This window comes from Rana temporaria, chromosome 4, assembly GCF_905171775.1.
Source record: "Rana temporaria chromosome 4, aRanTem1.1, whole genome shotgun sequence".
In the NCBI taxonomy this organism is placed as follows: Eukaryota; Metazoa; Chordata; class Amphibia; order Anura; family Ranidae; genus Rana; species Rana temporaria.
Window position 1 is genome coordinate 9,649,606 of NC_053492.1, and position 72,089 is coordinate 9,721,694.

Below are 72,089 nucleotides of genomic sequence, written 5' to 3' on the forward strand. Positions count from 1 at the left end.
ACACACTTTTCATATCTGAAACATTATTTTTAGCTCGTAAAGTAATTGCCCAGAGATGGATGCAGGATTTTTACCCCCACTCTACTGATGTGGAAAAAGGCTGTTAATGACACTTTACCATTCAAGAAGCTGATCTATACACACAGGGGCTCCACACAGAAGTATTCCAAGGTTTGGGACAGATGGCTAGAGGATGGAGAAACGTGTGTCTGATTGTGCCATATCTGGGGATTGTTCCATATTAAAATGCTCCTCTGTCCTCTTGAACATGTGAATGTAGGACCCGTGGTATCTAAGTAACCAAAGAATGAGCATGCATTTCACCTTTTGACACTGTATTTTTATTGTCAAATGTGTTTGACCTGTCTTGTAATATGTGCCTTAAATAAATAAAGTTGGTTTTTCCAAGTAAAAAAAAAAAAAACTATTAGAATCGTTTTTACATTTTAGAAGAAAAGAGATTTTCCATAGTTTTTAAAGGGTGTCCTAACTGAAAAAGGTTGAGAAACTCTGATCTAAAATTCTAAATCTAGACTCATGGATGTGTGGATTTTTATACTGTAATGTCATAATATTAAAGCTTATATTTTATAAATGTTATTTTCTCTCATTCTCTTGATGTAGAGTGGAGATCCGATCGATATAGAATTTGAGGTTAAAGCAGAAGAAGAAGAAATGTATGTGAGGGATGATCAGCATTCTATGGAGGAGGATGGAATAACGGGGACATTTATAGAGGAGGACACTCCTACAGAGATCAGCACAGGTGGGTCATTAACACTAAATGCATTCCTCCACCCATACTGCTCACTGATTGGTCCAGAGTAGGGCAAGTTATCAACCACGTTCCTGAGCTGTGTTCCCCGTCCTGTATTTCTCTCGGATAATCTTCCTTCTCTGTGCTGCAGACACAATTTATGTATCTAGACTGGATTTATGGAGATTCTGGGCTTCAGCTGGTAGGAGAATGTTCATTTTTCAACATAGGTGTTACTAGACCTAGGCACCTGGGCCCCATACCCGGGTCTAGTAATTTCTCTGACAGAACAATTCTCCCAGGGTTACTTGTTCTGTTGTTCTGCTGGCTGTGCCGAGTGGAGGGATATGTCTGTATAGTCTCAGACCCAAGTCACTGAGTGCAGTCTCAGGAGATGGGAGGCAGCGGTGTGGGACCTCTGCAACTTGTCTTGTGTCATTACAGGCCTCCCTTAATACCACTGTCCAGAGCACTGTGTACATTACAGGCCTCCTCTCATACCACCGTCCAGAGCACTGTGTAGCCCCCCAGTCTGTACAACCCCCCCTTCCTCCCAGTTTGTGCAAACTGGGGGGGTGGAATTGTGCTGACTCTGGGGGTGGAGGATTGTGCAGACTGGGGGATATTGTGCTGGCTGGGGGGATTGTACAAACTAGGGGGATTTGTGCAGACTGGGGGAAGGGGGGATTGTGCAGACTGGGGGATATTGTGCTTACTGGGGGGAGGGGAGATTGTACAATTCCCGCTCCACCAATCTGCACAATCTCCCCTCCCCCCAGTAAGCACAATATCCCCCAGTCTGCACCCCCCCCCCCCCCCCAAGTCAGCACATTCCCCTCCCCAGTCTGCATATTCACCCCCTCCCCAGTTTGTACAACCCCCCCCCCCCCCACAGGGGGAGAACGCAATGAGAAGGAAAAGAGGCAAAACAAAAAGGTTGGTTGAGAGAGGAGGGTTGTTCACAGAGCAGGTGGCTCACTCACCAATTATGCCTCCCCTCTCAGGCTGGTCTCCCAGGTAGGCTGAGCACAGTGCAAGCGTTGCATGCAAGAGGCTGGAGTGTGGGTGGGGTTGGGCAGACATCAATTTGAGGCAGAGTGTCGGATTGGACAGATGGCGGAGTGAGGGAGGAGCTAGGAAGTCCTGATGGGATGGGCAACAGAGGTGATACAGAATGGGTAAGCAGAAGCGATCACCGCCTGAAACTAAGCAGCCAAAAATAGAAAATAGTGCCAAGGCTACTGCAGTGGAAGTGGCAATCGCCAAACCGGGGACAGATTTGGTCCGGGGACTGTCCCTGGAAAATGGGGACGTCTGGTCAGCCTACCCTTAGCTGACTAGAGAACAGCAGAGGGGGTCTAGCAGCACTTGTCCCTAAGATCCCACAGATGTCTGCACTCCCAGGCCTTTGTAGAGCAACTGGCAGCTTCTCTCAGTGATACTAAATGGATTCTCGGTGAACTCCCCCTTCGGTCAGCTTAGAAGAACCAGGAACACTCTTCCTTTCCAGTTTCAGGCCCTCGGGTCCTCCACCTGAGGCCACATGACACCAAGTGCCAGGGGAGGCAATCTACTATCGGAAGGATGCAAAGGTTAGAGAAAATGGGAATCCCACCCAATATTAAATTGCGCTAACCCAAAAATTAAGATTACTAAGTGCGTGATAATCAGTAATTGCTAAATAAATTAGTCCATAGATTGCTTTGCAGACCAACAAAGACAAAGCTTGACAGAATATTAATCGAATGTTCTGTTCATCAGCAGGCAAAAAACAAACCGTATTTATACAGTGAGTAGATGGCGCTAACCTTAAAAATGATAGACCAAAATATGTGGGTAACCTATTTAGGTGCAGAAAACCCAAATGCTGTCCTCTGCTCCCCTATGGTGAAATAACACTAGGCTTTTACATACGTGCTTACCGTGCAAATATACAGAAATGTTGGGCCAAATCCTCAAAAGGGATACGCAGGCGGAACTGCTGTTCAGCCTGCGTATCCCTGTGCCTATCTTTGGAACTGATCCTCAGAAGGATTTTTCCAAAGATAGGCAGAAGATCTGACATCTGTAAGAGACTTACACTGTCAGATCTTAGGATGCAGTACCGCATCCGCCGCTGGGGGCATTTCGAGTCGAAATGCCGCTTTGCGTATGCAAATGAGGACTTACGAAGATCCACAAAGCTTTTCAGCTTTGTGTTTTCTGCGTAAGTTTACGTTTGCATACGTAAAATTAGTTCTGCTTTTACAAAGTGTAAACTAGTAACACCTTGTAAAAACAGACCTTTTTTTCGATTGCCGCGTTTTTTTAAAAATTTTGAATTTTTTTTACCCGACGCAACTTTATTGTCCCGTCGCAATCCACAAAGCCCGACGTAACGTAATTTTGCGCGCTGCCTGTCGGGAAAATGACGTCACGAGCATGCGCATTACGGCCGGCGCGGGAGCGCGCCTCATTTAAATTGTCATCGCCCCCTGCAGAAGAGGACCGCCTTGCGCCAGAGACATTTAAGTTACACTGCCTGAAATTTCTAGGTAAGTGCTTTGTGGATCGGGCACTTAGGTAGAAATTTTAAGTCAGTGTAACTTAAATGGGAAAAGATAAGTTAGGCAGGAAATTTGAGGATTTGGCCCGTTGATCCTAAAAAAAGGATATATATTAAAGCGGGGGTTGACCCTAAAAAAAAATTCGAACATTACAATGATCTGACCTGTGACACGGACATCATGCTGGTCTTTTTTTTTTTTTTTTCGTACATACCGTTTTATCTGTATTTTCTCCCCGGATTCCCCGCGGGAGCGGGCGTTCCTATTCACAGGGTAAGTGATTGACGTTCTTCCGACCGGCGCATAGAGCGCGTCACGACTTGCCGAAAGAAGCCGAACGTCGGGTCGGCTCTATAGGGCGCCTGCGCACCGAGGTTCGGCTTCTTTCGGCAAGTCGTGACGCGCTGTATGCGCCGGTCGGAAGAACGTCAATCACTTACCCTGTGAATAGGAACGCCCACTCCCGCGGGGGATTCGGGGAGATAAAATGGTATGTACGAAGAAAAAAAAAAAGTCCACCATGATTTCCATGTCACAGGTCTTTTAGGGTTTTTTAGGGTGAACCCCCGCTTTAAACAAACAAAACCCCTATAACAAATCATTTACAAAATATTCCTCTAATAAACAAAGTGCAAGTGCTCACCACCAATTATGCCGTGCCTCTGAGTAGCTCCTCAGCTTATACCAATGTAAATCTAGACATTGTGGGGCAGATTCACGTAGATGGGCGTAAATTTGGGTGGGTGTAACGTATCTGATTTACGTTACGCCGCCGCAAGTTTTTCAGGAAAGTGCTTTATTCACAAAGCACTTGCGTGTAAAGTTGCGTCGGCGTAACGTAAATCACCCGGCGGAATTCGAATTCGGCGGGTAGGGGGGGCGTGTATCATTTAAATGAAGCGCGTCCCCGCGCCGAACGAACTGCGCATGTGCCGTCCCTAAAATATCCCAGCGCGCATTGCTCTAAATGACGTCGCAAGGACGTCATTGGTTTTGACGTGGACGTACATTACGTCCAGCACCATTCACGGACGACTTACGCAAACGACGTCATTTTTTTAATTATTGACGCGGGAACGACAGCCATACTTAACATTGACTGCGCCTCATAGACCCAGGGGCAACTTTACGCCGGGAAAAGCCTAACGTAAACGTCGTAACTTTACTGAGTCGGCCGCGCGTACGTTCGGGAATTCGCGTATCTAGCTAATTTGCATACTCGACGGAAGCGCCACCTAGCGGGCAAAAAAAAATTGCAGTTAAGATCCGACGGCGTAAGAGACTTACGCCTGTCAGATCTAATAGATATCTATGCGTAAGTGATTCTATGAATCAGGCGCATAGATAAGACGGCACAACGCTGAGATACGACGGCGTATCTGGAGATACGCCGTCGTATCTCCGTTGTGAATCTGGGCCTATATACCAATATCCAAATAAATAAATATGTAAAAATATCCAAAAAAATGTGAAGTAAAATAGAAAAAAAAAAGAAAAACAATCCCCTTCTCTATTATGTTGAATAGTCCCAGTGAGTGATCAGACTTTTCCAGAAAAAAAGGCTTTGCATTCCTTATGTGTAAATTACAGGTGCAGCTGTTTTCAGCACTTCCGTGATTATCCCACCACCTTCTGCAATGGCCACTGTAACGGCACCCCAAATGCGACATGGGGTTAACGCCGTTTAGAATATTCCATTCCCGAACACAGTGCAGCTACCGACACTCCACAATTAGGTGAACGCGACCCATAAGAATTACTCCCCCATTAACGAGACACACAGCTCTGTTTGAGGTTCAAAACAGGGAATGCCTTTAGCAGACATCCTGACTCCAGGGCCTGACCTAATTTACATGAGCTAATTAACTACAGCTGATGACTCGGACACCTGACCTTTAGGCTGTCTGATAACTTACAATACACATTATCACAGGACTCCTTCACACAATACAGAGTCAATTAGCACAAGTCACAATGAAAGATCTTTAGAAGTTAGTCTGGATTCAATTTACATTACACAGGCAGCCAGGTAGCCGGAGGTGATGACATTAACATCTTTCAATTAACCTGCTGAGTTCAGAATCAACAACCAGTAATTAGTTCTTTACAGATATCCTGGAATATATTGTGGGTAATAATTACATAATAGTCCCATCTCAGGTAGTCCAAGATATATTCTGAATGTCCATTAGTTTCTGGCTCATGCTTTCTAAGAGCTTCTGGGTTCCACGGGCCCTCCCGTTACAGCCACTCACCAGATACAGCTTTATTTGCGTCTTCGGCTCATTAGTCTGGATAACCAATCCTATACGATCAATCAAGCTGCTGCTTTCCTCAGGTAAACAAATTATTATGGCTTCTTTTATTCTGTTAATGCTCACAAGAAATAGATAGCCATCATAGTGTAGTAAATAAAATTATTTTATTGGATTAAAAACAGAAAGACTATTGCACTCACATGTTCCTGTGCCTTTATGCCGGTGATCTGTCGGGCTTGTTCCAGCTATGGTATTTGTTCCACTTAACAGCTGATGATCAGCTGTTGCGTTCGGCTATTGCTACTGCGCATGCCCGGAGTCTGCGCAGTCGGTTGTGGAACAAGCTCGGCGATGGTCATCTTCTCCTCCTCCCTCCCTGAGGCCTCCCCCGCCCTCCCGGGTGCTCGCTGACTGGTGCCCTGGATGGGCCGCTCTATTGTCAGTCAGTGAGCTCCTCCTGCTCTGTCAGCCCCATAGAGCCGCACACAGCCCCCCCCTCTACGATCCGTTTCAAACCCGACGTGCTGCACCGGCGAGATTGCGATCAATTTACACAGAAACGGAATTTAAAGGATGTAATAAAATATACATGTCTGGAGGAAATGTTATGAATCTGACTGTGAAGCTTTCCGTCCTCCCCTGCTGACTTTTGGTACGCTCCACAAGCCGGGTTTCCTGTCTCAGCAGCTAGCTGCCGATTCCGTGTTCCACAGCTGACGATCAGCTGTTTTGTTCGGCTATTTCCGTAGCCTGTTACTGCGCATGCCCGGAGACTGCGCAGTCGGTTGTGGAACTTCCCCCATAGGGGAACATTGAGGACAAGTCACCGGCACCCAGGAATGTTTTTTGCGAAACGCGTAGAGGCTGCTGGGAGAGGTATCACGCGACACGCTGCCAATTGTAAGAGAGGCCCGCAGGGTACGCTGATGGAGGAAGGAGCAGGGGCACACGCACTTTATTTTACCCCGCATACACGGCTGGAGAAGCGGGGTGCCGGCATAAAGGCACAGGAACATGTGACTGCAATACTCTTCCACAGTCCTGAAGATCCGATCTCATTGTTCATATAACACACAGTAAGTGTCCATGCCTCCACCCACGTATCTCTGCTGTCCCGGTGTGTGCTGTACCCCTACCCCATTCATGGACCCATCTCCCAGCTCCCACCCATGGACCCCTCATCTCATATGACAGTCCCAGCTCCTGTTAATGTCATCTCCCACTGATTCCGTGTCCCCCCCCATTGATGTGACAGTCCCAGCTCCACTGATTTCCTCCTGTCTTGTCCCATTCATGTGTATATAGAAGTGTGCCTTTCCTCTCTGCCCTCCACCTCTCCTCCAGGCTGTTCCCCCCTCTCCTCTCCATTCCTCTCTCTTCTCCTCCAGGCTGTGACTTTCCTTCTCCCGCATTCCTCTCTCCTCCACCCCCTGCTGCCTGCGCTCTATTCCCAGCTCTGTGCTCTCCTTCCTCCCCAGCATTGGCTCAGCCTACCTGGAAGAGTGTCAGCGGCTGCCCTTCTCCAGATCCCCGGTACCTTGCTGCAGTAATCCGGCTCAGAAGAAAGAGGCGGAGAGCGGCTCCAGGCTGACTCGCCATGTTCGGCACCTGCTTCACTCTGCAGCCTTTGCTCGGCGATAATCCTCGGATTCCCTGCCATGTACCGGCATGTTCAGTCCCTGTCTCAGGCGCCCTGTGATTGGGCGTATGGGGTCATGTGCAGTGGTGGGGCTGGCCTGTCCACGATCACGGTAGATCCTGGAGTCCCGCCTCCACCCATGTTCAGTCTCCTGCACCCTGTGATTGGGTGAAGGCGGAACTCCAGGATCTACCGCGATCGTGGACAGGCCAGCCCCACCGCCGCAAACTTATCAGCACCAGAACAGCACAAGCAGTCCTGACTAGTAAATTGCAACACTCTGTTAGGCAGAATGCTAACACAAATTTGCCTCTACCTTCACTGTTAGGGGGAGGAGCAAATAACACTAACCTAACTATACAATAATATGATAACATCCTTAAACTTTGCAACCTTCAACAGAAAGTGATAATGAGGAAAGAGTCAATAACCCAATGATGGTGGTCTTCAGGATCAGTCCAGTCTTCATCTTGGTTGTTCTCTCCATCCTCACTCTCTGACCTCTGGTGGGGCTCAGCCCTGCTGTTATTCATGACTAAATCATGGACTAAATAAGGAAGTGCAGGACTTCTTGTGTTGGGAAGATGGCAATGAGTGCTAGAGGGGGTGGGGACACTCGTCCTATAATCTCCTCATCACTGTCACTCCTATAAAAGACAGTTCTCGTTGTTTCCTCACTCTCTGACTAAGGTCCATGAATAAAGAAATGATCTGGTAGGAGATCAGAGGACCCATTTACTAGTTGCCTTGAGGGTGGAATTGTAAGATCCTCAGAGACAAAACTGCCTGATGTGGGCGGAGTCTTGGTTTAGGGGAGCCAATCTGCTCATGTCTAGTAATAATCTTTTTATTTCTATTTTAGTAGATGGACGGGAGAAGAGGAAAACCTCAGAGGATTGTCTCACTTTGTCTCCAGACTGTAAAGTAGAAGATGAGGACATCACACAGTATAGTCCAGGAGAAAACCCGACTACCTCAAATGTCCATCCGGCACCACACAGTGTAGATGGACCATCGTATTCCTCTTATCCTGAGGAACCTCAGACTGTGAGGGACGGTGCCGGACCATCGTATTCCTCTTATCCTGAGGAACCTCAGACTGTGCGGGACGGTGCCGGTACATCGTATTCCTCTTATCCTGAGGAGCCTCAGACTGTGAGGGACGGTGCCGGACCATCGTATTCCTCTTATCCTGAGGAACCTCAGACTGTGAGGGACGGTGCCGTCCTTCCAACAGAGAAGAGGTTTTCCTGTACTGAGTGCGGGAAGTGTTTCCGTTTTGAATCCCATTTTAATGTGCATAAAATATCTCACACAGGAGAGAAGCCGTATTCCTGTCCTGAGTGCGGTAAAAGTTATTCACAGAAATCCAGTCTTTGCATACATCGGAGATCTCACACAGGGGAGAAGTCATATTCCTGTTCTGAGTGCGGGAAGTGTTTCCGTTGTAAATCACATCTTAATGTGCATAAAAGATCTCATACAGGTGAGAAGCCGTATTCCTGCCCAGAGTGTGGGAAATGTTTTTTGTTTAAATCCAGTTTTCACAGACATCAGGGATTACATATGGATAAAAAAACATATTTCTGTTCTGAGTGTAAAAAATGTTTTGCAATGAAATCACAACTTGTCAGACATCAGAGATTGCACATGGAGGAAAAGCCGTATCCCTGTTCTGAATGCAGGAAATGCTTTTTGCAAAAATCAGAACTCATCAAACATCAGAGATCTCACACCGGGGAGAAACCATTTCCATGTCCTGAGTGCGGAAAATGTTTTTCAGAGAAGACCCATCTTTCCAGACATCTGAGATCTCACACGGGGGGAAAAGCCGTATTCCTGTCCTGAGTGCGGGAAATGTTTTTCAGACATATCCAATCTCTATGATCATCAGAAATTGCACACAGGTGAAAAGCCATATTCATGTCCCGAGTGCGGGAAATGTTTTGTACAAAAATCAGAACTTGTCACACATAAAAGGTCCCATACAGGGGAAAAACCATATTCCTGTCCTGAGTGCGGGAAATGCTTTTCTCAGAAGTCCAATCTTTCCAAACACCAGCAATTACACCCGGGAAATGAGCCATATTTATGTTCTGAGTGTGGGAAATGTTTTACATCTCAATTAAAATTGGTCATACATCAAAGCTCTCACACAGGGGTACATCCGTATTCCTGTCCTGAGTGCGGAAAAAGTTTTTCATCGAAAACCAGTCTTTACAGACATGGTAGATCCCATACAGGTGAGAAGCCATATTGCTGTTCTGAGTGTGGGAAATGTTTTTCATTGAAGTCCTATCTTTACAGACATCAGAGACTGCATAAGAGTGAGAAGCCATATTCTTGTTTTGAGTGCGGAAAATGCTTTGTACAAAAATCATATCTTGTCTCACATCAGAGCTCTCACAAGAAGCCATTTTCCTGTACCGAGTGCGAAAAATGTTTTTCAAGGAAAGAAATTCTTTTCAAACATCAGAGGACTCACACGGGGGAGAAGCCGTATTCCTGTCCTGAGTGCGGGAAATGTTTTTCAGTTGAGTACAATCTTTACAGACATCAGAGATCTCACACAGGGAAGAATCCCCCTTCCTGTCCTGAGTGAGGGAATTGTTCCTCACTGAAGTCCTGTCTTCCTGTACATCAGGGATCCCACACAACCCTCGAGGTGTATTAGTGCCTTGAGTGCGGGAAATGTCTTGTATATGAATGTTGCTGGACATCACAGCTCTCATGTGGGGAAGAAGCACACCCTGATATACACCTCAGATATACTCCATGGCTGATCTTCATCATGTAAGAAACAGTTCATAAGGAGATCAGAGATCACCAAAGACATGGATGAAGTGTTGTACTATGTTGGCCATTGATAGTAAATGGTGTGCTGTACACTTTAGTAAATGGTTAAAGGTGTGTTTTTGAAATATTTGTGAATTCCTCTGTTCATTGGTTCCATCTAGGTGGCCATAATGCTATATTGCAGTATTTATAATGCATTATCGCCACTACAGTACATGGAGAAGAATTATGGCTTACCATCTGTACTATCTAACCACATCCCCTTAAAGTGGAGCTCCACCCTAAAGTGGAACTTCTGCTCATCGGAACCCTCCTCCCCTCCGGTGTCACATTTGACACCTTTCAGGGGGAGGGGGTGCAGATACCTGTCAAAGACAGGTATTTGCACCCACTTTCGGGAGTCCACTCTGCGGGGATTCTGCGGGGAGTATGTCCGCTTTAAGAAGACATTATATAGAGAATAAGGGATTTTAAAGGTGCAAATTCACAAGATTATAATAAAAAATGTTATATACAAAAGTGGGGCTGCATTAATATACAAAAGTGGGGATGCATTAATATACAAAAGTGGGGATGCATTAATATACAAAAGTGGGGATGCATTCGTATACAAAAGTGGGACTGCATTTATATACAAAAGTGGGGCTGCATTTATATATACAAAGGGACTGCATTTATATACAAAAGTGGGGCTGCATTTATATATACAAAGGGACTGCATTTATATACAAAAGTGGGGCTGCATTCATATGTACAGTGAGGCTGCAATGATGGGCACTGATGAGGCTGCATTGATCTCTTGTACCATGTCTTCAGTCTCTGACCATCTCTTGTACCATGTCTCCAGTCTCTGACCATCCCTTGTACCACGTCTGCAGTCTCTGACCATCCCTTGTACCATGTCTGCAGTCTCTGACCATCTCTTGTACAGTGTCTGCAGTCCCTGACCATCTCTTGTACCATGTCTGCAGTCTCTGACCATCCCTTGTACCATGTCTGCAGTCTCTGACCATCTCCTGTATGATGTCTGCATTCTCTGACCTTCTCTTGTACCACGTCTGCAGTCTCTGACCATCTCTTGTACCACGTCTGCAGTCTCTGACCATCTCTTGTACCACGTCTGCAGTCTCTGACCATCTCTTGTACCATGTCTGCAGTCCCTGACAATCGTCTACAAACTGGGATAGATTTATGGCATTTATATTTAAATATTTTTTACTAGTAATGGCGGTGATTATTGATTTTTTAGCGGTACTGCAACATTGCAGCGGACACACCGGACACCTAATTGAGTTCTGTAAGCAACACCTTATTTTCTGGCAGTGCCCCTCCCGAGACTAGACTCTGGATCCGCCCTTGGTTGACATTGTTATCAGCTATGATTGGATACAGCTGATCAAGTGCTAAAGGGCCGCTGTGATTGGCTCTTTACCATGATCTGTGACCAGCTGTGTCTGAAGAACACAGGGGGCGTAGTTCCAGGAGGACATCTTCAGATGCCCTCCCGGGAATTGGCCTATTATGCTGTAGCCATCTTTTGGCTATAGCGTGGTTGGCAAGTGGTTTAACTGTCTAGTTTTTTCTTTGTAAATGTCACTGTTGCTACAGCACATCTTCACAGAAATAATGTGTGAGGTCCCCCGTGAAATCCATTCCAGACCCTTATTACATACAGTACACGTAGTCTGGCTGGCCAAGAGAGAGGGGTGATTGTGTAATGGAATTTAGTGTCATTAGTAATAGATTCAACTCAGCGGAATACCCATTTAGTTCAACCATTCTCTACATTTTCAAGCAAACAAACTCCAGTCTGAAACTCTGCTCAGACAAAACTTCAAGCCAATTCCTAGTGGTCCCTTACATTGGTGACCAATGGGAGAAGGATCCCCTTATATTAATGGTCCCTTACATTGGTGACCAACGGGAGAAGGACCCCCTTATATTAGTGGTCCCTTACATTGGTGACCAATGGGAGAAGGACCCCTTATATTAATGGTCCCTTACATTGGTGACCAATGGGAGAAGGACCCCCTTATATTACTGGTCCCTTACATTGGTGACCAATGGGAAAAGGATGCCCTTATATCATTGGTCAGTGTAGTGATCCCTTACATTGGTGACCAATGGGAGAAGGACCCCCTTATATTTGTAGTCAGTGTAGTGGTCCCTTACATTGGTGACCAATGGGAGAAGGACCCCGGCCTTTATATTAGTGGTCAGTGTAGTGTAGTGTTTACTACATTGATGACCAATAGGAGAAGGACCGCGTATATCAGTGGCCGGCGTAGTGGCCCCTTACATAGGTGACCAATGGGAGAAGGACCTCTTTATATCAGTGTAGCAGTGTCTTATATTTGTGAACAATAGGAGAAGGAACCTCTTATATGAGTGGTCAGTGGGAGAAGGACATTCCTACATTGTCATTAGGGATGAGCTTCGTGTTTGAGTCGAACTCACTTTCGAATCGAACATCGTATGTTCGCCGGAATACGAATGTTACGGGCCATTCGCCACAAATTGGCGTGTCACGGCCCATAATTCACTGCGGCATCGCAGCGCATTGCTGGCTGATGATTGGCCAAGCATGCACTATGACCTGCATGCTTGGCCAATCACAGCTTGCAAAAAACGGAGAGCCATAATTGGCCAAAGCCAGGGTGGCTTTGGCCAATTATGGCTCAGGGGGTTTAGTACACGCCCCACACTATAAAAGGCCGCCTGCAGGTCGGCCTTGTGTAGTGTTTTGCGGTGGATAAGAGAGAGAGAGAGTGTCATTTTTTGTAGGTAGATAGAGCAGGCAGGCTAGTCAGTTAAAGTTACAGTGTGTAGAGGATATATATGCATCCCAGGTGTTGTATATATATATTTATACACTGTATAGTTTAGCTAGATCCGCTCTTCCTAATTTACTGACAGGCAGGCAGGTGATTGTGCTAGCTGCAGTATTCTCGTGGTGTACTGTCTGTGTCCTCTGCAGTGTGCACCTAAAGCTAGGTGGTGTGTACTGTCTGTGTCCTCTCCACATTGTGCACCTAACGTAAAGCTGGTGTTTCTCATATTTACTCCTAGAAGCAGGCATCTTCTTATATTAATACTACAGGCAGGGTATATTGCTGCAAGTACTTTCACGTGGTGTACTGTGTGTGTTCTCTGCAGTGTGCACCTAAAGCTACGTGGTGTGTGTACTGTCTGTGTCCTCTGCAGGCCATTAGTATGTCTGGAAGGACAACAAGGAGAGGCAGAGAGTCACAAGCCAATAAAAGAGGGCAAGCAGGCTCTGCATCTAGAGGCATCATTGCTGGTCGTGGACACGGTGCATCCTCATCAGCACGTGGCCGTGGGACACGCTCGTCCTTTTTTTCGGCAGCTGGCCGTGTTGAGCCGCAACATACTGAAGACTTGGTAGAGTGGATGATCAAGCTGTCCTCATCCTCTCTCACCCAGGCTCAGGGTACTTTGTCTGGCAAAGCAGCTGCCAACGCGGCCTCTTCCCTCTGCTCAATGGCATCAGTCACTCCTTCCCTAGCCCCACCATGTCCTCCTGAGGATTCCCCCAAACTGTTTGACCACAGTGTTGGGTACATGCTGCAGGAGGATACGCAGCGTTTTGAAGGCTCAGATGATGGTACACAGCTAGAGGAAGGCAGTAACGTGAGCCCAGAGAGAGGGGGTGCCCAAGAAGGACAGCAATCTGGCAGTCATGTTCCCCCAGCTGCAGCATACTGCCAGGTTTTCTACAGTGATGAGAAGGGAGGGGATGATGAGGTCACTGACTCTACGTGGGTGCCTGATAGGAAAGAGGAGGAGGAGGCACAGCCACATCTCCAACGAGGCAGGATGCCCTCCAGGGGCCAGATTAAGGGCATCACACCGACTGCATCACAACGCAGAGCTACGCATGTGCAGGGCGCTGCTGTCTCAGCGTTATTCCAAAAGTTCTTTGGTGTGGGCCTTTTTTAAGACGTGTGCATCAGATTGCACCGCTGCTATTTGCAACATATGTCTCAAGCGTATCTCGCGTGGCCAAAACATCACCCGCTTGGGCACCACATGCTTGACCAGACATATGTCGACCTACCATGCAGTTCGTTGGCAAGCGTACCTCAAAGACACACACCAAAGAACAAAGCGGACCTCTCCTTGCTCCTCATCAGCTGGGATCTCCAACCCCACTATACCCTCAGTCCTCTCTGAAGCCTGCACTGATGGGCCTGAAGGTGTAGAATTAGGTGTGTCACAGCCAAGTACTTGCGGGCAATCTACTATCAGTACACCGATGGCAGATTGTACCAGGCAATTTTTTTTCCTGCCCCAGCTGCTGCAGTGCCAAAATAAGTTCTCTCCCAGCCATCCACGTGCCCAGTGGTTGAATGCTAGCTTAGCTAGATTGCTAGCACTTCAACTGCTGCCTTTTCAGTGAGTTTGTGGAATGTGCGGTACCTCAGTGGCAAGTTCCCAAACGCCACTTTTTCTCACGGATGGCGATTCCCGCTCTCTACCGGCATGTGGAAGGCAATGTCCATGCCTCGCTGGACAGGGCGGTCAGTGGTAAGGTGCATATCATCACTGACTCATGGTCCATCAGGCATGGACAGGGACGTTACCTATCTTTCACGGCGCATTGGGTGACTCTGCTGGCAGCTGGGAAGGACGCAGGGCAAGGTACAGTAGTGTTGGAGGTTGTTCCGCCATCATGCCTCGAAATGCAATACTTTGCAGCGGGCTCATTCCTGCGCTCCAACTAGAGTATCTGTGAGGGGTTGCAGTGTTGTGGCACCAGCACCACCAACAAAGGCCCAATTTTTCTACCACTGTTCAACAATGGCATGTAATTACAATTATTGATATTAAAGTTCACACAGCAGGGCGTTCAAGCGCCCACCAAGACTAACTGTAAGGGCTTACAGTGTTGTGGCAACACCAACACCTAGGGCCCATATTTATGCAGAGTATATACGTCAGGCCCCTACTTTCAAACATCCAACTTACAAACGACTCCTACTTGCAAACGGAAGGAGACAACAGGAAGTGAGAGGAAATCTACCCCTAGGAAGGGAAATTCTCTTCTGTAAGAGGTGTCTCCTGTCCACTGATGCTTTATCACCAATCCTTGTTTAACAAGAAAAAACTAATTACAAAAAAAAAAATTGTCATTGGGACAGAAAGTGAATTGAAATCTTCTGAACAGATGCACACAGACAGCAAAACAAATGTTACAGGGGTGATAACCCTTCTCTATGTTTTCAGAAAAGCTTAAAAATAGATTTTATGGCTGGAGCTACACTTTAAAAAAGTACCAGTTCACAATTACAAACAGATTCTACAACAAACCTACAGTCCCTGTCTTGTTTGCACCGCCTGTATACTGCTGTTCAAAGTATACAGGGCCAAAGGGGCTGGTAATGACCTGGGGGGAGTGGGGGGAAACCCATGCTATTTTTCTCAATGATTTTCATCCATATTGCAGGGACCAGACATTACATTAAAGCCGCAAGCAGTTTTAAATTACTTTTTCTTATAGTAATCTCATTTTGTGCAGGGACAGTTCCAAACATGTGCAACTTCACAGGCATATTATAGACACCCAGCAGGTACGATATTTAATTTTTTTTTTCAATTTAAGCATCCTTAAAATCACTGCTCCAGAAAAAACGACTGTTTTTAAAACTTTTTTTCCATTGATACATGTTCCCTGGGGCAAGACCCGGGTTCTCGAACCCGTTTTACGACAATAACTTGCATATTAGGCTTTAAAATTAGCACTTTTGAATTTGAACGTTCGAGTCCCATAGACTTTCTTGGGGTTCTAAATGTTCGCGCAAACGTTCGGTCCGTTCGAAGGTTCTGGTGCGAACCGAATGGGGGGGGGGGGTGTTCGGCTCATCCCTAATTGTCATCAGTGGGAAGACTGCCCCCTTACAGATCATTGATGTATTGAGAGACAGAAATTGTTCATTGCTGAAGGAAACTCTAGAAACATTTGGGGGAATCCTGGCTGAGAAAGACTGGACTAGTCAGTAATATATTTCTATCCCCCTTGGTGGGAGTGGAGATGACCCATCTATAAGGATATAGGCCGGGATTCACGTAGCTCGGCGTATCTTTGAGCGGGCGTAGCGCATCTCATATGCGCTACGCCAACGTAACATAGAGAGGCAAGGCCAGTATTCACAAAGCACTTGCTTCCTAAGTTACGGCGGCGTAGCGTAAATGGGCCGGCGTAAGCCCGCCTAATTCAAAGTAGGCAGGTAGTGGACGTGTTGTATTAAAATGATTTGTGACCCCATGTAAATGAATGGCCGTACGAATGGCGCATGCTCAGAATCACGTCGCATATACTCCCTAAGATACGACGGCTCAATGCATACGACGAAGAGAACGTAACCTACGCCCAGCCCCATTCACGTACGACTTACGTAAAATACGACGCTGTTCCCGCACCCATACCTTAACATGACTTACCCCTGCTTTATGAGGGGTAAACTTACGCCGGACGTACGCCTTACGTAAATGGCGTAGATTACTGCGACGGGCGCAAGTACGTTCGTGAATCGACGTATCTAGGTCATTTACATATTCAACGCGTAAATCAATGGAAGCGCCCCTAGCTGCCAGCGTAAATACGCACCCAAGATACGACGGCGTAGGAGACTTATGTCAGTCGGATGGAGACAGAATTCAAGCGTATCTGGTTTCAAGAATACGGTGCATAGATACGACGGCGCATAAGAAGATATGTCGGGCCAGATTCAGATAGATCAGCGGATCTTTAGATCCGCGTAATCTATCTGATTTAAGATCCGCCGCCGCAAGTTTTAGAGGCAAGTGGGTAATTCACAAAACACTTACCTCCAAACTTGCAGCGGCGGATCGTAAATCCCCCGGCGGAATTCAAATTCCGCGGCTAGGGGGAGTGTAGTATTTAAATCAGGTGCGTCCCCGGGCCGATTTAAATGCGCATGCGCCGTCCGCGAATTTTCCCGGCGTGCATTGCTCCCAATGACGTCGCTAGGACGTCATTGGTTTCGGCGTGAGCGTAACTTGCGTCCAGGGCGTTTGAGAATCAACGTATGCAAACGACGTAAAATTTCAAAATTCGACGCGGGAACGACGACCATACTTAACATTGGCTGCGCCTCATAGAAGCAGGGGTAACTATACACCAGAAAAAGCCGAACGCAAACGACGTAAAAAAAAGCGCCTGGCGGTCCTTCGTTTCGGAATCGGCGTATCTCCTCATTTGCATAATCGTCGCGTAAATAAAGCGAAACGCCACCTAGCGGCCGGCCGGGAATTGCAGCCTAAGATCCGACGGTGTAACACAGTTACACCTGTCGGATCTTAGGCATATTTATGCGTAACTGATTCTATGAATCAGTCGCATAGATACGACCGGCCTAACTCAGAGATACGACGGTGTATCAGGAGATACACCGTCGTATCTCTTTGAGAATCTGGCCCCTTGGCGTAAGTCCTACCTGAATCCAGGCCATAAAGTACAAACACACACAGCACAAAGACGTGGTCACACTATGAGATTTTTCTTGGGGCTGCAGTTCCTCTAAACTCCACAAGATGGTGATCTTACATTTACCCAGACAGGAAGTCTATATGGAGGGCAGACAGGAAGTGATGACAGTCAGGTACAATCAGGAAGTGAATTCCATGTGGCACGGAGCAGAGAGACATTGCTGGAACTGGCAGCAGAGGAGGTAATAAAACCTTATTTCTCTTCCATTCATTGAAGGACACGGACAGATCTTCATGATCGATGGGTTTAATATCACCACCAGCAGGATGCTAGGCGCAACCAAAACGAAAAACACACCCTAGGGCGGGGTCAGCAACCAGTAGATCGTGGCCAGGTGACTGGTAGGTCGTAGTCTGGGTTTGCTGATCCGCAATCCCAGAACATCAAACAGAGTGCAATGCAGAGGGGCTACTTATAAAGTTAGCGCTGTAGTAGGGAGTAAGAGCCGCAAAAGCCGATGCCTCCTCTGTAGTGCCAAATCCTGTCCAGGAGTCTAATGGTATAAGGCTTCTTTCCCACTGATGTGCTGTGGTTTACCCACGCTGCGGGTGCAGGGCAGTGAACCTGCGGGTTTGCTGCCCTTGGCCATTGACTTCTATTATATCCTGCGGGTTTCGTGCACTTTCTGAATGCAGGAGTTTTGGTGAGCTTTCAGAACATGCTCCACACCTGCAGTATATAATAGAAGTCTATGGCACAGCACGAGTAACCCCGAAAACCCACTCGTGGTGTGGGTAAACCGCAGCATATCTGTGAGAAAGCAGCCTTATAGGGGCTCAGAACAGTAAGGGTTCATTTACTTTTTAACCCCATTTACAAAAATAAAAGTGGCGCTTATTCTATTAAAATCCCTAAATTAAATGAATAAATAAATAAATGTGCTGCTACTTAGCAATACTATTTGATTCTTAAGATAACAGTACAGCAAACAAGGGGTTAAAGCAGGCAGCGTTGTGAACCGGTGCTGGAATTCAGAGCCCCAGGAGCCCAGTGCCACTCTGTACAATGTCCTGGTTACTACAGTATCCTTGGCAACCAAGAGAACAAACCCCTCCCCCTGCTGTTTTCCTCCTGCCCACAGTGGGCTGCCATTGGAGGGAAGAGAACAGACTCCTCCCCCACAGCTCTCCTCCACCAGCAGCATCCTCCTGCTATCCAATCCAATTCCTTCTCTTGCTGCAGAGAGTGATATTGACATCACTCCTGTCAGTCAGCAGACTGCTGGAGATTAAAGCGGATCTCCCAAGGCCATACGTTTTTGTTTTTTTTTGCAGTCATTAATTGGTTAATGTCATACTTAAACAGTACTCACTTTTTAGCTGTTTTTAGTCCTCCGCTTTCCGATTTCGTATTGGAATTCAAACTTATATTCTCCCAGTACCGCTGTTTCCATTTTGCTTGTGGGCATGTGAAGGCCACAAGCACTCATTTCCGTGTTGCATTAGCATTCACCGCTCGTTCCTTCGGGCAGGGACGTCAGCTTCCGGGTTGCCATAACAACGGGCGGCGTCGTAATCAAAAGTTACCGCCCCATTGTTATGGTGAGCAAAGCCCAGGTGATAAATGCCGTACAAAGCATAGCTCAGTACGGGAGAGAGCTACAGCTACGTCACTTCCGTTTTAGGAAATAACGCAAAAACTCGTCCTGGGAGCAATGACAAAAGCTCCCAGGAGACATTGCGGTTAAAGCATATGACGAACTACCCGCAATTTACCCGCACAAGAGAGACAGGAAGCCAAATGACAGATGGTGAAAACAAAGGTACTGTCACAAAAAAAAAAAATGTCCGTTCTGTAATGCATTCGGGTATACTATTTGACTAAGATAATGATGATAAATAGGGTGGAGCTCCGCTTTAAATCCTTGCAGCCGGAGTTCTGGTAATTATTATGATTAGCCGGCATCTCCGGCCAAAAGTCAGCAAGTGCCCGACATTGATCTCATAGAACTGCCTCAGAGCAAATAAGTCAAAATAATGATCGTAGTTCTCATTCCTTGTCTGCAGATCTAAAACTAATCATAACCAGTTCAGAAACCAAACAACCCAACAGAGAAAAGGAAATTTCTGATCCAAGAGGGTTCTGGGTTCTTGAAAATGTAGCAAAAATGAAACAGTCAAAACTAAATGTGTTACTTGAATGTACAGCAACCCTCCTATTACCCGCTCACATCCACATCCTATTATTGTGTGACCAATACCATCCAAATAACATTTACTTTCATTTCCCAAAGTTATCCGTCTACAAGGAGACCTGTATAGATCAAATGATGGCACCAATGTGGATGGAGGAGGACCGGAGTCACGTGACCGAGAGAATACTAAACCTCACCCTGGAGATCATCTACCTGCTGACCGGAGAGGTGAGGAGGATTCTGGGAGGTCACATGACATCACTCTTATCTCTATTAATAAAACACAGACCTGACCGGAGAGGTGAGGAGGATTCTGGGATTCTAACATGATTTTCTTATTGGTTCCTCAATATAGAGATTTCCTCTTGTGAAGTCAGGAGATCATATGACCATCACAGTGCCTCCATGTGACTCCCTAAAACCTGAGAGACACAACATGGAGAAGATTCTAGAAGTCACCAAGAAGATGATGGAGCTGCTGACAGGAGAGGTGAGCGGTGCCGGGAATTCTGGGACATTATCCAGTAACAGACAAGGGATGTGTCTGGATGGTGACTGTATCATTGTGTGTGTCAGGTTCCTATAAGGTGTCAGGATGTCACTGTCTTTTTTTCCATAAAGGAGTGGGATTATTTAGAAGAAGGACACAAGGATCTCTACAAGGACGTCATGATGGACAATCAGCCGCCCCTCACATCACCGGGTAAGAAGAGACTTTATTGTAAAGGAGAGAGCAGTAGACATGTGCAGACTGGAATATTTTGTTTCGTTTTTTCGTTTTCATTTGGAAAATAAATACATTTATTTAGTTACTCCCGAAAATCGTTTTGATTTTTTTCGTTGGGGAATAGCTTTCGTCCGAAAATCCAATAATACTTGGTTTCTGTCGAAAAGAATATTCGCCGGAACGTCGAATCTTTGTTGGTTTCTGGCTAATGGTCAAAAAATATTCGACGGAACGTCGAATCGTACATTCCCGTTCGAATATTCCGCCTACAAGAATTCTAATGTTGTATGACTAGTAATAATGTCGAATCTATTCTCTATAATGTCGAATCTATTTTCTCATAAATCGAAATCTATTCTCTGTAATGTCGAATCTATTATTTCTATAGTGTCGAATCTTTTCTCTATGATGTCGAATCTTTTCCCTATGATGTCGAATCTCTCTATATCGAATTTTTACCGCAACGAAAACGAAAATAAAGCATTTTTTATGTCGGATCTTTCGGTTTTCGTCTCTTGCACTTTCGTTATCGTTTGTTAAAACGATAACGAAAGAAACAGATTTTCGGACGAAAATGAATGCACATGTCTAGAGAGCAGTATGGAGGCTCCACCTAGATCCCCCATCATCTGATAAACACATAGAAACAATGTATTCAGTCAGTGTGTGTGTTTCCTACAGATGGATCCAGTAATGGGAACCCACCAGAGAGATGTCCCCGTCCTCTGTATTCCCGGGATTCCACACAGGAAGGTCACACTATCCCCCACCATCATCAGGTAGATGAGGAACAATCACTGATAGTATCATTAGGATCTGTACATTATCTGCATTGTTACCATTGATGTAATTTTTATTCTATATTCAGAGTGGAAACCTGAGAGAGTCTAAAGTTGAGGTTAAAGAAGAGATAAAAGAGGAGGATGATAAGGATGGGGTGATGGAGAAGTCGGAGTTTCTAAAAGAACACAAAGATCTGTACCAGGACACCATGATGGAGTCATCCAGCTACAGAAACCCACCAGAGAGATGTCCCCGTCCTCTGTATTCCCGGGATTCCACACAGGAAGGTCACACCATCCCCCACTGTTACAAGGTTGGTGGGACGGAGCATCTAGAACATGGATTTTTTACGTGAGCTTATGTTTTACAGATGACATTCACTTTAATTGTCTTTATTTAGAGTGGAGAACCAATCGATGTAGAATTTGAGGTTAAAGCAGAAGAAGTGCGTGACGATCAGCAGTCTATGGAGGAATATTTATTAACGGGGACATTTCTAGAGGAGGACACAGAGATCAGTACAGGTGGGTCATTAACACTAAATCTGGTCCAGAGTAGGGCGGGGACTGGGTGATATCAGCCTGTAATCCCCATGTCACTTTTCTGAGCTGTGTTCCCCGTCCTGTATTCCTGTATTTCTCTCAAATAATCCTCCCTCTCTGTACTGCAGACACAATTAATGTGTCTTGACTGGATCTATGGAGATTTTGGGGTTCAACTGGCAAGAAAATTTAGATTTTCCTTAAAGTTATTGCTCGACCCAGGGCATGTACTTTGGGTCTTCTACCTCATGCCCGGGTCTAGCAAGATGTCTGACAGACAATTCTCCCAGGGTTTCTTGTTCTGTTGTCTGCTGGCTGTGTCGGGTGGAGGGATATGTCTGAAAAGTCTCAGACCCAAGTCACTGAGTGCAGACTCAAGAGATGGGAGGCAGCGGTGTGGGATCTCTGCAACTTGTCTCATGTAAACATTTAGGCCCCTTTCACACTGAGGTGTTTCTAAACTGCCAGTAAAACACTGAGCGCTTTTGAAGAGCTTTTTTTTTTTAACTTTAGCAAACCCCCGAGGGAGCTGCCTTTGTTTGTTCAGTCCATTACTCTGCCTTTCAACCCCAATGAACTGTCCCGGCCACTCTGGCACACCTAGCAATGCGATTAATGGAATAACTCAGCAGGAATACACAACACAGTTCTTCTTGTAGTTTACTTGAAGAAAAGTAAAATTCAGGTTAACATTAGTCAGCCAGGACCTGTGTAAGTACCCAGGACTTGTTTGAAACAGTTTCAATAAAACAGTCAGGAACACTATGCAAACAACAAAAGCACAATATGTACAGATTAAATAGACTCCCCAATAACTTTTGGTGTGTGTGGGATTCTGTGGTTAAGGGGAACCCCAGGCTGGCCTACGATACCTCTAGTACACACCCAGTGATATGATCTCAATACCTGTGGTGTGTCCCCTTTAAGAGCAACCGTGGCAATGTCCTGGAGGCAAAGCTTTGCGTTTTATTATCTTCACGGCAATGTAGGAGCTCTGTGGACAATATTTGGATGTGGTATTCTATGAAAAGCATTAAACGTTCCTGGGCAAAGCCCCCTCACCAAATCCTGTACACAGTCAGCGGTCCCCCCCCTGAGAAATCGATCGATCTTAGATGTAGGTGTGTCGCAGTGGCATTCAGTCCTTGAGCTGTTGCAGGGTGTCCTACTTTAGCATGGACAGTCTGTTCCTCTGGGCTGGAACTTGCATGAACAATCTGTTCCTCTGGGCTGGAGCTGCAGGCTGTGTGCCCCTTGGTAGGCCGCGATTCCACACACACACATGGAGTGCAGGAGATGCTCTCCTGATGGGGTGCAGGCAAAAAGAGGCTCTAGCCTAGTTCCTCTGGCTTTATATCTCCTTCCCCCAAAGTCCTTTGCTGCTGTCTCATGATTTGCTCAGGCTCTTCCAATAGGGAGTTTACAGACAACCTCCAATAGGGAGTTTCCAAACAAGTAGGAGTGTCTGTGTGTAAAGAGAGAAAGGGGGGGGTGAAAAAGCCCACGCTGCTGCTGCAGCAGACAACTGGCGCCTCTGTCGCCGGTGTTATTCAACATCTATCTTCGTCCTCTTTTTGAAATCATCAGCAGCCAAAAAATGCTTTATCACTCATATGCAGATGACACGCAACTGTATTTCCGCATTTGCAATAGAAAGGATCACCACCTCAATCTAGAGACATGCCTCTCTTTGATAGAGAACTGGATGACTAAGAGTTACCTTAAACTCAACGGAGCGAAAACAGAACTTCTCCTGTTTCACGCCAAACGGCGGAAACAACATGCAACACCATGGATACCCCCGCCCATTCTGGGCAAATTCATCTCCCCTAGCTCCAAAGTCAAAAGTCTCGGGGTCATCTTCGACTCCGACATGACAATGGACGCACAAATAGGGTCGGTAGTCAGCGGTTCTCACCATCTGCTGCGCCTACTACGCAGACTGACTCCTTTTATTCCCAATGAAGACATAGCGGTCGTTGTGGGATCAATTGTGAACTCTAGACTGGACTATGCAAATGCCCTTTACCTCGGACTCCCAAAGTACCAGATCGCTCGTCTGCAAGTCGTTCAAAATACGGCCGCCAGACTAGTGACTGGGAAAAAGCCCTGGGAATCAATCTCACCTTCACTGAGAACCCTTCATTGGTTACCAGTAAAAGACAGAATTGCTTTTAAAGCACTCTGTCTAACCCATAGATGTATTCATGGAAATGCTCCCCATTATCTATGCAAAAAAATAAAAGCCCATAATCCCAATCGCATTCTGCGATCCACCAATCAAAATCTTCTTCAGATACCGAAAGCCAACTACAAAACCAAAGGAGATAGAAGATTCGCGGTCCAAGGTCCCAGACTATGGAACGCTTTACCAACCAGCATTCGGTTGGAGGAGAACCACTTAGCCTTCAGGAAAAAGATCAAAACTCATCTCTTTTGATATCAAAAGAGTCTGGTACATCAAGCGCCCAGAGGCGATTAAGTTCGCATGTGTCGCGCTATATAAGTTTCTCATTCATTCACTAATAGATTAGATCAGTCTGGAGAAGTACCTGCTACATATCAGGTGTTCTTTATTAATGGGTGAAACACAGAACAAAAGAAACACGACAGAAATTCTCAAACTTGACATGACATTACAGTAAGCATAAATATACATTCATCAATAACCAACTAACATATCAGGAGGAATAGCAAGACATACCAGGTACATTTATAGGGGCAAAGTAAAGTAATAGGGGCAAAATAGATTCAAATCATAACCGTCAGGTTGAATACCATTTGGGGGTAAGAGGTATATAAGAGGGGGAGGGGGAGGAGCAGGAGCCTGGGCCGGGAAGCTTTGCACCAAGGAGCAGTCCAGATACCCCCACTTATGGCGACAGCCACAACTGCCACACCTTATCAAGCTTCCAGGGGCACCCAAAACTAATATATGTTAACTTATACAGAAGCAATGCAGCATCAATCGCAGATAGCCAGGAGGATACAGTAGGTGGAGATGGAGAGGACCACTTGCAGATGATTATTTTTTGGGCGTAAAACAGTAACTATGAAATTAGTAGTTGACTGTGATGGGACCACTGGTCATCGTCAGGGATCACCAGCTCTGGTGACATGGGGAGCGACAAATCCAATTTAGCATTAACCAGCTCAAATACCTCCCGCAAGAAGGCCTGTATTTTGGGGCAGTCCCAGAGCATATGAAGGAAAGTACCCTGCTGAGTAAGGCAATGTAGACAGTGAGGGTCCCTGGCTGGATACGTTTTGTGGAGTCTGACTGGCGTGTAATACACCCTATGCAGTAGTTTCACTTGAACCAACTTGTCTCGTGATGAAATAACCAGCTTAGGGCATTGCTCCAACGAGTTCTCCCAATCCTCCCTATCCAGGGAAGGTACATCAGCATTCCAGAGATCCCACAGCCATTCAATTTTAGGGGAATCCGTCCTATTACAGAAAGCGGCTTCTGAAGCTTCTCCTGTGACAGAATCGTCTCAACAGGGTCTAGTTGGAGGAGGGGCCTGGAGGGAAACTGTGCTCTGGCAGCAGGTTGGAGCTGGAGATACCTGAAGAACATCCATCCTGGCAGGTGAAATGCCCGACGGAGCTGAGCAAATGTTAGCAGCGTACCATCTGGCATTATATTGCGCAGAGTTTTAATACCGAACTTAGCCCAGACCTGGGGGTCCGGGATCGTTCTAAAGTGGGCCAGATTAGGGTTCCCCCATAGAGTTTGCACTGGGGACCAACGTGGTTCCTGAGCGAACCGCCGCCTAGCCGCCACCCAGATCCGAAGTGTCGTTTTAGTAGGGATCTGCACCGGCTGGTATGCTTCATCCCCCCGATGGGCCAAGTTCTGTAGGTCCTGCAGCAAGTCCAGATAGGCTGCCTCTAGACAAACAGCTGCACTAGTGCGAGCCCCCTTAAACCACCAGTATACCGATACCAAAACAGCAGCCCAAAAATAAATTTGAAGGTTGGGCAGGGCAGCACGAGGCCCCCCAGTTGTGTAGGGAGATAAAGTGTAGACCTAGCCAGTCTGGGAACGGAACCCCTCCAGATAAAAGCACTGATGCACCTATCCTGGTCTCTGAAGGAGGATGCCGGGATCCAGACTGGACTATTTCTAAACAAGTAATTGAATTTCGGTAGCAGAATCATTTTGAAGACATTTGATGCACCCGAGGAGGTTCAAGGGGAGCCTCGCCCAAGCCGAGCACCTCTCCCTTAGGAGAGACAACAGAGGGAGAATATTGCGGGCATAGTACTGCATCGTGTCTCTCATCACCACTACCCCTAGATACTTAAATTCGGATACCCAATGTAATGGAGAGGGTCTGGCCAGGGCAGATGCCCGTTCGCCCAGTGGGAAGATGACTGACTTGGACCAGTTAATTCTAACTCCCAAAAACGTTCCAAAAACATCAAATGTTTCAAGAGCAAGGGCCCAGTGTCGTTCAGGTACAACAGGGCATCATCGGCATATAGTGATATCTTCTCCTCCAGCCTCCCAACCATTAACCCACGGATTACCCGGGAATCCTTGAGGGAGAGAGGACACCCCTGCCGAGTGCCCCTGAACAGCAGAAACGGATCACAGACCCAGTTGTTGGTACAAACCCGTGCCCTAGGCTCCCCGTAAAGCATCTAAACCCAGTGTATAAATTTAGGGCCGAACCCAAATCTACGCAGAACCGCCCACAGATATTCCCACTCCACAGAATCAAAAGCCTTTTCGGCATCTAGGGAGGCCAGCACGCGAGATCCTATATGGTCATGGGTCAGGGATAAATTCAGAAAGAGACGTCGAATATTAGTGTCGGTGCCCTTACCCGGCATAAACGCGGTTTGGTCCACATGAACCAGGTCAGAAATGACTTTGGACAGGCGTAAGGCAAGGATTTTTGCTAGGACCTTGGCGTCCACGTTCAACAAAGAAATAGGCCTGTATGAGGCGCAGTCCAAAGCCCTTGCCGAGCTTGGGCATCAACACAATGACAGCCTCCACATGGATTCAGGCAAGGCACCCTACTTAGTAAACTCAGAAAGGAGGGCCGTCAGTTTGGGGTCTGGCAATTCAACATGCTGGGAGTAAAACTCCATAGGGAGACCATCCACACCCGGAGTCTTACCACTCTGTAATCCTACAATAGCAGCCTGAACCTCTTCCAGGGTAATATCTGCCTCTAGGTTATTTCTACGATCGTCCGCCAGCATAGAGAAGGCAATACCAACCAAGTAGTCCTTGCGGTCCGTAGTAGAGTAGTGAGCCCTAGAGGAGTATACACCCTGCAAGAACTGGGAGAACCTAGCATTAATACCCTCAGGGGATGTGATCAGGTGGCCCCCCCTCATCCCAAATACCAGCGATATGGGTGAAGGATGACTGTCCCCTGGCTAGCTAGGCCAACAGCCGACCATTTTTATCTTCAAAATCAAACACTCTTTGAGCAGAACATGGATTTCTTAGTTTGTTCAATGCGGTATAAGGAGAGGTCCCTGAGCACCTGCTGCCAGGCATAGTAGGTGGTCTCAGTGGGTGAGCCCACGTATTCCCTCTCCCTTCTCTCAGCCTCCGCCTCTAAGTTCTCCAGGGATTTGGCTGCCTCCCTCTGCACCGCAGATATACGGGAGATGTACCGTATATACTCAAGTATAAGCCAATTTTTTTAGCACATTTTTTTGTGCTTAAAAAGGCCCCCCCTCGGCTTATACTCGAGTCACTTTTTTGCGCCTGATCTCCCGGATTTTGGGGACCCGGCAGCGGCCGGCCGTAGATCCCCCTGGAACCTATGGCTAGCCTACAAAATTGGCACACATGTAGCCCCACTCTTCCTCTACAAGTGTGCAAAGTTTGTTGTCCGGGTACCTCTTCCATAGACTCCTATGTTAAACGGTAATTCTCCGGTAAATTTGGGGACCCGGTACTGGTCGGCCGTAGTTCCCCTGGACCCGAAATGTGGCATACATGTAGCCCCTATTCTCCTCTACAAGTGTTCAAAGTTTGCTGTCTAGGGGGTCTAGGGGACCTACGGCCGGGGAGCATCGATTTTTTTTATTTTTTTTCAAACCCGGGCACTCCTTCTATATACTCCCATGTTAAACGTAAGTCTAGTCATGGGCACAGTGAGGCATGCAGATGGACACCCTAGGCTTATACTCGGGTCAATACGTTTTCCCATTTTTTTTGTGGTAAAATTAGGTGCCTCGGCTCATATTTGGGTCGGCTTATACTCAAGTATATACGGTATTCCCCCCTCACCTGTGCCTTAAAGGCATCCCACATAACACCAGAGCTGGCTGAATTCTGATTGAGGGTCCAGTAGCTACAAATAGCCTCTGACAATACCTCCTGCATCCCAGAGTCCAGTACCTGGAAAGACGCCACAACCGCAAGCCCGGGTAATCAGTCAAGGACAAGGTTGGACAGACAGGAGCATGATCTGAGATCTGAGAGAGGTGGTGAACCCCTCTGACCTATTGGAGGGCAGTAGAAGAAGCAAAAAAATTTACGATTAATCGAGGAATTAATCTTTAATTTGCACAGCCCTAATTCATTGATTTTAATGGAACAACGTTTTCGTGAGCTTTTCAGAACCTTTTTTTTTTTTTTACGTGAAAGTGCATGAAAAGTGCTTCAGCTATAAAACATCCAATAAACAAATGTAAAAAAAATCGAATTTCTTCATCAATTTAGACCATATGTATGTTTTTGATAAAAAAATTCCAATAAGCATATATTGATTGATTTACGCAAAAGTTATAGCGTCTGCAAACTATAGGATAGATTTAGGGACTTTTTTATTTTACTTATTGTTTTTACTAGTAATGGCGGTAATCAGCGATTTTTAGCGGGACTGCAATATTGCAGTGGACAAATCTAAGGCCCCATACACACGAGAGAATTTATCCGCGGATACGGTCCAGCGGACCGTTTCCACGGATAAATCCTCTCAAAGATTTCCGCAGATTTCTATGCGATGGAGTGTACACACCATCGCATTGAAATCCGCGCGGAAATCCTCTGGCGATGACGTGTCGCGCCGTCGCCGCGATTATGACGCGGCGACGGGCGCGACGCTGTCATATAAGGAATTCCACGCATGCGTCAAATCATTACGACGCGTGCGGGGAATCCCTTTGGACGGATGGATCCGGTGAGTCTGTACAGACGAGCGGATCCATCCGTTGGGATGGATTCCAGCAGATGGATTTGTTGTGCATGTCAGCAAATATCCGATCTGCTGGAATCCATCCCAGAGGAGATTTCTCCGCGGAAACAGATCCGCTGGCGTGTACACACCATAGGATCTATCCGCAGAAACCCATTTGCTGGGATTTATCTGCGGATGGATTCTATCGTGTGTACGGGGCCTAACACTTGACGCAGTGATCAGTGCTAAAAAAAAAGTCTAGGTTTTGCCTCTCCTGTGAACGAGCGTGGGTGGTCGTCAGCCACTGATTGGCTTCCACTGTGTCAAATCACAGTGGGAGCGAGGCTCCAGCGGCGCCCCAGAGACGTTTAGAGGAATTTACGTACAGATACGTGCACTTAAGGGCCGCCCTGCTGCAGTATATGTACGTGGGGCAGTCCTTAAAGGGGTAGTAAAGGTTTGTTTTTTATTTTCTAAATAGGTTCCTTTAAGCTCGTGCATTGTTGGTTCACTTACCTTTCTTTCAATTTCCCTTCTAAATGTTTTTTTTCTTTGTTTTCTTTGTCTGAATTTCTCACTTCCTGTTCCTCCTCAGTAAGGTGTTCAGTAAGCTGTTCTAAATGACTTTACACCGCTCGGATGATGGTGGAAAGCTTACTGAGGAGAAACAGGAAGTGAGAAATTCAAATAAAGGAAAACAACATTCAGAAGGGAAATGGAAGGAAAAGGTAAGTGAACCAACAATGCACTAGCTTAAAGGAACCTATTTAGAAAATAAAAGACGAACCTTTACAACCCCTTTAAGCAGTTAAGTTTTGTTTTTGTTGTTTTATTGAGGGGATGATAACTTGGATGGGGATAGGGATTATGGGATGACTAACTTCACAGTAACAAAAATGAATCAGGGGCAACTTCCTCCCTATATACAGGTCCCTTTTGATCCTCCTGCACAGCATGACTTGATCCTCTCTACATCTCTGCTTGACTTACTCTGCAGAACTCCATTTGATTTATTCTTTTCCGAAACTAGCAGTCTCTTGTTAGCTCAGCAAAAGTCCCTTACAGGCTAGGAACCCTTAGTCCCTTAGAAAAGTAGCACATGTGGTGTGAATGACATCCTGGAACACCTTCAACCTCCCTGTAGACACTGGCCCCATCTCTACTTCTTGCAGGAAATGCTAGCCCACCTGCCTGCTTCTTCACCAGCCCACCTAGCTGCTTCTTTTTCCCAGTCTACCCAACTGACACACTGAGATTTCCCAGGGCAAGGTTTGATAAGGACTTGGCTCACCTCTGTTTTCAGGAGAGACCTGCTGTAAGTAGCAGTCTCTCCCTGTCTGTCCCTGCCCTGTGCTGTGCTGAGCTGCTCAATCCTTCCTTGCTCCCACTGCCAGGCCTAACTCCTGGGGATTGGCGGCTTAATTTGCAGGATAGCCCTCCTAGCTTTTGCCCACTAATTTCCAAAACAATCTCCAACATTACATTCTAGAACCAGGGGGAGGCACCAGAGATTTGCCTGGATGAGTCATCCAGCCCTGAACTCTAATGAACCCTGACCCAGTTCTCGTTGTGCCCTCACTAATTACATAGTAGGCGAGGTTGAAAAAACACACAAGTCCATCAAGTCCAACCTATGTGTGTGATTATATGTCAGTATTACATTGTATATCCCTGTATGTTGTGGTCATTCAGGTGCTGATCTAATAGTTTCTTGAAAGTATCGATACCGCTCGCTGAGACCACCGCCTGTGGAAGGGAATTCCACATCCCTGCCACTCTTACAGTAAAGAACCCTCCACGTAGTTTAAGGTTAAACCTCTTTTCTTCTAATTTTAATGAGCGGCCACGTGTTTTGTTAACCACTTAACCCCCGGACCATATTGCTGCCCAAAGACCAGACACTTTTTGCGATTCGGCACTACGTCGCTTTAACTGACAATTGCGCGGTCGTGCGACGTGGCTCCCAAACAAAATTGTCATCCTTTTTTCCCCACAAACATTGTTTTTCCTCAGTTTAGGCCGATACGTATTCTTCTACATATTTTTCGTAAAAAAAAACGAAATAAGCATTTATTGATTGGTTTGCGCCAAAAAGTTATAGCGTTTACAAAATAGGGGGTATTTTTATGGCATTTTTATTCATATTTTTTTTTTTAGTAATGGCGGCGATCAGCGTTTTTTTTCGGTACTGAGACATTATGGCGGACACTTTTGACACATTTTTGGGACCATTGCCATTTTTATAGCGATCAGTGCTATAAAAATGCATTGGAATATTATAAAAATGCCACTGGCAGTGAAGGGGTTAACACTAGAGCGGGGAAGGGGTTAAGTATGTTCCCTGGGTGTGTTCTAACTGTAGGGGGGGTGGCCTCACTAGGGGAAATGACTGATCTTCTGTTCATACATTGTATGAACAGAGGATCAGCATTTCCCCCCCCTACACACACAGCTCCCGGTCCCCGCTCTGTAACGAGCAATCGCGTGTGCCCGGCTGCGATCGCGCCCGCCGGGTACGTGCACGGGAGTCGGGGGCGAGCGCGCGCGCCTCTAGTGGCCTGCGCGAGAGCCGACGTTATACTACGGGCTCTCGTGCAGGGGAGCCGATGATTCCTTCATCTATATCACCTCCAGCATTCTAGTTTCTGTTCTCTCATTCACTTCCTGGTTTGCGGCGCTCGTTCATGTAAGAACTACATTTCCCAGTATGCATTGCGGCACGCCCAGTAATTCACACCTCATTGAAGTCTCTAACACGTAGAGAGCGTCCTGCCACACAGATGTAGTTCCCAGGAGGGGGCGAGCACGTCACTGACCACCGCAGTAAAGCCTCCCTTCACGGTGGTGAGTAACAATCAGACAAGCAGGAAGTGAACAGAACAGAGAAGAAATAGAGCAACTTCTGAGCAAAAATGAACAGTGAGGAAGTGAAAAGAGGAATGTCTGCAGGTAAAGGATGCTTATTATGAAAAAAATGTTTCCTTTACAACCCCTTTAATTGACATCTGTTCCTCGTTTTCACTCTGGGATGATTAACTCTGTCATAACTTTCATTCAAGGAAAATAATACTAATGTTTCTCATGTGATTACTGAAATATATATATATATATATATATATATATATATATATATATATATATATATACACATTGCAACAAGAAAGAAAAGAAACAAAATAATAAAAGAAAGGAAAGTAATATTTGAGTGGTTAAAAGAGAAAGATAACATAGACATTTTATTTAGCTCCATCACACATACTCCAGGTGCGGCCGGACCAGAGTCTTGTAGAGCGGGAGAATTATCATTTTATCTCTGGAGTTAATCCCCTTTTTAATGCTAATATTCTGTTTGCTTTGCTAGCAACAGCTTGGCATTGCATGCATGTAATTGCTGAGCCTATCATCTACTAGGACCCCCAGGTCCTTTTCCATCCTAGGTTCCCCCCAGAGGTTCTCCCCCTAGTCTTTAGATTACCTTAATATCTTTGCCACCCAAATACATTATTTACATTTTTTCTATTTTTAGACCTCATTTACCATGTAGTTACCCACTGGTCAGCCATCTGGTCCCAGTGATTTATTAATGTCAAGTTTCCCAAGTCTATTTCTAATTCTGTCCTCTGTTAACCATGGAGGTGCTTCCGGTTATGTGTCATGAGAATAGACACTGCAGTTTTGGTTACTGAAGCCCCCGATTCCCTTGTGAAGACTGAGGAGAATAAATTTAATACCTTCGCCATCTCCCCATGCTTTGTAACCAGATTCCCTTCCTCATTCTTTATGGGGCTAATATGGTCTGTCCTCCCTTTTTTACTGTTTACATACTTAAAGAATTTCTTGGGATTTTTTTTTTGCTCTCCTCCGCTATGTGTCTTTTGTGTTCTATGTTAGCCGCCCTAATTGCACCCTTACATTTCTTGTTGCATTCGTTATAAAGTCTGAATGCTGATGATGATCCCTCAACCTTGTATTTTTTGAAGGCCTTCTCTTTTGCTTTTATATGCATTTTTACATTGGAGTTAAGCCATCCAGGACTTTTGCTCGCTCTTTTAAATTTATTTCCCAATGGGATGCATTGGCTAATGCCCTTATTTAATATGCTTATAAAACGAACCCATCTGTCCCCCATGTTCTTTGTTCCTAAGATTTTATCCCAATTTATGCCTTCTAGCAAGGTTCGTCAGTTAGGGAAGTTGGCTCTTTTTAAATTCAGTGTCTTTGTATTCCCCTTATGTTTCCTATTTGTGTGATTTATACTGAAGCCAATTGACCTGTGATCGATGTTACCTAAATTGCCCCGTATTTCCACATCCGTGATCAGGTTTGTATTGTTGGTAATCAGTATGTATAGTAACGCTTTGTTTCTAGTTGGTGTGTCTACTGTCTGAACCATGAAATTGTCCTGCAAGATATTTAGGAACTGGCGAGCCTTAGAGTAATGCGTGGTTCCCTCCACTCAGTCTATGTCTGGATAATTAAAATCCCCCATTATGAGAACACTTCCCATCCTTGCTGCTAATCCAAATTGTGATCGGAGGTCCGTCTCCCCTCCTCCCTTAGGTAAGGGGGCCTATAGCATACTCCCAGTATTATTTTCCCATTAGCTTTATCCCTTTTACCTCCTCCATAGCTTCTTTAGTGATGTCATCTCTCACATTCACTTTTTCGTTATTCTTGATATACAGGCATACCTTTTTTGCACTCTCTGACGATGACCATGAATAAAGAAATGAACCGGTAGGAGATCAGAGGACCTATTTACTAGTTACCGTATTTATCGCGGTATAACGCGCTCCCGCGTATACCGCGCACCCCTAATGTTGCCCCCAATCCTGTGGAAATTTTTTTTTTTTGTACTTACAGTTTTGGTGTCTTGCGCGGCGTCCATCGGCGGCCTCGTCGGGTCCGGCGTCCGTCTGCGGCTTCGGGTGTCCTCTTCGTCGGGTACGGGTCCTTCTGCGGCTTCCGGGGTTCCTCTTCGTCGGGTCCGGGGTCCGTCTGCGGCTTCGGGTGTCCTCTTCGTCGGGTCCGGCGTCCTTCTGCGGTGTCCTCGCGTCCTCCCCGCGCCGAGTTTGAATACTGCGCCGACATATACGCTCAGGACGTCAGTGCGAGAAGTGCCGAGACTGCCCGAAGATACACGAGTGTACTGCGCTCGGTATATGCCGGCGCAGTATTCAAACTCGTGGCGGGAAAGCGGGTATCTTCGTATATCGCGCACCCACAATTTTGCCCTGATTTTCAGGGCAAAATAGTGCGCGGTATACGCCGATAAATACGGTACCTTGAGGGTGGAATTGTAAGATCCTCAGAGACCAAGCTGCCTGATGTGGGCGGAGTCCTGGTTTAGGGGAACCAATCTGCTCATGTCTAGTAATAATCTTTGTATCTCTATTTTAGTAGATGGACGGGAGATGAGGAAAACCTCAGAGGATTGTCTCACTTTGTCTCCAGACTGTAAAGTAGAAGATGAGGACATCACACAGTATAGTCCAGGAGAAAACCCGGCTACCTCAAATGTCCATCCGGCACCACACAGTGTAGATGGACCATCGTATTCCTCTTATCCTGAGGAAGCTCAGACTGTGAGGGACGGTGCCGCCCTTCCAACAGATAAGAGGTTTTCCTGTACTGAGTGCGGGAAGAGTTTCTATTATCAATCCCATCTTAATGTGCATACAAGAACTCACACGGGTGAGAAACCATATTCCTGTCCTGAGTGCGGGAACTGTTTTTCAAAGACATCCAGTCTCCACAGACATCAGAGATCTCACACATTGCAGAAGCCACATTCCTGTCCTGAGTGTGGGAAATGTTTTGTAGAGAAATCAAAACTTATCAGACATCAGAGGTCTCACACCGGGGAGAAGCCATTTTCCTGTCCTGAGTGCGGGAAATGTTTTTCAGTGAAATGCTCTCTTTCTGCACATCGGAGATTGCACACAGGTGGGATGCAGTATTCCTGTCCTACGTGTGGGAAATGCTTTGTAAAAAATTCACATCTTGTCGCACATCAGAGGACTCATACAACGGAGAAGCCATTTTCCTGTCTTGAGTGTGAAAAAAGTTTTGTAAAAAAATCAGTACTCCTCAGACATCAGAGGACTCACTCGGGGGAAAAACCATATTCCTGTTCTGAGTGCGGGAAATGCTTTGTACAAAAATCTAAACTTGTCTTACATCTAAGGTCTCACACAGGAGAGAAGCCATATTCCTGTCCTGAGTGTGGAAAATGTTTTTCAGAGAAGTCCAATCTTCATAAACATCAGACATATCACACGGGTGAAAAGCCGTATTCCTGTCCTGAGTGCGGGAAATGTTTTTCAGTGAAGTACAGTCTTTACAGACATCAGAGATCTCACACGGGGGAGAAGCCACTTACCTGTCCTGAGTGAGGGAACTGTTACTCACTGAAGCTCTGTCTTTACAAATGAACACTAGACATGTGCGTTCCCGTTCGTAACGAATGGATTTTCGTATGAATTTGTTAGTATTCGGATCAATTCGAACATCCGAAAAGCTGAAAGAACCAAAATACGAAAATTAAGGAATTACGAATAAAAAAAAATAACAAACAAGCGAAAATACGAACGTACGATTGGACAATCTTACTAAAATACGAAACACCGAAACAGCAAAAGAACGAAAATGACATCTATAACGAACAATTTGCATTCCGTATTTTAAATCCTTTGTATGTTCGTATTTTCATTTGTGTGTTTTGTAAATCCGTTTCTTTGTTTGTTCGTAAATTTGTGTACTCGTATCGTTCTTTCGAATGGGCCCTGGGCAGTGTAGTTAGTGAGTGATGTATCTTACTTAATATCTTAGCCAATCAGCTTATCTCTTTTTTGTGCTGAGTCACATTGGACAGTGCAAAGCCTCGTACACACGATCGGACTTCAAACAAACTTTTCCGTGGATTTTTGTCCAAAGGGAGTTGGCCGGACTTTTAAAACCTTTTTTGGAAAACGCTCATTTTGAAGTTTGTTGGCAAACATTCCGACCGTGTATACGGGGCTTAAAGCGGGAGTTCACCCAATGAAGTTTTTTTTTCTCTTTTCCCCTTAGATGGATGCTCGTTTTGTCTAGATGAATTGGCTAGTTGTTTTAAAATATGAGCCGTACTTACCGTTTTCGAGATGCATCTTCTCCGTCGCTTCCGGGTATGGGTCTTCGGGAGCGGGCGTTCCTTCTTGATTGACAGTCTTCCGAGAGGCTTCCAACGGTCGCATCCATCGCGTCACTAGCAGCCGAAAGAAGCCGAACGTCGGTGCGGCTCTATACTGCGCCTGCGCACCGTCGTTCGGCTTCTTTCGGAAAATCGTGACGCGATGGATGCGACCGTCGGAAGCCTCTCGGAAGACTGTCAATCAAAATAGGAACGCCCAGTCCCGCAGCCCATACCCGGAAGCAGCGGAGAAGATGCATCTCGTAAACGGTAAGTAATGCTCATATTTTAAAACAACTAGCCGATTCCCCTAGACAAAACAAACATCCATCTAAGGGGAAAAAGTGTCATGTACGGGTGAACCCCCGCTTTAAGAGAACGTCTATATTACTATGGATTAGTCGCGTGTTGCGATGTATTTACAAAAGTACAAAATTACGACTCCATTAAATGAAAATTATTATCTAACAAAATTACGAATTTCGAATCAACGAAAATAAATTGGACAGAATTACGAATCATTCAGTATGAACGAAAATAAAACTGTTACGAAAATACGAACGGGTCCGAATAGGAAAACTTGCGTCTTATGAAATACGAACGGGTCCGAATAGGAAAACTTGCGTCTTATGAAATACGAACCGGTCCGAATAGGAAAACTTGTGTCTTACGAAATACGAATGGGTCCAAATAGAAAAACTTGCATCTTACGAAATTATTACGAGTCTTTACGAACCTACGGAACGAGACAAAACGAAACAAAAAAAAACATTTTTTTTTTGTTGTGCACATGTCTAATGAACACGCAAGACAATTAACTTTTTTGGTCCAAGTGAGAGAATTGGACCTTACTCGTCTTCCTGTGCATCAGGGATCTCACACAACCCTCGAGGTGTATTAGTGCCTTGAGTGCGGGAAATGTCTTCTATATGAATGTTGCTGGACATCACAGCTCTCATGTGGGGAAGAAGCACACCCTGATATACACCTCAGATATACTCCATGGCTGATCTTCATCATGTAAGAAACAGTTCATAAGGAGATCAGAGATCACCAAAGACATGGATGAAGTGTTGTACCGTGTTGGCCATTGGTAGCAAAATAAAAATGGAGTCATTACCTTTCATTGGATGAGTATATTTAGTAATGTAAACTTTAGTATACTGTTTTTGAAAAATGTGTGATTTCCTATGATCATTGGCCCAGATTCAGGTACGACTTGCGCTTTATTTGCGGAGGCACAGGGCAACGATTTTGCCCTGCGCCCACGCAAATATTTTGCGCTGCCCTCGATTCACGGAGCAGTAGCTCCGTAAATTGCGAGGGCGCGACGGCAAAATTGCCCGGCGTAAGCGCGCGCAATGTAAATGATCCCGCCGGGGGCGGGAATCATTTAAATTAGGCGCGTTCCCGCCCCGTTAGTAAAGCGCATGCTCCGTTGGGAAACTTTCCCGACGTGCATTGCGGCAAATGACGTCGCAAGGACGTCATTTGCTTCAAAGTGAACGTGAATGCCGTCCAGCGCCATTCACGATTCACTTACGCAAACAACGTAGATTTTAAATATCGCGACGCGGGAACGTGGGTATCCTATAGCATTGGCTGCGCCTGCTATTAGGATGTGTAACCTTACGCGAAACCCGACGTACGCAAACTACGTAATTTGCGTACGCAGGGCTCGCGCAAAGTTGTGAATCGGTGTTAGTATGCAATTTGCATACTATACACAGATCACAATGGGAGCGCCCGCTAGCGGTCATCGCTAGAATGCAGCCTAAAATCTGCGTGGCATAAGAGCCTTATGCCACGCAGATTTTAGGCTGCAGTCGGCGTAACGAGTTCTCTGAATCAGGAACATGCGAGCGAAGCTGAATGGGCATGCACCCAAAACTGAAGAAATATTCCCTCCTCTCCGACCAGCACATGATCATCAGAAAGGGCCACAGATAATGGAAAGAATACACCCCCCTAAGCTAGTAGGAGTGGCGGAGCGGGGGGGTGTAATTCAGATTTCTTTTTTTATTCTGCACTGACTGGCCCAGATTCAAGAAGCAATTGCGCCTGTGTAACCATAAGTTACACGGCGCAATTGCTTACTTGCTCCGGTGTAACGAGTTCTCTTGATTCAGGAACCTCGTTACACCGACTGCAAGCTAAAATCTGCACGGCATAAGGCTCTTATGCCACGCAGATTTTAGGCTGCATTCTTGCGATGGCCGCTAGGGGGCGTCCCATTGTGATCAGTGTATAGTATGCAAATTGTATACTACCACTAATTCACAAACTTGCGCGGGCCCTGCGCAAGCCAGGTACGGAGTTTCCGTACGGCAACTTTAGCGCAAGGCTGCACCTTCTAATAGTAGGGGCAGCCAATGCTAAAGTATTGCCGCCGCTCCCGCGACGTGAAATTTGAATTTCACGTCGTTTGCGTAAGTGATTCGTGAAAGGCGCTGGACGCCATTCACGTTCACTTTGAAGCAAATGATGTCCTTGCGACGTCATTTGCCGCAATGCACGTCGGGAAAGTTTCCCGACGGAGCATGCGCTGTACGCTCGGCGCGGGAGCGCGCCTAATTTAAATGATTCCCGCCCCCGGCGGGATCACTTACATTGCGCGCGCTTACGCCGGGCAATTTTGCCGGCGCGCCCTCGCAATTTACGGAGCTACTGCTCCGTGAATCGAGGACAGCGCAAAATATTTGCGGGGGCGCAGGGCAAAATCGTTGCCCTGCTCCCCCGCAAATATCGCGCAAATGTACCTGAATCTGGGCCACTGTCTTTGAAATTGCCCCAGCCCCTGTTCAAATCCAATTCAGGGACAAAACCAGAGACAGACTTGTCCTCAATCCGGGGACTGTCGCTGGAAACTGGGGATGTCTGTAATATCACCCTATAGTAGTGTAACACTACCCCCGTAGGAGCTGCTGGTTTAGATTTTGGGTTCGTTTTTTAGGGAAGGAAGTCTGTAGGAAATTTCACACAAGATGTAAAACCTTCAACTGTAGGCTTTATTTTTGCTGCATAAAACTTGTGAAGGAAGTAGAGTATAGAGAGAAGGGGAAGGTTCAGTACAAAATGCACAAAAAAGTATTCAAAGTTCCAATATTCACCTGAGTGGGTATTGCTTACCTGGATAGACCCCTCTCACATTGCCTAGCAGCCGGAATGATGCACAGACAGTATAGAAACAGTCTCTAACACAGACCGTATTAGAACACAGGATGGATAGTCAGGAATCCTCTGCCACAGGATTTAAAGTCCCGAACTTCCTGCCGTACAGCCAAATAGCCTTTAAATCAATCCGGCGGACTGTAAGCATCAGCTTGCCTTGCTTGTCTCCTCCAGGGCAGGTTCTCCCCCAGTTTCCTTTGCTAAGCAGCTTCCTCCACTTGGACGGACAGCTTGGGATCCCCTGTAGAACCATAGGCCCAAGCCAGCATAGCTACTCAACAGGAACACAGCCTCAGACCAACGTCGTCCCAAGACTGAAATCACTCACCCCACGCCAGGAGGACCAAGAGGCGAAGGATCCTAAAAAACAGCGTCTGCCCTTAAGTATCCCCTCCCAGCATGCACAGCGGGGCACCACTCCCACTGGGCTGCTGCCGAGAGGGGTCACCTAACACAATGTGGTCTGCCCGAGTTCCAACATGGGCCTGAAGTGGTAACGCCACCTACAGGCAACAGGGGAAAACTTCTACTGAGCATGACCATAGCCAGAACAGAGGCTAATTTAAATAGAATTAACAGAGTCGGAGCCCAACTATGGGCTCAGACATCCCTAAATTTACAATAGCGCCACTACAGTAGGTGTCCCTCATTATTACCATCTCAAAATGTTGGGGGGTATGCTGACCCCAGTTGTTACTGAGAGACAGAAACCTTTGGAGGAACCCTGGCTGAGAGAGGCTGGACTAGGCAGTAATATATTTAAATCCCCCTTGGTGGGAGTGTAGATGACCCATCTATAAGGATATACAATACATACACACACACACAGCACAAGGCCATACTTGCCAACTGTCCCGTTTTTAACGGGACAGTCCCGTTAAATAGGACCTAGTCCCGGCTAATTTAGCCTGCCGGGACTTGTCCCGGCTAGTGGGGAAGGCAGGTGCCCGCCGCCATCAGCGTTACACTGTCACATATAGCCTGTGCGAGTCGAGCAGCGGGCGCCCTGTGATTAGCTGAATGGGTTACGTGCAGGCAGTGCAGTGGACATATGGCTCTGTGATTGGCCCGGCGGAGCAGGTGACTGGTCACATGTGGACGTGGGGCGGGACAGGACTATGGGTGATCGCGGCCGCCCGGAGTCCCGCCTCCAATGCCTTGGCGCGCGTTGTGTGTCTTCTCCTCCAGTGGTCTCTTTGTCATCTGCCCTTCCACCAGCCTGCCGCTCTCTGTCAGCCCACACCTCGCTGAAAGCCACCCCCTCTGTCAGCCCATCCCCCTCTCTTTGAGCCCCTTATTGCGCTGCGGTGTAGAGGAGGTGGAGGCGGAGCTGCCGGCCCGGCCGCTGCTGAACCAGCCAGGAGGTGGGGGGCGGGGCGGACTGAGCGGGGGGAGGCTAAAAATGCCACTTGCCAAGTTGCTCCGCACCGCTGAAGACAGCCGTGACACCCGCCGGCCGCGGGTACACTGCAGCAGAGCGGTGCGAGTGTGCTGTGAGTGAATGGACCGATGCCTTCACTTCCCTGTCAGGCAGATTAATCTCCGCCCGACAGGAGCTTCCTAGTCCCGCCCGGCGTGATGTCATTCACAGACCGGGAGGCGGGAAGAAAGAGCTGAGGAGAGTGCAGCTGTGAAGACCTGCGAGGAGCCAGTGAAGCCCTGTGCCAAAGTGCAAGTAAGTTTGAGAAGCTAAAAACTTAACCTAAGTCACTGTCACAGTGGCTTAAAGTGGAGGTTTACCCTATAAAAAATGTCTAACACTGCATCCAGCCCAGTTGTGCATATAAAATGACACTGACCTTTTTTTTCCCGTAGATAGCGTTTAGCCGTGGAATTCACAGCGGCTTCCGGGTAGGGAATCCCGCGGGAATGGGCGTTCCTATTGACATGCCAATTGATTGACATGCTAAACGACGGCGCACACAGCGCGTCACGACTTCCCGAAGGAAGCTCGGGTCGGCTCTATTCGACGCCGGTGCACAGGCGCCGAATAGAGCCGAGCCGACCCGAGCTTCCTTCAGGAAGTCGTGACGCGCTGTGTGCGCCGTCGTTTAGCATGTCAATCAATTGGCATGTCAATAGGAACGCCCATTCCCGCGGGATTCCCTACCCGGAAGCCGCGGTGAATTCCACGGCTAAACGCTATCTACGGGAAAAAAAAGGTCAGTGTCATTTTATATGCAGAACTGGGCTGGATGCAGTGTTAGACATTTTTTATAGGGTGAACCTCCACTTTAACTGTGTCAACCTGCCTGAAGTGTTTAACTGTTTGGGGGGGGGGTTACATTGGTATTTGTAATATGCAGCATGGAGGGGGTTATTGCATTACTATACATTAGTGACCACTGGCAGATAATTAACCCCTTTGTTCTGCATTTGTGGTACCGGTATCAGAGTTAATTAGCCCCTATGTGGTGCAGCATCAAAGGGTTCATAAACTCTGATACCGGTACCACTAATGCAGCACAAAGGGGTTAATTACCAGCATATGCCACCTACTGACAGGTCAGGTCAGTGTAGTCAGGTCAGGTCAGTGTATGCAATCAGGTCAGTGTATGCAGGACAGGTCAGGTCAGTGTGGTCAGGTCAGTGTAGTCAAGTCAGTGTATGCAGGTTATGTCAGTGTGTGTGTGTACTAACACACACACTCGCGTAGGTCACCCTGCGCCACTCCATCGACCGTGCCCGCAAGTTTAGTTTACAAAATGCATGCAATGACAGTTGATAAGGATTAACCGTTTCCAACCGCCGCACGACGATGTACGGCGACAGAATGGCACGGCTGCGCACATGGGCGTCCAGGTATGTCCCCATTAAGATGCAGAGCCATTGGTCGCGAGCGCGGCGGCATGTTCATAGCTGTGCTGCAAAGTGTCCCTGGAATTTTTTTTCAAATGTTGGCAACTATGGTTGCATTTCATACAAGACGTTTCTCGAGGCTGCAGTTCCTCTGAGCTCAACAAGGTGGTGAGCTCACCCAGACAGGAAGTTGCAATAGAAGACAGGCAGGAAGTGATGTCACGTACAGACAGGAAGTTCCGGGTGAGAGGTGAGTCAGGAGGAAGTAGAGAGAAGACATTGCTGGGACTGGCAGCAGAAGAGGTAATAAGATCTTATTTTCTATTTACACCCAGTAACCCCGTCATGTCCGTCCTCTTCCTCCATAGTCACTGTGATGTCTTTTATCTCCAGCAGATGATGATACACACATATATAGTGTGGAAACCTAGAATAACCCCTTCAGGGGCAGAACATTTCCCCACTTACAGGGCCGGAACATTCTCTTCATTCTGGAGATGTGTCGCCTTACCTCCCAACTTTTTGAGATTGGAACCAGGGACACCTATTAGCAAATATATGTGGGCATAGCACACACCCCCTACAAGAAGAACGATTAGTTAAACCCACAAGTGCTTTTTTACCACTATTATTCCTTTATATTGACTTTTGTAATGTACAAATTCAGGCATTTAGAAATTGGATGAAAGTTTTAGCACTTAGAAACACTTTTTGATAGATAAATATGGCATTTTATATACAACTATATAGATCAGACCAAGATAAGGACAGATGAGGGACAAATGAGGAGGGACTTTGTTCCAAATCCGGGACCGTTGGGAGCTGGTTTTATATTATCCATCAGTTACCGTATTTATCGGGGTATAGCGCGCTCCCGTGTATAGCGCGCACCCCTAAACTTGACCCGGATTCCTGTGAAAAAAAGATTTTTTGTACTTACAGTTTTGGTGTCTTCCGCGGCGTCCATCGGCGGCCTCGTCGGGTCCGGCGTCCGTCTGCGGCTTCGGGTGTCCTCTTCGTCGGGTCCAGCGTCCTTCTGCAGCGTCCTCACGTCCTCCCTGCTCGTTTCCCGCGCCGAGTTTGAATACTGCGCCGACATATACCGAGCGCAGTACACTCGTGTATCGTCGGGCAGGCTCGGCTACTCTCGCGCTGACATCCTGTACATCCAGGACGTCAGCGCGAGAGGCGCCGAAACTGCCCGAAGATACACGAGTGTACTGCGCTCGGTATATGCCGGCGCAGTATTCAAATTCAGCGCGAGTATCGGCGTATACCGCGCACCTCCGATTTTGCCCTGATTTTCAGGGCAAAATAGTGCGCGGTATACGCCGATAAATACGGTACCTTCTTCCCTCATCAGTCTATATCGGTGTTTTTCAACCTGCTCTCAGTCAAGGCACACTTTAGAGCTGTTTTTATTTTCTTTCATATTCGTACACATAGCCTTTTCTCATAAAAACATACATGCATAGATGCGCGGGGGTTCACCCCAAAAAATTCTTTTTAGCATTACATTCAGCCGAGTTGTCAGAATGACAATCGGCTGTTTTTTTTATTTATTGCCGTACATACCGTATTTTCACCGCCGCTTCCGGGTATGTAATCTGCGGGACTGGGCATTCCTAATTGATTGACATCCTTCCGACCGGCGCATACAGCGCGTCACGAGTAGCCGAAAGAAGACGAACGTCGGTGCGCAGGCGCCGTAAAGAGCCGACTCGCATTCTGACAACTCGGCTGAATGTAATGCTAAAAAACATTTTTTGGGTGAACCCCCGCTTTAAGAAAGGCAAAAGGCAGCACTTTTTTGCGCAGTACAGGAAAATGTGCGGTTTTGCATGTGTTATCTCGCTACACCGTGTAGAAATATATGATTCTATAAACTTGTGTTGATAAGAAAAGTTTCAAGACGGTCCCAGTTCTCATGTAAAAACTCAAAAATATATTTAATAATAAAATAGCAAAATATTACAAGAAAAATATTAACCACTTACGGACCAGACACCGTTGGTACTTTGACGTGGAATACTGTTGTTATGGCAGCAGACAGCTGCCATAACCTTGGTATCCTCTTAAACGGCGGGCGGTCTGCTTTCAGATAAAAGTGGTGTCTGTGGCGGATTCACTGTGAGATCACTTTTATCGGTGGCAGGAGAGGTGCCCCCCTCCCGCCACACTCTTCGCCGCTTTTACTGATTTAGATTTTACTATTTGTGTTCAAATCTAGATTATTTTCTCCAGAGAAGTCTAGAAATCATAAGTCCATCACACTACCTCGCTGATAGAATAGAGAAATAAGAAGATTCTAGAAGTCACCAGCAAGATCACTGAGCTGCTGACAGGAGAGGTGAGCGGTGCCGGGAATTCTGGGACATTATCCAGTAACAGACAAGGGGTGTGTCTGGATGGTGACTGTATCATTGTGTGTGTCAGGTTCCTATAAGGTGTCAGGATGTCACTGTCTATTTCTCCATGGAGGAGTGGGAGTATTTAGAAGGACACAAGGATCTCTACAAGGACGTCATGATGGACAATCAGCCGCCCCTCACATCACCGGGTAAGAGGAGACTTTATTGTAAAGGAGAGAGCAGTACGGAGGCTCCACCTAGATCCCCCATCATCTGATAAACACATAGAAACAATGGCCCAGATTCACGTAGGGCGGCGTAACTTTGTGCGGGCGTAGCGTATTTTCTTTACGATACGCCACCGCAACTTAGAGAGGCAAGTGCAGTATTCACAAAGCACTTGCGTCCTATGTTACGGCGGCGTAGCGTAAATGGGCCGGCGTAAGCGCGCGTATTTCAAAGTAGGCAGGTCGTGGGCGTGATGTATTTAAATTAAGCGTGACCCCATGTAGATGCATGGCCGAACGAACGGCGCATATGCTGAGTATTATGTCAAATTTTCAAAGTAAATTACGCCCGCTCAATGCTTAGGCGACGTGAACGTAACCTACGCCCAGCCCCATTCACGGGTTGATTTACGCAAACAACTTAAAATACTACATGACTTACGGTCCGACACCTTACGTAAACGATGTATCTTGATACGCCGGGCGCACGTACGTTCGTGAATTGGCGTATCTAGCTAATTTGCATATTCTACACGGAAATATACGGAAGCGCCCCTAGCGGCCAGCGTAAATATGCACCCTAAGATACAACAGCGTAAGAGACTTATGCCGCTCGTATCTAGGCAACTGTGAGGCGTATCTGATTCTATGAATCAGGCGCAGAGATGCGACGCCTCACACTCAGAGTTACGACGGCATATCTGGAGATACGCCGTCGTAACTCCTTTGTGAATCCGGGCCAATGTATTCAGTCAGTGTGTGTGTTTCCTACAGATGGATCCAGTAATGGGAACCCCCCAGAGAAATGTCCCCGTCCTCTGTATTCCCGGGATTCCACACAGGAAGGTCACACCATCCCTCACCATCATCAGGTAGATGAGGAACAATTATTGGTAGTTCTGATTTATACACAGCATGTTTGTTACAATGGATATTTTATCATATATTCAGAGTGGAAACCTTGGGGATGGTAAAGTTGTTAAAGAAGAGTATAAAGAGGAGGATGAGGAATATGGAGTGATGAAACCGCTATCTGAAGGACACAATGATCTCTACAATGAAATGATGCAGCCATCAAGTAATGGGAACCCACCAGAGAGATGTCCCCGTCCTCTGCATTCCCGGGATTCCACACAGGAAGGTCACACCATCCCCCAACATCATCAGGTAAATGAGGAACAATTATTGGTAGTTATGAATTATACACAGCATGTTTGATAGAGCAACCCCCTAGAGAGCACTGGATTTTGGTCCCCCCTATTCTTGCACAGCTAGGCAACATGCATCTTTCAACTTTCACCCGGAGACAAAAAAAAAATAACTGTTCATGTGCTTGTTTTTGTTGTTTTATTGGGAAAAACAACTTGAATGTGGTAGAGGGATTATAGGATATCCAACTTGACTTGAAGAATAACAATGAGAAAAACTTCCTTCACTCTGTACACTAAACAAAACAACACATTCTAGACTGTGTTCTCTACAGTCTCACTAAAAATGACCATAAGAATCCCCCTTATAGGAGTTCTGTGTCCCGTTAGTGGAATTTAGCAAAGTCTCAACGTGCAGGAGTTCTATGTCTGCTCTTTTGAAATTACCAGCCCACCTTGCTGTTTGGTGAAATGTCCCAGGACAGGGCATTGGGTTTATCTTGTTGAGACAGTCCCAGAAAGCTCATTACATATTGCATGGGGCAGCTTCTTCCCTTTTAGGCCCTGGGGTTGTAGAGGTACTTGCCCTGCCCCTGGAAATCCTGCTGCTCTTGAAAATACTGCTATACAGGCTTCCTGCTGCCCAGGTCCTCTCATGCAAGCCATGGTGTCTCCTAGAAGAGACTGTAGAGTAGTAGAGATCACTCTATACTTCTTCCTTCCTTCCTTCCTCAGCTCCCAGCTTAGGGGAAGAGCTCCTTCAGCCCTGGGATCCTCTTCCAGGCCACATGACACAGCTTTAACACTCCATCTTCCACCTAACTCCCATGCTAGCCAGGCTCCACAATATTTATTGACTGACCCACACACCCTGCTAGGCCTCCTGCCTGGGGATTGGCCAGATTTCCATAAATATGCAGATCAGCACCTCCTGGCCTCCACCCACTATCTTTTGGAAGCTTCTCAAAGCTCCTAGAACCACAGGTAGTGTCAGGTCACCTGTGGCCAGGTGACAAGTGCACCCCATTGTGGTCAGGGATGCACCACAGGGTAGTAAACCCTATAGCCGACTGCTGCTATCAGAGAGGAAGCGTGAATCCAAGATCGCCCAGGGCACGGAGTCTAAGACCCAGCTTTGTGTTCACCAGAGCCTCTAGTGGGGATTATGGCCTTCGCCACAGCTGGATCCAGGTCGCGACCCCTGGGAACCCCTAGGTCACGCTCCGCAGAGAGAGAGGGGAAGCAGCAAGCAGGTCAACGGTAGTGATGGGTAAGCCGAGGTCAGGGCAACAGGCAGACTAGGGTAACCGAGGTACAGGCAAAAGGTCAAGGGCACAGGCAAAGAGGAGAAGTCAGGGACGAGCAAAACACGGTACACAGGAAGATAATCGTAGCACACTGCAGACCGGAACTTAAGCAAACAACACTGTTGAACAGCACTGCAGACCTGTAGTGCAACAGTTAATATAGACTTCCTGGGATGGCCTGGGTGGGGCCATACAGGAAGTAGAGGAGATAAGAAGGTAACCAGAACAGAGTCAGGCCTCTTAATGGACAGATGGAAACAGGTAAGCTGCCAGACTATTGCATATCTATGACAGGTAGGAGTACCAGAGGCCTGACCTGTAGAGCCCTCCAGCCTGATTTACAGTAACCGCAACCAATTACCAGACTTACACAGTTACTTTGAGTCAGTTTTATATTTTACTACACTAGACTGCATACTAGAGAGTGCTACAGACACAACGAATGTTTTATGAAAAGTTCAGAAGGGAAACATTGATGTCAAAGAAGATTATAAAGAGGAGCTTGTAGAACATGGACTTCTTGATTTTTTTTTTTTGTGATGTCACAATTAAAGCTTACATTTTACAAATGATTTGTTTTAAATAATTTTCTTGGTTTAGGGTGAAGATCTGATAGATATAAAAGTTGAGGTGAAAGAAGAAGAGAGGGATGATCAGCAGTCTATGGAGGAGGATGGAATAACGGGGACATTTATAGAGGAGGACACTTCTACAGAGATCAGCACAGGTGGGTCATTAACACTAAATACATTCCTCCACCCATACTGCACACTGATTGGTCCAGAATAGGGCAAGGACTGGGTGATATCAGCCTGTTACACCCTGGTCACTTTTCTGAGCTAGAAGGAATGCACTTGGATGAGATATAGATTTATTGTGCATTGAATTTTGCCCCTTTTCTGTATATCTTTATGAATCAACTTAATAATCTGATAATCTTTTGGTACATTTTTGTAAATATCCAGTCTTGCTCTGCACTGTTTTCAGCCTAAATTGCACCTTGGTAGTAAAAGGCAATACAATTTCCAATGTGGGAGGAGAGAGGAGCGCATATAAAGAACTTCCCCTCCTTAACCACTTAAGGACCGCCCCACATACATTCACTGCGGCAGGGTGGTTCTTGAGCGCAAAATCAAGTACCTGTACGTGATTCCATCTTCGGGGTCGGGGGGCGCGCACAAAGGGCTGTTTATTCACAGCGCATGCGTCAATGACATCATCGGCGCACTAAAGGGTAAATATCTCCTATAACGGCGCACGTTTAGGAGATATTTACAGTACCTATAGGTTAGACTTATTAGACAGAATAATTAGTCTGTGCTTGTTCATACTCTATTGTATATTACGTAGTCCTTCCCCCCCGCACTACATACTCTGTTGTATGTTACATACTCCTAACCCCAATACTATGTACTGTATGTTGTACATTACATACTTCTGACCCTTACTCTATGTTGTATGTTACATCATTCTGATACTATATAGTCCTAACTTTTGTATGTTATACAATATATTGTACATTACATAGTCCTGACTTCTGCTTTCTCCCCTCTGCTATATATACACATAATATGTGTTCTCTTTTGTTACACCCATTTCTTACCAGCTGGACCTTTTATATCTGATGATTTGATTGGAGCACAGACTTTTACATGTTGATAATAATGTGATAACATCCTTAACGTTTGTAACCTTAAACAGAAAGTGATAATGAGGGAGGAGTCAATAACCCAATGATGGAGGTCTTCATGGTCAGTCCAGTCTTCATCTTGGTTGTTCTCCCCCTATCCTTACTCTCTGACCTCTGGTGGGGCTCAGCCCCGCTGTTATTCATGACTAAATCATGGACTAAATAAGGAAGTGCAGGACTTCTTATGTTGGGAAGATGACAATGAGTGATAGAGGGGGTGGGGACACTCGTCCTATAATCCCCTCATCACTCCTGTAAATTACAGTTCTTGTTTCCTCACTCTCTGACTAAGGTCCATGAATAAAGAAATGATCTGGTAGGAGATCAGAGGACCCATTTACTAGTTACCTTGAGGTGGAATTGTAAGATCCTCAGAGACAAAGCTGCCTGATGTGGGTGGAGTCCTGGTTTAGGGGAACCAATCTGCTCATGTCTAGTAATAATCTTTTTATTTCTATTTTAGTAGATGGACGGGAGATGAGGAAAACCTCAGAGGATTGTCTCACTTTGTCTCCAGACTGTAAAGTAGAAGATGAGGACATCACACAGTATAGTCCAGGAGAAAACCCGACTACCTCAAATGTCCATCCGGCACCACACAGTGTAGATGGTCCATCGTATTCCTCTTATCCTGAGGAACCTCAGACTGTGCGGGACGGTGCCGGACCATCGTATTCCTCTTATCCTGAGGAACTTCAGACTGTGCGGGACGGTGCCGGACCATCGTATTCCTCTTATCCTGAGGAACCTCAGACTGTGAGGGACGGGGCCGATAAAAGGTTTTCCTGTACTGAGTGTGGGAAGTGTTTCAGTTTTAAATCCGCTCTTAGTGTGCATAAAAGAACCCACACGGGGGCAAAGCCGTATTCCTGTCCTGAGTGTGAGAAATGTTTTTCAGATAAGTCCAGTTTTTATAACCATCAGAGATTACACACAGGTGAGAAGCCGTATTCCTGTTCTGAGTGTGGAAAATGTTTTGTACAAAAATCACAACTCGTCACACATCAGAGATCTCACACAGGGGAGAAGCCATTTTTCTGTCCTATGTGCGGGAAATGTTTTTCAGACAAATCACATCTTAACAGACATGAGAGAGTACACATGGGGGAAAAGCCTTTTTCCTGTACTGAGTGTGGGAAATGTTTTGCATACAAGTCACATCTTAAAAGACATGAGAGATTGCACATGGGAGAAAAGCCTTATACCTGTCCTGAGTGTGGGAAATGTTTCTCAGAAAAGTCACATCTATACAGACATCAGAGATTACAAACAGGTGAGAAACCGTTTTCCTGTTCTGAGTGTGGGAAAGGTTTTCTACAAAAATCGGAGCTTGTGAAACATCAAAGGTCTCACACGGGGGAAAAGCCGTATTCCTGTCCTGAGTGCGGGAAATGTTTTTCAGAAAAGTCACATTTATACAGACATCAGAGATCTCACACGGGTGAGAAACCGTATTCCTGTTCTGAGTGCGGGAAATGTTTTTTACAAAAATCAGAGCTAGTCCCACATCAGAGATCTCACACAGGTGAGAAGCCGTATTCCTGTACTGAGTGCGGGAAATGTTTTTCACATAAGTCCAATCTTTCCAGACATCAGAGATTGCACAATGGGTAGAACCTACTTTCATGCCCTGAGTGAGGGAAATGCTCCTCACTGAAGTCCTGTCTTCCTGTACATCAGGGATCCCACACAACCCTCAAGGTGTATTAGTGTCTTGAGTGCGGGAAATGTCTTGTATATGAATGTTGCTGGACATCACAGCTCTCATGTGGGGAAGAAGCACACCCTGATATACACCTCAGATATACTCCATGGCTGATCTTCATCATGTAACAAACACTTCATAAGGAGATCAGAGATCACCAAAGACATGGATGAAGTGTTGTACTGTGTTGGCCATTGATAGCAGTAGAAAAATAAAAATTTAGTCTTTACCTTTCGTTGGCTGAGCACATTTTGTGTTCACTTTCACAAAATAAAAAAGTGAATGTGACAAGTATTCTTCCAGTCATGATGAATAGAAGCTGTGTTTAATTCCTTAAAGCCGGGGTTCCACGGGAAAACGTATTTTTTTTTTTTTTAAAGATTATTCTCCTGCTGTTTAGATAGCAAATCGTTTACTCACCAGTCCCGTTCTTGCAGCCGCCAGGATGTTCATTTCCCAGAAAAAGATATTTTATAAAAATGTAAGATGGACATTGCCATCTTAATTGTGGGCACTCTGAAGCCCTCCTGTATTTAATTCCGGGATGCAGTGAGTTAAAATGGCCGAATTGTATCCGCCCTCGTCACATGACCAGCTGCAGAGTCATGTGACGTGTCAAATCTCGCGAGAATTCGTCTCTTGCTGGTGAAAACAATATTCTCCTCGTCAGCGTGACGAGACACTCGTCATCAATCCCATCATTCAATGCGGAGATCGCGACACGCCCAGTCCCGCACAGTTGAAACTAGGAAGTGCCTGGATAAGGACACAAATAAGGCATGTAATCCTTTTAAAAAATTTTAAACTGCGAACTTGGAATATACATCCAGAGGACTATTGTTTAAAGCGGTGGTTCCCCCTTAAAAACAACTTTTTTTTATTCCACTGGCCCCCCACATTCCATCACGATTAAGGCTATTATTTTTTTTTTCCTGCTGTACATACCTTATTACAGCATCTTCACCCGTGCATCCGGGTTGCGAGTCCCGCGGGAGTGGGCGTTCCTCACATGTGTTTGATTGACGTTTTGCCCCAAAACGAGCTCCCCCCTGTCGCGTAAGCCGCGTCACAGTTGGCGAAAGGAGCCGAACGGCGAGTCGGCGCTATACTGCGCATGCGCATCGCCGTTCGGCTCCTTTCGCCAATCGTGACGCGGCTTACGCGACAGGGGGGAGCTCGTTTTTGGGCAAAATGTCAATCAAACACATGTGAGGAACGCCCACTCCCACGGGACTCGCAACCCGGATGCACGGGTGAAGATGCTGTAATAAGGTATGTACAGCAGGTCCCCGTTTGCACCCTTTTGGGAGAGATCATATATAACTTTGTTCTCCATACTCATCATAAGTATATGGACCCAGCTCGTAGCCTGCTTAGGGATCCACCTAATGCCTTGAGGTCGTACGGAGGAGGATCCTATCACACTATTTACTCCTATGGACAGGTAAGGCTATAGGTTGGGATCTGTGGAGCTCACCCCTCAACTACGATTCACTCGAACTGGGTGGATATCGTGGGACCAAAGTCAGGACAAGGGATGGACAGGAGAAGCGGTTGCCTTGGGCGCAACGGTTTATTGTAGGGATTGGGGCGCCTTACTTCTTTCACAAGGCTGTTTTTTTAACGAGGGAGTGACTGATGGGTGTAGGATTCCCTAAGCTTGCACATCATGAATGGGAGAGGAGGGCGCAGTTTGGCTTCTTTGTCCTGGGGGCGGGATGACCTTGTCCCAGCACTGCATGGGATTCAACATAAAAATCAATAGGAATCGTGGAAAAATCGCAAATATATAAAAAGTCCAAATGTGACAATCCCAACACCTATCGGTCAGCGGTCCATCGGTTCCATTTTAAAGCCAGTTCTCTCATTTTTGTCCGAAGGACAAAAGACAGATGGGCCGTACACACGGTCGGTTTGGACCGATGAAACTGAATTTTGGTCCGTTTTCATCGGTTTGGACCGATGGTGTGTACGCGGCCTAAGAACAAGAGTGAGTGAACATTTCCATGGGGCTTCTTACAGTAGTGACAAAATCTATCTAATGTATTAAAACATTTAAAAAATGTACATGGTGGAAATAAGACATCTTTTTCCTTTATAGGTTTGGAAAGAGTTAAAGGGTCACTAAAGGAAACATTTGTTTTTGCTGAAATGGCTGTTTACAGGGTATAGAGACATAAAAGTTAACTGATTCCTTTTAAAAATGATTAAAAATTTAATTTAATCTATCATATAATGTGCCTCTAGTTTCACTTTCGGTTTTAAAGGTACATACATGAAGTTCCGGATGAGAGGTGAGTCGGGAAGACACACAGAACAAAAACAAACAAATCCAGGGCAGTGTTTTGTTTTTAAAATGAATCTGATTGGTTCTGAGGAGTTTTAGACACACAGTAATGACAGCTTAGACCACCGTGAAAATCTCCCAGTACTGTGGTTATAAGGAAACAGGCAACCAGGAAGTGTGGAGATCACAGCAGAATTACAGCAACTTCAAAGCAAAAACGAACAATGAGGACATGAAACCAGTACTGCAGTAAGGTAAAGGAAGCTATTTAGCTGAAAAAAAAATTCCTTTAGTGACCCTTTAACTTGTCCTCTCATGGAGGAGATATTCATCGCAAACTCCTTCTAGGAGAGGTTTGGTGGATATTCAATCCCCAAACTAGAGTACCTCTGGGAATGACCCACCGCTATAATGTGGATGTTTTTCTCAAATAGTCCTATTTTGTTTCTATCCGTGTGTACATTTTTATCTTTTATCATGTATACTTTCATGTTTTTTCCAACAGTGTGTATTAGGAGGGGACTTTATGTTTTTCTATATGTGTTGTTTTATACAGAGAGAATATTCCTTGTTCTTGTCAGCATTACACCTGTTGTCATTTTGTGAAGAATCATTTGATTGTCTAATTGACCATGTGATTATTGATGGAGAGGTGGAGTCTCATCGTTGTGCGTGTATATATATATATATATATATATATACACACACACACATACACATATACATACAGTTGAACCTCGGATTACGAGCATAATCCGTTCCAGGAGAATGCTCGTAATCCAGAGTACTCGCATATCAAAGCAAGTTTTCCCATTGAAGTCAATAGAAACGAAAATAATTCGTTCCGCATTGACTTCAATGGGATGCAATACCGAATGTGGCCAGAGGTGGGGGGTGCCAGAGAGCTCCAAAAATGGCCGAGGACCCTTCGGCTCGTTTCCTGCACCCCCGTACCTCAGGCCAAATGAGGTACTGCAGGCCTATTTTCGTCTCTGATGATATCCACATAGGATAAAACATGTTAGGCTGGCCGATACAAGTACGCTATGAGCCGCAGAGTTTTTATATATTTTGATGCCTGTTTGTTCCTGTAAGTACCATACAATAAATTGCGTGTTGCTTTTACCTACGGGCTTCACTATTGCCGTTTCCTCTCTGCATTTTTTTTGGTTTTATACCTATTGATGAACGCAATACATACCTTTACATCCTGTTGGGAGCGAGACTGCCACTGACCTACACGTTATTTGATTTCATGCCCAAAATGATGTTTTTCTAGTAAGCAGATTGTTTGCACGGTGGTGTGGTGTGTTTTCTCTGTCTGCACACTGAAGTTTCAGTGGAGGTCCTATATTTCAACTTTATTGATGAACACATTCATTTTGAACTTTTTTATATTATTGATTCATTTTTTTTCACTGGAGCTCTGCACTATTGACTATACTATTTCTGTCTCTGCTCGGCTTCTGCGGTACTGCAGGCCAATTTAGCTTGAATTCTGCTCATCTTGCGAGTCGACACTCGCAAACTTAGTCAGAATTGAAAAAAAAAAAAAAAGGTGCTCGCAAATCAAAACGCTCTCAAACCAAGTTACTCTTAAACCAAGGCTCCAATGTATATTGTAAAGTTTTGGGGATTATAGCTCCACGGGACCAAGTGCATAAACCGTTTGAACTTGAACATAAAGGCCCGGATTCAGATAGGAGATACGACGGCGTATCTCCGGATACACCGTCGTATCTCTGAGTGCGGGCCGTCGTATCTATGCGACTGATTCAGAGAATCAGTTACGCATAGATTTCCCTAAGATCCGACCGGCGTAAGTGTCTTACACCGTCGTATCTTAGGCTGCATATTTACGCTGGCCGCTAGGTGGCGCTTCCGTATAGTTACGCAATGAATATGCTAATTAGGTAGATACGCCGATTCAGAAACGTACGTCCGGCCGACGTCTCTTTTTACGTTAGGCTTTTTCCGGCGTAAAGTTACCCCTGCTATATGAGGGGTATCCTATATTTAAGTATGGACGTCGTTCCCGCGTCGAGTTTTGAAAATTTTACGTTGTTTGCGTAAGTCGTCCGTGAATAGGGCTGGACGTCATTTACGTTCACGTCGAAACCAATACGTCCTTGCGGCGTACTTTGGAGCAATGCACACTGGGAAATTCCACGAAACGGCGCATGCGCCGTTTGTGAAAAACGTCAAATACGTGGGGTCACAGTGCATTTACATAAAACACGCCCACATCATCCCCATTTGAATTAGGCGGGCTTACGCCGCCACACATACGTTACGCCGCTGTAACTAAGGGCGCAAGTTGTTTCTGCATACTGAACTTGCGCCCTAAGTTACGGCGGCGTACCGTATCTGCGGTACGTTCTGCCCGCCCATAGATAGAGCATTCTATCTGAATCTGGGCCAAAGACTTTTATTTGTAAATAAACCAAAAATAAAGCTTCATTCAGCACACAGGAAAAATATAAAACAAAGTCCGCTTATCTTCAGCATAAAATAAAGTCTTCTTGTCTTCAGCACAAAACAAATGAAAGGAAAGGCACATACAGCTTTTGTGGATGGGTCTTTGCCCCAGAACTTCAAGAGTCCTTGCTGAATCCTTAGCAGCTTCCAGCAGACACACAGCTCATCACGAAAGGTGCAATCCCATACTCCTCCTCACCACACCTCTAGCACCACTTCCTGTCCAGCGTTGCCAACCTACCAGATTGAAATTTACTGGCACGACACCCGAAATTAAGAAATACCCTCTGCTTAGGTGTTGCAGCCCCTCTGGGGCCTTTCAAAAAGGTGTGTCTATGTAATGACAGATCATGTGACACTTAGATTGCACACAGGTGGACATCATTTTAAAAATGATGTGACTTCTGAAGGTAATTGGTTGCACCAGAGCTTTTTATGGGCTTCATAACAAAGGGGGTGAATACATTCGCACATGACAATTATTTTTTTATTTCTGAAAAATAGTTTTATGTGTATATTTTTCCAATTTTACTTCACCAACTTAGACTATTGTGTTCTGATCCGTCACATATAATTCAGATAAAAAAAGCATTGAACTAAAGGCTGTAATGTAACAAAATAGGTAAAAAGCCAAGGGGGTGAATACTGTATTTATCGGCGTATATCGCGCACTTTTTTCCCCTTAAATAAGGGGAAAATCGTGGGTGCGCGATATACGCCGATAGCCGCTTCCCGCGCTCAGTTTGAAATCCTGCGCCGACATATAGCGAGTGCAGTACACTCGGGTACATTCGGCTAGGCTCGGCTTCGCTCGTGCTCACGCATAAACGTCACAGAGGGTGAGCGCGAGCGAAGCCGAGCCTTGCCGAATGTACCCGAGTGTACTGCACTCGGTATATGTCGGCGGAGGCGTTCGAACTGAGCGCGGGAAGCGGGGACTCGACTTGAGGCGCGCACTGGAGAAGCTGGGAGGACACCACCGAGGCCGCAGACGGACGCCGGACCGGACGATGGAAAGACACCAAAACTGTAAGTAATAAAATCATATAACATTTTTTTTACAGGAATTTTGGGGGCAACTTTAGGGGTGCGCGGTATACCGCGATAAATACGGTACTTTTGCAAGGCACTGTATATGACAAAATCTCTCCCCTGTCCTTTCCTGACCTGGTCACCTCTGTCTACAACAGTTCACTCTCATCATCACTGGACGCACTTGCTCCACTAGCTCCAAGCATAATCAGGCCCCGAACATTACAACCCTGGCAAACCGACTACACCATAAATCTCAAGAGACATTGCCGTGCTTTTGAATGACTGTGGTGTAAAACCAAATACCTGCAGGACTTCACCCTATAGAAATCTGCCCTCCTAAAATACAATTCCTGCCTCCATGCTGCCCAACAAACCTACTTTGTCTCTCTTATTAATATCTTGTCATCCAATCCTTGCCAGCTCTTCTTAACCTTTAACTCTCTGCTCCATCCCCCACCCCCTCTACCCATTAACTCACTCACTGCCCAAGAGATTGCCAATCACTTCAAAGACATGATTGATACGTGAGGACACCTCCACTGTACAGATATCCTCCGCTTAACATACCTTGTCTAACAGCACAATCAACACTTTCCTCTTTTGGCTACTACTGAAGAGAAGTGGCAGCTGGTGCTCCAGTGGTCAGGGGGGCATCTGACGTAGCTCACCACGGACCCCCCGCCACCAGCTCACTCGCCCCGCTGACAGGTGGTGGCGATGGCTTCCCCCCCTCAGTCTCCGTGTCCCGGCTCTGTTGGTTGGGCCCATGCGTCTTCTCGACCATACGTCTCCTCCTCCTTCCGCCTCATTGGCCAATAGGATGGCTTCTCCTTTTGAACAAGCGGGAAATTGGCCTCACGGCCCGCTTTCTGATTGGCCCGGGAGGAGAATCAGTGTGATAATAGCGAATATTCAGTCTCTATAGTCACACAACAGGGTGGACTCGGAGTGCAGTGCTCTGCGCCCCAAGCTCACCATTTTTTGAAGCCTATTAGAGCCTCTGGCTCTAATCACGTGCTTAAAAAATAAATACACCCCCCCCCCATTGGAATCCATGCTCCTGTATCCAGATCAGGGGGCCAGACACATGGATAGTGCGGGCAGCGCCTGAGTGCCCCTAATGGATGGGCTGCCACTGCTGAAGAGGTTACCAAACTCAGATGCCCACCTAACCTAATTGTCCCCTGGCTGTTCCCTTTACAACTACTTATTTAACCTCTTATTCTATCCTATGTTCCCTCACTCCCATCTTTAATTTCTCCCTCTCTAGTGGCACCTTCACCCCCCCCAAAGCATGCACAGATCACATCAGTACTTTAACCACTTGCTGACAGCCGTACGACTTTGTACGGCCGCAGCGCGGCTCCCAATCTCTAACAGGCCGTCTTTTTACGGCCGCCCCTTTGCACGTTCCCCGCGCGCGCAGCGGGGAACTGCTGTGCTGGCCGTGTCCCCTGGACACAGCCAGTCACAGATCGCCGTGAATGGCCAATCGAAGCGGCCGTTTCCTAGGCGATCTGTGCGGCCAATGAGAGATGATCTCATATGTTTACATATGAGATCGTCTCTCATTCCCGGCTCTCGCAGACAGCGGTGCTGTCAGGGAGAGAGGAGACGGATCTGTGTCTCTTGTACATAGGGACACAGATCTGTCACCTCCCCCAGTCACCCCCCTTCCCCCACAGTTAGAACACTAATTAGGGTACACATTTAACCCCTTCCTCACCCCCTAGTGTTAACCCCTTCCCTGCCAGTCACATTTATACAGTAATTAGTGCATTTTTATAGCACTGATTGCAGTATAAATGTTAATGGTGCCAAAAATGTGTCAAAAGTGTCCGATGTGTCCGCCATAACGTCGCAGTCCCAAAAAAAAAAAAAAAAAAATCGCAGATCGCCGCCATTACTAGTAAAAAAAAAAAAAAATAATTCTGTCCCTTATTTTGTAGGCGCTATAACTTTTGCGCAAACCAGTCGCTTATTGCGATTTTTTTTTTTTTTTTTTTACTAAAAATATGTGCAGTAAAAAAAAATTGCGCTATTTATTATAGCAACAAGTAAAAATTTTTTTTTTTTTTTCAAAATTGTCGCTCTTTTTTTGTTTATAGCGCAAAAAATAAAAACCGCAGAGGTGATCAAATACCACCAAAAGAAAGCTCTATTTGTGGTGAAAAAAGGACGTTAATTTTGTTTGGGAGCCACGTCGCACGACCGCGCAATTGTCAGTTAAAGCGACGCAGTGCCGAATCGCAAAAAGTCCTCTGGTCAGGAAGGGGTTTAAGTGCCCAGTAAGGAAGTGGTTAAAAGCCCTCACTGGAGCCCACCAACTGGGATAACTTAAGACCCATCTCATTGCTCCCAAATTACCTCTATACTTCTAAAACGCTTATAGTCTACAACCGTCTTAGCTCCTACCTCAGTGACAGCAACCTTCTTGACCCCTTACAGTCTCGGCTTTCACTCGCAGCGCTCCACAGAAACTGCCTTACTAAAACTTTACTAAAACACACTAACGATTTACTAACTGCTAAAGCCAATGGCCACTACTCCATACTCGTACTACTTCACCTCTCTGCAGCCTTTGATACCGTTGAACACCCGCTCCTTCTTAATAAACTCCGTTCTCTTGGCCTCCAATATTCTGCTCTATCCTGGTTCTCCTACCTATCCCAGCGCTTCTTCAGTGTTACCTACAACTCTGTGTATAAGTAGAGGTTCTCCAAATTTGGCCGATATTTAACATGGCCACTAGCGGTGGCCGCGGCTCCGGAGCTAGGCCGAAGCCGAAGCCTTTGCTGATGCTGTGACCGCGGCGGCAATCCGCGGATTGCCGCCGCGGTCACAGCATCAGGAAAGGCTGCGGCTTCGGCCTAGCTCCGGCCATCTTGGTACACCCAGTGCGGCGGCCCTCCTCTCTGTTTACACCCACGGAGGAGGAGGGGCCCACGCTTGTGGGACAGACACCGCTCTCTGGTGTCTGTACTACGGTGGGGGGGGGGGTCTGTACTGAGGAGGGGGGTGGGTGTCTATCCTGAAGGGAGAGGGGGTCTGTTGTACTGAGGGTGGTGACACTATATATTTTTTTGCACCAGTGCCAATACCACCTTCCATCCAGTGCCAATACCAGTGCCACCTTCTATCTAGTGCCAATTAGTGCCACCTTTTATCCAGTGCCAATTAGTGCCACCTTCTATCCAGTGCCAATATCCAGTGCCACCTGCTATCCAGTGCCACCATCCAGTGCCACCTTCTATCCAGTGCCAATTAGTGCCACCTATCTAGTGCCAATACCAGTGCCACCATCCAGTGCCACCTTCCATCCAGTGCCAACTAAAGCCATCAGTGCCACCTGCCAATGCCAACCAGTGCCATCTGCCAGTGCTAACTATTGCCATCCAGTGCCAATTAGTGCCACCTGCCAGTCAGTGCCACTTGCCAGTGTCACCTGTTAGTGCCAGTGCCACTCGGTGCCATCTGCCAATCAGTGCCACCTGCCAGTGTCAATTAGTGCCACCTGCCAATCAGTGCCATCTGCTAGTACCATCTTTCAGTGCCATCCAGTGCAACCTGCTAGTGCCAATAAGTGCCACCTGCCAATCAGTGCCTTCTGCTGGTGCCATCTTCCAGTGCCAATTAGTGGCATCCAGTGCCACGAGCCAGTGCCACCCAAAAAAAAAAATAATCTGCCTAAAATATCGGCCGCATAAATCGGCATCATATATCGGCCATCGGCCGCCCCGATTTCTAAATATCTGCATCGGCCAGAGAAAAACCCATATCGGTCGACCTCTATGTATAAGTGTATAGTAATTGGTTTGTGTGAACGTTTTTTTTTTTTTTTCACAATCCAAGTTTTATTGGGAGAAAATAAAAACAAATGAATAACAAATTCTGTAACATATGCATAATAAAACAGATAGAAGATATCGATTAGAATTGTATAGACAGGTAACGTTCTATATCATTAAGTAACATAGGAAGAGTGAATAATATGATTGAACAAATAGGAGAAATGAGAGAGAATGAGAAAAGAATGTGAGAAGAAGGAAGGGAAGAAAAGGGGGGGGGGGATAGGAGAAAGGGGGGTGCGTAGGCACAGTCATAGCCATAGACCACATTTGTAGAAAAGACCGGACAGTCAAAGTTCCAGCCCCGTCTATACCGGGATTTACAGTAAATGACCTTGAATACAGTAATTAAGCGGAACAAAGAGAACTTCCGATAAGAGAGCCTGGACAGAGGCCTAAAACAAAAAGCCACGAGGGGAAGTACCATCAAACAATCAGAGAATCATATTCATTGGAGTAAATGAAGGAAACCCAAGGTTGCCAGGTTTCAATAAAGCCAGCACTATGTGTGAAAGTTATAGCATCTACAAACTAAGGCAGGGCTCGACAAATCCCGGGCACCAGGTCGCCATGGCGACTAGGAATGGTGTCCTGGCGACTTGGAAGGTGGGCAAAAAAATAATAAAAAAAATATATATTTTTTTGTGAGCTGGCGCCATCTGGTGGTGATTACAAGTTATTACCACCAGATGTGTGAGCTGGCGCCATCTGGTGGTGACCGTTGGTATTACAAGTTAAGCATTACAAGTTAAACAGCAATTCTAATGTCATTTTTCACCATCATCTTCTTCCCTCTAATTAAAACCCCCAAACATTATATATATTTTTTATGCTAACACCCTAGAGAATAAAATGGCGATCGTTGCAATACTTTCTGTCACGCCGTATTTGCGCAGCGGTCTTACAAGCGCATTTTTTTGTGAAAAAATTACACTTTTTTTAATTAAAAAATAAGACAACAGTAAAAGTTATCCCCATTTTTTTTTTAATATTATGAAAGATAATGTTACACCGAGTAAATTCATACCCAACATGTCACACTTCAAAATTTCGTCCGCTCGTGGAATGCCGACAAACTTTTACCCTTTAAAATCTTCATAGGCGACGTTTAAAAAAATCTACAGGTTGCATGTTTTGAGTTACAGAGGAGGTCTAGGGCTAGAATTATTGCTCTCGCTCTACCAATCGCGGCGATACCTCACATGTGTGGTTTGAACACCGTTTACATATGCGGGCGCTGCTCACGTATGTGTTCGCTTCTGCGCGCAAGCTCGTCGGGACGGGATGCGTTTTCTGGCTCCTAACTTTTTTTAGCTGGCTCCTAAATTCCAAGCAAATTTGTTAAACCCTGAACTAAGGGATATATTGCATACTAGAATTTACACAGCGTTAAAGGGGTTGTAAAGGCACCTTTTCTTTTAAATAACAAACACGTTATACTTACCTCCTCTGGACAAGGATTTTGCACAGAGTGGCCCCTTATCCTCCTCTTCTGGGGTTCTCCAGCAGTGCTCCTGGCTCCTCCTCTTCTCCAGTGCCCCCACAGAGAACAACGTTCCATGGAGTCCTGCTGCTGCATCTATTGACACAGACTGCAGGACTCAGCCCCACCCCCCGGCTCCCACGTCACTGGATTTGATTGACAGTGATTACTATGAATGTCAGCTCCATCTAGTAGCTATAATGCAAAATGAATACTGCAGTGCCACATTATTGCCACTAGATGGTGCGAATAATTGTAGGAAATTACTTTATAAAATAAAATATGGCCAATACTTATCACGGCCGGGCGAAATGGTGTCACATTTATTTAACTATTTTTTTTAAACACAGACCTCTAAGTGTTTGTGAAATCCTATACCACAAAATGTACTCCGCCAATGAAAGGTAAGGACTCCATTTTTATTTTTATACTGCTATCAATGTCTTTGGTGATCTCTGATCTCCTTATGAACTGTTTCTTACATGATGAAGATCAGCCATGGGGTATATCTGAGGTGTATATCAGGGTGTGCTTCTTCCCCACATGAGAGCTGTGATGTCCAGCAACATTCATATACAAGACATTTCCCGCACTCAAGGCACCAATACACCTCAAGGGTTGTGTGGGATCCCTGATGTACAGGAAGACAGGACTTCAGTGAGGAACAATTCCCTCACTCAGGACAGGAAAGTGGCTTCTCCCTGTGTGAGATCTCTGATGTCTGTAAAGATGGGACTTATCTGCAAAACATTTCCCACACTCAGGACAGGAATACGACTTCTTCTCCGTGTGAGATCTCTGATGTCTGGAAAGATGCGACTTCTGTGAAAAAAATCTCTTGCACGCTGGGCAAGAGTATGGTTTTTCCCCTGTGTGAGACCTTTGATGTATGACAAGATCTGATTTTTGAATAAAACATTTCCCGCACTCAGAACAGGAATACGGCTTCTCTCCTGTGTGCAATTTCTGATGTCTGTAAAGAGAGTACTTGTCTGAAAACCATTTCCCGCACTCAGAACAGTTACGTGGCTTTCCCCGCTTGTGAGACCTTTGATGTTTGACAGGTTGTGCATTTTGTACAAAATTTTTCCTGCACTCAAAACAGGAATCTGGCTTCTCGCTTGTGTTCAATCTCTGATGAATAGAAAGATCGGAATTCCTTGAAAAACATTTCCCGCACTCAGGACAGGGATGTGGATTTTCTCCCGTGTGAGATCTCCGATGTCTATAAAGATTGGACATGTCTGAAAAATATTTCCCGCAGTCAGGACAGGAATACGGCTTTTCCCCCGTGTGAGATCTCTGATGTTTCTGAAGTTGTGAGTTTTGTGGAAAACATTTCCCGCACTCCGAACAGGAATACGGTTTCTCACCTGTGTGCAATCTTTGATGTTTGTCAAGGCTGGACTTCACTGAAAAACATTTTCCACACTCAGAACAGGAATACGGCTTCTCCCCCGTGTGAGATCTTATATGCAAATTTAGTTTGGATATAAAACGGAAACGCTTCCCGCACTCAGCACACGTCAGCCTCTTTTCTGTAGGAAGGACGGCACCGTCCCTCACGGTCTGAGGTTCCTCAGGATAAGAGGAATACGATGGTCCGGCACCGTCCCTCACAGTCTGAGGTTCCTCAGGATAAGAGGAATACGATGGTCCGGCACCGTCCCTCACAGTCTGAGGTTCCTCAGGATAAGAGGAATACGATGGTCTGGCACCGTCCCTCACAGTCTGAGGTTCCTCAGGATAAGAGGAATACGATGGTCCGGCACCGTCCCTCACAGTCTGAGGTTCCTCAGGATAAGAGGAATACGATGGTCCATCTACACTGTGTGGTGCCGGATGGACATTTGAGGTAGTCGGGTTTTCTCCTGGACTATACTGTGTGATGTCCTCATCTTCTACTTTACAGTCTGGAGACAAAGTGAGACAATCCTCTGAGGTTTTCCTCATCTCCCGTCCATCTACTAAAATAGAAATACAAAGATTACTAGACATGAGCCGATTGGTTCCCCTAAACCAGGACTCCGCCCACATCAGACAGCTTTGTCTCTGAGGATTACAATTCCACCCTCAAGGTAACTAGTAAATGGATCCTCTGATCTCCTACCAGATCATTTCTTTATTCATGGACCTTAGTCAGAGAGTAAAAAATAAATTGATATAAATAATGTCCATAAAGTCCAATGAGCAAAAAAATATAATGTAAATTCACATCACGTGAGTGAAATATAGAAAAAAATTATTGAATTCCATACACAACGTGACTAGTAAATATAAAATCCTCCACCGGTGAAATGGATGAATAATTGATTATGCGCTTACCAGATGGGCAAGCAAACAAGGCTTGCAGCTGGAACCCCCAGCTAGGGTCTTTATCAGGAACTGCCGCTAACACTTTAGAAGGTGAATGTGACTTTCGGTGAGTCAACAGTGGGTCAGAGGAGGAGCTGCTCCTTCACATGATATTTAGAATTTTGTCAGTCTTGTTTCTCTGAACAGATTTTCAGAAGACATCACTTCCTGTAGCTTGTATCAGCAATCACTTCCTGTTAGGTCATCTTCCAGAAGCCATCACTTCCTTGTTGCATCACAGAAGAGGGCGTGTACACATTCACCTTCTAAAGTGTTAGCGGCAGTTCCTGATAAAGACCCTAGCTGGAGGTTCCAGCTGCAAGCCTTGTTTGCTTGCCCATCTGGTAAGCGCATAATCAATTATTCATCCATTTCACCGGTGGAGGATTTTATATTTACTAGTCACGTTGTGTATGGAATTCAATAATTTTTTTCTAGATTTCACTCACGTGATGTGAATTTACATTATAATTTTTTGCTTATTGGACTTTATGGACATTATTTATATCAATTTATTTTTTACTCACATACCTTTTACTCACTTATGTTTTAGCGCAACTGATTTCTTCTTTTATGTACATTGTGTGTATATCACAATTTTTGTTGCAGCTCACTTTTGTTTAGTTATTTAGCGCAGTATCATATTTTTCCTTGCTATTTTAGTCAGAGAGTGAAGAAACAACGAGAACTGTCTTTTATAGGAGTGACAGTGATGAGCGGATTATAGGACGATTGCCCCCACCCCCTCTATCACTCATTGCCATCTTCCCAACATAAGAGAGAGTGAGGAGTTTAAGTTTGAGGATCTTATCTCATTATTATCAACATGTAAAAGTCTGTTCTGCAATCAAATCATCAGATATAACATGTCCAGCTGGTAAAAAATGGATGCAACAAAAGGAAATACATATTTTTTATATAGCACTGGGTAGATGGTCGAGAGCAAAATTCAGGCCTATGTAATGTGTACCATATTGTATAGGCTTAGTCACACATAATGTGAAATAAACAGTATATCTAACAACAAAGAAAACATTGTAACGACACCCCGAGTATGAAAGGGGTTAAAGTCATTTAGGATATTCCATTCCCAAACACCAAGATAGCAACCAAACACTTCAACCAGTCGAACAGGAAACCCATACGAATAATAATCCCACCCCCCCCAAATACGAGACAAAGCTTTGTCTTAAGGGTCAAGCAGGAATGAGCTTTTATTGAAAGCAATACAAGTTGTATACACAGTCAAAAGAGGAGGTACATACCTCCTGCTCATATTACTCTGGAAATACACCTGTGACCAGAAACCCAATTAACATGAGCTCATTAACACTCCCTTTAGACAGCCTAGATGACTCAGAAACATGACCTTTAGGCCAGACTTGCCGTCTTGTAGCTCAGAAGACACAATCTACATTATCACAAATCAACACAGAACTGCTTCAAACAATAGCAGAGTTAATTAACACAAACAACAATGGGGATCTAATGACTCTTACATTGAACTTCCTAGAACGCCCATATGAGTTAAACTTCCTGGTCATAGCCCTCCCAGTGTACAGGGGATAAAATCTTCACATTTCTTGAGAGATATTGCTAATGAATATTACTGTCCCATTTGAAGTGATCCAATCATATTCTCAGGGTCCATTATTTTCTTGCTCACCCTGTGCCCCTAATAGACACAGGGTGACTTAGAAATAAGAGGTGCATGCAGAGCTGAAACAAGGGTATCCCACACTTTCCAAGGGATTCTGGGTTCCATGGGCCTTCCCGTCACAAATATATTTCTTCTTTTACATGCAGGTCAGGTTAATATAACCAAGCACAGAGCCCCCCCCACCCCCTTACATCAGAGTCTGCAGGGTTCTCTTTTACAGTGCAATGGGGAACTCTGCGGGCCCTGATGTAAAAGGGGATACTGTGGAGCCTGATGTAAGGGAAAATGCTGCAGACTCTGGTGTAAAGGAAAACTATGATGTAAGGGAATCTGCGGTCACCAGATTCCCCCCCTTACACACGAGCCCACAGAGCTCCCCTGTACATCAGGTTCCACATAGTTCTCCCTTACATCAGAATCTAGAGTTTCCCTTTACATCAGGGTCCACAGAGTTCTTACTTACATCAGGGTCCACAGAGTTCTCCCTTACATAATGGTCTGCAGGGTTCTTCCTTACATTGTAAAGGGGAACACTGTAGACCCTGATGTAAAGGGGAACACTGTGGACCCTGATGTAAAGGGGAACACCGATGACCATCCATGATGTAAATGGAACTTTGATGTAAGTGGTCTCTGGTCACCGGAGTGCTCTTTTGCTTTTACAAGATTCCACAGAGTTTCTTCCTACATCAGAGTCTCTGCAGGATTCTCCCTTACATTGTAAAGGGGAACTCTGCAGACTCTTATGTAAAAGGGAACATAGTGGATGCTATTGTAAAGGGGAGAACTGCAGACCGTCCGTGATGTAAAGGGAACATCAGAGTCTGCAGGATTCTACCTTGCAGGGCAAGAAAGAACCTAGGGGAAACTTAAGTAAAGGAGAACTCTGATGTAAAGAGGAACACTGAGAACTCTGGTGTAAAGGGGGAACTCTCACGTAAGGTGATCTCTGGTCACTAGAGCCCCCACCTTACATCACAGTGGCCACAGTGTTCCCCTTTAAATCATGGTCTGCAGAGTTTCCTTTTGCACTGTAAGGCCCCGTACACACGACCGAGTTTCTCAGCAGAATTCAGCCAGAAACTCGGTCGGAGCTGGATTCTGCCGAGAAACTCGGTCGTGTGTACACTTTTCACCGAGGAAGCCGACGTCGGGCCAAATAGAGAACATATTCTCTATTTCCTCGTTGTTCAATGAGGAAAGTTGGCCCGCCGAGATCCTCGGCGGCTTCAACACAGAACTCGACGAGGAACTCGATGTGTTTGGCACGTCGAGTTCTTTGGACGTGTGTACAGGGGCCTAAGGGGGAAACCTGCAAACTCTGATATAAAGGGAAACCTCTGAGGACTTTGGTTTAAGAGGGAATGCACAGAGCATCTTCTGCAGCGTGAATACACTAAGTTAAGAGGGGGTTACTGATATAAGAAGGAACGTTTTATATCGGTGTCCCCCCTTGTAGTGTATTCGCTCCCTCTTTGCATCAGTGGCCCACTCCCGAGAGACTGTGTGGTGACTAGCGAGGCTGGAGTAACTGACCTCTTCCACAAGAATGTTTACTTGCTCAGGTGCCCATCATTTTTACAGGCGGCTGCTGTTTGTACTGAACATTTACAGACAGTTTGTAAATTGGCCAATATTGGCAACCCTGCTATACATTCATATCCCTCCAGCCACCCCAGTCAGCAAACAGCACAGCACGTAACTGAGATCTAGCTAGACCCGGGCATGTGCCTAAATTGAGCAACACTTATGGCAAAAATCAACATTTTGCTGCCAGCTGAACCCCAGAATCTCCATAATTCCAGCCTAGATACATAAATTGTGTCTGCAGCAGAGAGAAGGAAGATTATCCGAGAGAAATACAGGAATACAGGACAGGGAACACAGCTCAGGAAAGTGACCAGGGTATTACAGGCTGATATCACCCAGTCCCCGCCCTACTCTGGACCAATCAGTGAGCAGTATGGATGGAGGAATGGATTTAGTGTTAATGACCCACCTGTGCTGATCTCTGTAGGAGTGTCCTCCTCTATAAATGTCCCCGTTATTCCATCCTCCTCCATAGACTGCTGATCATCCCTCACATATGCCTCGTCTTCTGCTTTAACCTCAACTTTTATATCGATTGGATCTCCACTCTAAATCAAGAAAATGAGAGAGAATATTATCTGTAAACGAAAATAAAAGCTCACATAAAGAATCCACGTCATCTCTACGAGTCCATGTTTCTATATGCTTCTCCCCACGAACCTTGTAACAGTGGGGGATGGTGTGACCTTCCTGTGTGGAATCCCGGGAATACAGAGGACGGGGACATCTCTCTGGTGGGTTTCTGTACCTGGATGACTCCACCATGGTGTCCTGGTACAAATCTTTGTGTTCTTTTAGAAACTCTGACTCCATCACCCCATCCTCATCATCCTCCTCTTTTATCTCTTCTTTAACCTCAACCTTAGAATCTCTCAGGTCTCCACTCTGAATATATAATAAAAATGACATAAATGGTAACAATGCAGATAATGTACAGATCCTAATGATACTATCAGTGACTGTTGCTCATCTACCTGATGATGGTGAGGGATGGTGTGACCTTCCTGTGTGGAATCCCGGGAATACAGAGGACGGGGACATCTCTCTGGTGGGTTCCCATTACTGGATCCATCTGTAGGAAACACACACACTGACTGAATACATTGTTTCTATGTGTTTATCAGATGATGGGCGATCTAGGTGGAGCCTCCGTACTGCTCTCTCCTTTACAATAAAGTCTCCTCTTACCCGGTGATGTGAGGGGCGGCTGATTGTCCATCATGACGTCCTTGTAGAGATCCTTGTGTCCTTCTAAATACTCCCATTCCTGTATAGAGAAATAGACAGTGACATCCTAACACCTTATAGCAGGGATCCTCAAACTACGGCCCTCCAGCTGTTGCGGAACTACACATCCCATGAGGTGTTGAAAAACTCTGACATTCACAGACAAGACTAGGCATGATGGGAATTGTAGTTCCTGAACAACTGGATGGCCATAGTTTGAAGACCAATGCCTTATAGGAACCTGACACACACAATGATACAGTCACCATCCAGACACATCCCTTGTCTGTTACTGGATAATGTCCCAGAATTCCCGGCACCGCTCACCTCTCCTGTCAGCAGCTCCATCATCTTCTTGGTGATTCCTACAATCTTCTCCATGTTGTGTCTCTCAGGTTTTAGGGAGTCACATGGAGGCACTGTGATGGTCATGTGATCACCTGACTTCAGAAGAGGAAATCTCTGTATTGAGGAACCAATAGGAATATCATGTTAGGATCCCAGAATCCTCCTCACCTCTCTGGTCAGGTCTGTGTTTTATTAGTAGAGATAAGAGTGATGTCATGTGACCTCCCAGAATCCTCCTCACCTCTCTGGTCAGCAGGTAGATGATCTCCAGGGTGAGCTTTAGTATCTTCTCAGTCATGTGACTCCGGTCCTCCTCCATCCTCATTGGTGACGTCATTTGATCTATACAGGTCTCCTTGTAGACGGATAACTTTGGGAAATTAAAGTAAGAATTATTTGGATGGTATTGGTCACACAATAACAAGATGTGGATGTGAGGGGGGTAATATAAGGTTTGCTATTACTAGAATTTTAATCCAAAATTAAGAGAATGTTCCGGCCCTATAAGTGGGGAAATGTTCTGACCAGACATCCCCAGTTTCTGGGGACAGTCCCCAGATTAAGGACACTGTCCCTGGACCAAGTCTGTCCCTGGATTGGATTTGAACAGGGGCTGGGGCAATTTAAAAGACAGTCAGTGCAGAATAAAAAAAGAAATCTGAATTCCACACCCCTGATTTTCGGCTCCTACTAGCTTAGGGGGTGTGTTTTTTTGATGATGATCATGTGCTGGTCGGAGCGGAAGGAATATTTCTTCAGTTTCGGGTGCATGCCCATTCAGCTCCGCTTGCACGTTTTTCTGCCTTGGCTCAAGTCCCGGCCAGCCGCCTGCCTGCTTATCTCCTTGCCTTCCCTGGCAGAGTGATCTTCCTCCGCTCCCCACCCAGTAGTAGCCGGGGCCCGGAGACTAAGACTTGACAGGCTGTGAGGCAAGCAGCTGCGGCGACGGGCAGAGAGTCACTGATTGCCGCCATTACTACTAAAAAAAAAATATGTCCACGGATTTCATTTTAAAAATCTGGTCACCTTACCTGAAGGGGTTAATCTAAGTTTCCACACAATATATGTGTGTATCATCATCTGCCGGAGATAAAAGACATCACAGTGACTATGGAGGAAGAGGACGGACATGACGGGTTACTGGGTGTAAATAGAAAATAAGATCTTATTACCTCCTCTGCTGTCTCTTCCAGCGATGTCCAGTCTCTACTTCCTCGCGACTCACCTCTCATCTGGAACTTCCTGTCTGTACCTGACATCACTTCCTGTCTTCCATAGAGATTTCCTGTCTGGGTAGAGGTGAGATCACCACCTTGTGGAGCTCAGAGGAACTGCAGCCCTGAGAAACATCTTGTAGCGTGAATACAGCTTGGGCTGTGTGTATGAACTGCATATAATGGCCCGGATTCAGAAAGGACTTACGACGACGTATCTCCAGATACGCTGTCGTAAGTCCAAATGTGCGCCGTCGTATCTATACGCTTATTCAGGAAAGCAGATACGCCTGAATTTTGGCTAGATACGACCGACGTAAGTCTCCTACGCCGTCGTATCTTGGGTGCATATTTACGCTGGCCACTAGGGACGCTTCTGTAGATTTACGCTTCGAATATGTAAATGAGCTAGATACGCCGATTCACGAACGTACTTGCGCCCGTCGCATTAAGCTACGGCGTTTACGTAAGGCGCACGTCCGGCGTAACTTTACCCCTCATAAGGCAGGGGTAAGTCATGTTAAGGTATGGGCGCGGGAACAGCGTCATATTTTTCGTTGTTTACGTAAGTCGTAGGTGAATGGGGCTGGGCGTAGGTTACGTTCACGACGCATGAATGGAGCCGGCGTATCGTAGGGAGTAAATTCAACGTGATTCTAAGCATGCGCCGTTCGTTCGGCCATGCATTTACATGGGGTCACGCTTCATTATAATACAACACGCCCACTGCCTTGCTACTTTGAATTAGGCGGGCTTACGCCGGCCCATTTACGTTACGCCGGCGTACATATGGGAGCAAGTGCTTTGTGAATACAGTACTTGCCTCTCAATGTTACGACAACATAGCGCATATGAGATGCGCTACGCCGATCTAAAGATGCGCCGATCTCTCTGAATCCCGGCCTATGTATTTATTACAGGTACTTATATAGCACCGTCAATTTACACAGCACTTTACATATATACTGTACATTCACATCAGTCCCTGCCCTCATAGAGCTTACAATCGAAGGTCTCTAACTCACGTTTATACATACACATACTTAGGGTTGCCACTTCATCCCTTTAAACCTGAACACATATTACACAGGTTCTGAGGCTAATTTAATGCAGATAAGGTACCAAGTGAGTTTAATTACCACCTTAATCAGTCACACAACCTGTGTAATTAATATGCATTCGGGTTTAAAGGGATGAGGTGGCAACCCTACACATACTAGGGCCAGTTTAAACAGGAGCCAATTAACCTGCCAGCATGTCTTTAGAGTGTGGGAGGAAACAGGAGTACCTGGAGGAAACCCACACAGAGCACCATTACATCAGAGTCCGCACAGAGCATCATTACATCAGAGCCCGCACAGAGCACCATTACATCAGAGTCCGCATAGACCCCCATTACATCAGAGTCCGCACAGAGCACCATTACATCAGAGTCCGCATAGACCCCCTTGTAATGCTGTGGACTCGGATGTAAAGGGGGAACTCTGATGTAAGGGGGGCTCTGCCCACCAAAGCCCCCCTCTTGCACCAGAGTACCCCTTAAATTAATTTAATATATACACTTGGAGGTGGGAGAGGGTGAGCTTACTCACCCCAGGATGGAGGGTCAGGGGCGGGCTGCCTGCATCTTCCTTCACATTTTCCCAGGGATGTGTGAGCGGGGAAGACACAGGGGGTGTGGGCGTGCCACACAGTGTAGAGAGGCGGGAAGAGGAGCAGCAGTGTCCGAGCTGAACTGTCAGCGTGGATTCTGAGGCTGAGCTGTGTGTGAGAGAGACACACAGCTGAGACACACAGCTCAGCCAATCAGCCGCGCCGGAGCCCGGAGATGACACGGGAGCGGCCGCATAGCGGTAGGTGAGCGGCGGCCGCGACCTGTGTTAACCCTGTCCAGGCCACGTGCGCCGCTTACCTCCCACTGTGCAGCCTGAGCGGGCGGCACTGGCACAAACGGTGGAGGCTGGCGGGCCACATGACAAGGCTTGGCGGGCCGGATTCGGCCTGCGGGCCTTGTGTTTGCCACCCCTGTTATAGATGGAGTCATCTCCACTCCCACTAAGGGGGATATAAATATAATACTGCCTAGTCCAGCTTTCTCAGCCAGGATTCCTCCAAAGGTTTCGAG

General features: G+C 46.1%; 1 protein-coding gene and 2 long non-coding RNA genes across 3 annotated transcripts; all 3 read left to right on the forward strand.

Moving 5' to 3' along the window:
* Positions 1-20,109: 20,109 nt before the first annotated feature.
* Positions 20,110-21,089, forward strand: LOC120935870. The gene is made up of 3 exons (XR_005748552.1): positions 20,110-20,151; positions 20,283-20,364; positions 21,070-21,089. It is a non-coding gene; the product is annotated as an uncharacterized LOC120935870 (long non-coding RNA).
* Positions 21,090-21,443: 354 nt separating this feature from the next.
* LOC120935868 lies at positions 21,444-34,308 on the forward strand. The gene is made up of 3 exons (XR_005748550.1): positions 21,444-21,484; positions 21,572-21,695; positions 34,271-34,308. It is a non-coding gene; the product is annotated as an uncharacterized LOC120935868 (long non-coding RNA).
* Positions 34,309-46,651: 12,343 nt separating this feature from the next.
* Positions 46,652-50,438, forward strand: LOC120935494 (gastrula zinc finger protein XlCGF17.1-like). Its single transcript, XM_040347544.1, has 2 exons — positions 46,652-46,721; positions 49,474-50,438. Exons 1-2 carry the CDS (start codon positions 46,652-46,654, stop codon positions 50,346-50,348), a joined length of 945 nt encoding a protein of 314 aa, XP_040203478.1. The 3' UTR covers positions 50,349-50,438.
* The last annotated feature ends 21,651 nt before the right edge of the window (positions 50,439-72,089 follow it).

Excerpts from the sequence above, each read along its gene's own strand:
- LOC120935494 (XM_040347544.1), top strand. The coding sequence starts at position 46,652 with ATGCAGATCAGCACCTCCTGGCCTCCACCCACTATCTTTTGGAAGCTT. Across the intron at positions 46,722-49,473 it reads CAAAGCTCCTAGAACCACAG|CTGAGGAACCTCAGACTGTG; the intron begins GTAGTGTCAGGT and ends ATTCCTCTTATC.